This window comes from Puma concolor, chromosome B2 (genome assembly GCF_028749965.1).
Source record: "Puma concolor isolate L17-30 chromosome B2, mPumCon1.1.hap2, whole genome shotgun sequence".
NCBI classification, from domain to species: Eukaryota; Metazoa; Chordata; class Mammalia; order Carnivora; family Felidae; genus Puma; species Puma concolor.
Genome location: NC_141671.1, coordinates 14,260,894 through 14,332,982, shown reverse-complemented (window position 1 = coordinate 14,332,982; position 72,089 = coordinate 14,260,894). Strand labels below are relative to the sequence as shown.

Here is a 72,089-nt window from a genome sequence, read left to right as displayed (position 1 = left end):
TACCCGTGGTCTCAAAGGACATTGTTATGACGGGGTCATACATCCAGGGTGGTCCCGCAGCCCGGACCCCCCAAGGTCAACGTGCTAGCCAGGTTCCAACAGAGCTGCCTTCCCTGCAGGGTGCCCAGGCTTCGCAGAGCACACACAGCCATGCCCGCGCAAGGGAAGCCATAAAAGGTTGCAAAAGCTATTTTTAAACTTCCAAAGACCATACTGTACATTGATAATGGGAGCGTCTAAGTGCCCCGGTGTTATGGCCCCAGTCAGCATGCACCTAAATGCTGAAGATAATAATCTTGCCTTTAATAGTAGCCCCTTGAAAAGAAACCCTGTTCAATTCAGTGTTGCATTAAATGGAACTGCTTTTAAATAGGCGAGTCTCTGTTTCTTTATGAAGGAAATCTCTGTGAATCACCATCTCCCTGCCGTGACACATTCGGGTATTCAACTGGATGCTTTGCTGGTTGTGTGTGTGTGTGTGTGTGTGTGTGTGTGTGTGTGTAAGCTGAATATTTTACTAAATATAAATATCTCTAGATGGTCATAGGTCATTTTCTGCCTATTTTCTCCTTCTTATCCAGTCCCTTTCTCTTATCCTACCATTGAGGAGTTATCTCTTCTTTTCTATACCTTACGTAGTAGTCAGTGTTTATTGAAACCTGGCGTAACCACTGGGTCCTCGGTCTGGGGATCCTGGTCATAAATCTCAAATACTAATGACCGCCATTGACTATCTACTGGGTACCAAGCACTAAACAAGGGACATCCTATTTTTCTTTTTTTAAGTTTTTTTTTTATTTATTTTGAGAGAGAGAGCACGCGCGCAAGGAGAGAGAGAATCCCAAGCAGGTTCCGCACTGTCAGCTCAGAGCTCCGCGAACCCGTGAGATCGTGACCTGAGTGGACACTTAACTGACTGAGCCACCCAGGGTCATGCTTTTATATGCATGAAAATATTCCGCTTTTCATCAGGATGTGTCAATACAATAGAAGCTGTGGCCGAATGATTACACAATTATCACTCAAATAACCAAGCAAAGCCAAGAGATAATACAGAAAGAAGTCAGACATGGTTTGAATACTTATAAGAGTCACAAGATGATAAGAGAAAAACATTTTGCGAAAAAGAACACCAGTTTACTCTCAGTCCAAAGGTCCTCTGGAATTAGGCAGAAAAGGACCTTCTTACCTTAAGAGCCAAAGAAATACAAAATGCAATCAATTGTTCACCGTGGCGGTGTCCCTGCCGCGGAGCGTAAGGAGGCCTCCGTATGTTCCACTGGGGTCAGAACAAGGATGTATTCAGCGTCGCTGCGCTGAAAACACTTTCCCAATATTGTGTGAAGTGCACAACTGTTTCCTTAGCGGGTCAGCCCCGTGCAATCCCAGGACGGTTTAGAGTTTCGTATAGAAACCGCTAATATTTTGACGTTAGGGAGTTTTATGTATTGTGTGTGTTTCTTATTTTGTTTGGACGGCCGTAACACAATACCGTAAACGGAGTGGCACGTAAGCCACGGAAATTTATTTCTCACCGTTCTGGAAGCTGGGAAGTCCGAGATCAAGGCATCGGCAGATTTGGCATCTGATGAGAACCTGCTTCCTACTTCAGAGATGGCTGACTTCTGGCTGTGCTCTTGCACGGTGAAAGGGGCAAGAGAGCTCTCTGGGGCCTCTTTTATAGGAGCGCTAACCCTGGGGCGCCTGGGTGGCTCAGCCGGTTAAGTGTGCGACTCTTGATTTTGGCTCAGGTCACGATCTCACCATTTGTGGGTTGGAGCCCCGCGTTGGGCTCTGCGCTGACAGACCCTGCTTGGGTTTCTCTCTCACTTCTCTCTCTCTGTCTCTCTCTCTCTTTCTCTCTCTGCCCCTCCCACGTGTGCTCTCTCTCTCTCTCAAAATAAACTTAAAAAAAAAAGGATCTAGATTTTGAAATTTGTTACTAGCAAATAAAATGTTAATTTATAACGATGAAATTAACTACAGAATTGCCTTTCGCCTACAAAACAACAGCTCTTGAGGATATCCAAACATATAAACGTAAAAGACCAATATTTGGGGTCCCTGCTCCAAACATCTAAGGTGGATCCTGCTCCAACAGCATGAGAGACTCTGATCACCATAGGGACTACCTCGTGGCATTACTGTCCATGCCAAAGTCCCCAGCCCTACCCCCTCGGTGTTCTGGGGGCCAAGGACCTGAGAGTGAACGAACCTTCCACCCAAAAGCCTGTCTGAGGCTCAGGCAACAGCACTGCACGTTGCCAACACCTCTCCAGAAGCAGAACTTCTTCCCCAGTGCCCATGAACCAAAAGTTTTCACGAAGGCTGGGGAATCCTTAAGGCACCTAGAGATTAGTGAGTCTAAGGACAAGACCCGACTTCCTTGCCTGGGTCAGGAAGGAAAAACTTTTGCTCTACACTCTTAGGTTCTTAACATGGAGGCTTGCAAATTAACTAACAAAAGACAGAAGGAAAGGAATACACATTCACAGAAGGAAAGGAATACACATTTTCTCAATATTTTATGTGCACGGGAGTTCACAAAAAAAAAACCCTCAAAATCAAGTGATGAGACTCAGGGGCTTACATACCATTTTAGCTACAGAAAGGGGGCTTGGGCTCCAAGAGATGAAAAATTGTGAGAAAGTGACTGGGAAATATACACACAGGGGACCTTTTGGAAGGCACAGGGTATTCGAGTGAGGTTTACTTATGCGGATTTATTTCCATTCCAGCTCTTCCTCTCCGGTGGTAAGTTGCTTTCCTCTTCCTGGTATGCGAGAGGGGGGACACCTTCACTGGGGGAGATCTGTGCCAACTTTAGGCAGAAAAGGGGAGAGAAGAGAACTCCCCCTGCATCCACTGATTCTCAATCGCTTTCGGCTCAGAATAATCCGTATGCCAAAGTGGCATATTTAGGGTGGTCCATACTGATCCGTTCACCTGGCACATTGTAAGGGTTTAAGAAACGTGTATTTACTGGATGCGCAAGAGAGCTAAAAACTCCTCTGCAAATACCAAACGAATGCTAAATACAACACAGAAATCTGACTCACACCGTGGTTACTGACACATAGAATATTGGGAAGGCCCCGGTGCCTTCGTGTGGATCTTTGTAAGGGTTAATGACTGCTTCTTTGAATCTCAGTGTAGCAGCTGCAACTGACATCAGATTTTCTGCCACAATGACTTAAATCAAAACAATGAATCCATCAAGGGGAAGGCCAAGGCACCATTTGGGGCTCACGGGGACGCACTGGGCAGAGGGCTCCAAACAAATGAGGTTGGGAGAGATTTCCCCTGCTGTCGGAGAATGTACCTCAAAATGTGGACGTTTTGGGCATTTTCACAAAACAATAACTGTCTGTCTTACTGGGAAAAGAACATGCAGGGCAGACGTCAAGTTGCACACAGGATGACTGCATTTCAGCCCAACGTTGGGACATGACGGGATGTCGGGGACCAGCTTCATCAGTTTGAACAACAAACGCACACGTACCTCCTCAGGTCTTTGTTCTCTCGGGCCCTCTCATCAGGTAAAAGAACAGCCACATCACACGTGCTTGCAATCACCGCATCCTAATAAAAGACACATTCTGGAATATTCAACAGTCCTCTTCCTAGAGACACCCAGAGCCTCAGAAACAGCCACAGCCTTCAGAATTGCAGTGGGAACATCCTGACACGTAGATTCTTCAGTGAAACGACCCACAAAGTGGCGGGTTATGTGTTCGCCTAGCCATACTCTATGCGTGTGTGTGACCCGTGTGAGACCACGTGGACACCGACCGCCTCGGCAGCCCCACCGACCAAAGCCCTAGAGAAAGAACGGCAAACCGGAAAAGCAACCTGCAGCACTCTTTTCCAGAAAGCCCCGGGACGGGTAATTTCTTAGCAGTTCTGGGCTCATCATATTCAATTAATTCCCTGCAGCCAATGACCCCACTCTCTGTAATAACCCTGAAGAGACCAAGAAAGGGATTCCGTCTTCTCTCTCTTAACCCCCTGCAAGGCTCTTACCTGCTGCATTCAGCAGTCACCCCAGACTCTGGAAAGTGTGAACAGTCCAGCGGTGGGTCCCAAGGGGAAGAAGAGACATAATGGAGGCAAGAAGCCAGGGTGGTGGAGAAAAAAAAAAAAAAAATCACATCTGTCTTGCCAAGAGCGAAACATGCCCAGGTGGTAAACATAACTTCCAGTTACTTGCCTTAAACCAACCTTGAGCTTTAGGGCGCCTGGGTGGCTTCATCGGTTGAGCGTCTGACTTTGGCTCAAGTCGTGATCTTGTGAGTTCGAGCCCCGCGTCGGACTCTGTGCTGACAGCTCAGAGCCTGGAGCCTGCCTTGGGTTCTGTGTCTCCTTGCCTCTCCGCCCCTTCCACAGTTGTGCGTCTTTGTGTGTGTCTTTCTCTCTCAAAAATAAACATTGAAACTTAAAAAAAAAAAAAATTACAAAAAAAAAAAACCCTGAAATTTAAAGTTACCGTATTTCCTCAACAAACCAACAGGCAGAAGATCCACAGTCTATAAATAACAAGGACTTTATACTCTAAAAGAGTTTTGTTTTTTTTTTTTAACGTTTATTCATTTCTGAGAGACAGAGCATGAGCGGGGAAGGGGCAGAGAGAGGGAGACACAGAATCTGAAACAGGCTCCAGGCTCTGAGCTGTCAGCACAGAGCCAGACGCGGGGCTCGACCTCGCAAACTGCGAGATCCGGAGTCGGATGCTCAACTGACTGAGCCACCCAGGTGCCCCCTCTAAAAGAGTTTTCATGTGAATCTCTACCTTCATGCCAATATTTCTCCTTTGTTGTGGAGCAAGCGGACTCCCATCCTTGATGGTCGGCAGCCCTTCCCATCAAACGCTGTTCCAGGCTGGAACAGACTAAGGACTAGGTTCTCAGCGAAACCAGGACCACCTGTTTCACAATCACCTGAGCAGCTTCATTAAAAACGCAAATTCAAAAAGAAGAAGCAGCAGCAGCAGCAAATTCCTAGACCACACCCCCGACCTACTGAATCCCTCTCAGGAGCCCTGCATTTTTTACTAGCGCCCTCAGAGGAGTCTTGTGCATAACAAAAATTGAAAAGTACTGACATAAAAAGTATATAACTCTAGGACAAGGGTCAGAGTTCTCACAAGGCGGAAAGAAGAAATCTGTTTTTTTCACCTGGAGGAGGGCAGCCTCCGACGCCCCTGGGGAAGACAGGCCAGCCAGCACGAATGGGTTTACTTGTAAATGGATTCTGATCCGATTGATTCTTCCCTAGTAACCCAATAATAGTCCGAGGTGGGGCGGAGAGTCGGCTTTTCTTTTTCTTTTTCCTTTTCTTTTTTTTTTTTTAATTAATTAATTTATTTTGAGAAAGAGAGCACGCACGAGCAGGGAGAGGGGCAAAGAGAGAGGGAGGAAGAGAGAATCCCAAACAGGCTCGGCGCTGTCAGCACAGAGCCGGAACTCACAAACCCTGAGATCAGTCCTGGAGCTGAAATCCAGAGTAGGAAACTTAACTGAGAGAGCCCCACCCCCCCACCCCCACCCCCACCCCCACCCCCACCCCCACCCCCCCACCGCCGCCATCACCCCCCCAACCCCCGCCACCCCCCTCCGCCACCCACGCCAACCCCCCCTGCCACCCCCGCCCCTCCCCCGCCACCACCCCCCCCACCCCCACCCCCACCCCCCACCCCCGGGGGCCCGAGAGTCAGCATTTCTAACAAGCTCCCAGGTGCTAAAGTACGGCTGGAGGATTAGTTTATAATCCTAATAGCCTGGGTTAATAAGGTGAACCAGGAAGTTCCTCAAACTCAAAAGTCCCTCTTACCCCAGCCGAGTAAGCGGAGTATTTTGAAACCCCGGACTCCCTTTTAAAATGCAAATACTCCCCCCAGAAGGCTGTAGCTTTGGTGTGACTTATTCTAATCAGATCGCTTTCTTCTTAGCTGAACTCAGCCCCACCCAGATGGTGGAGGTTTTAACCGGAGGGAAGGAGATAAGGGTAAACAGGCCTGAATGGGATCTGCCCTGAGGGCCTCAGAGAGAGAGAGAGAGAGAGAGAGAGAGAGAGAGAGCAGCAGAGGGTTTTTACTCCCCAAGGAGTAAGGCCAACAGGTTTGCTAGCGGGAAGGGAGTCAAAGACAGATTTGCAATACAGGTTGCAATACAGATTTTAATAGGGAGCCTGCTGTGTGGCCAGCCCTGGGCTGGGCTGGCGGGCGGGGGGGGCGTGGTCCGGGGAGACCTGTCCCTGCAGGACCGAGGCCTGGCAAGCTGGCCTCCAGCACTTGAAGGAGGAAACCACCACTGGGCACTGTCTCAAGCTCTTGGCATGGTGCCACTGGTCGCTGATATCAGCCTAAGCCTTGGGGAGGCAAGACCTTGCTCCACACTGCAATGCCTGAGGCATACACTAAAATGCGCAAAAACCTGCCTGGACCACTGTTCACATGACTCCCGTTGATAAAGGCTTTGGAAATCACAATTGCTACCTGCCAACTAACCCCATGAGGTCTGCAGGCTCCATTTTAGTCATTAGGGTTCATCAAATATCCAGTCCTTTAAGAATTCCACACATGGGGCCCCTGGGTGGCTCAGTCAGTTAAACATCCGGCTTTGATCTTGGCTCAGGTCATGATCTCACCGTTCATGGGATTGAGGGATTGAGCCCCACATCAGGCTCTGTGCTGACAGAGTGGAGCCTACTTGGGATTCTCTCTCTCTCTCTCTCTCTCTCTCTGCCCCTCCCCTGCAGGTTCTCTCTCTGTCTCAAAATAAATAAAACTTTTTTTAAAAGTCTCATCATTAAAAAAATTTTTAAAAAAAAGGAAGAATTCCACACATAGACTTCTCCATAGAACACAGATGACTATAAGAGAGTTTATAACTATTCATTTGAGGGGTACCTGGTGGCTCAGTCGGTTGAGTGTCCAACTTTGCCTCAGGTCATGATCTCATGGTTCGTGGGTTCGAGCCCCGTGTCGGGCTCTGTGCTGACAGCTCAGAGCCTGGAACCTGCTTCAGATTCTGTGTCTCCCTCTTTCTCTGCCCCGACCCCACTTGTGCTCTGTCTCTCTGTCTCTAAAATAAACAAACATTTAAAAAAATTCTTTTTTAACTATTCATTTGAGACTTCCAAATGAAAATCTTAAATTACGGGAGGAAAAAACGTTTCCCCTACCGTCTTAGGTTCAGTGTCTGGGGCCTGCAAATTAAACTGACAAATGACAGATTAACAGGAAGAAAAGGTGTACAATTTCTCTTGATGTTAATATTTTTCTGCGCACAGAGGACCTCACAAAAAAGAAGTGGAAACCCCATTTTAACAAAGGTTGATAAATTGCGGAGAGCTGCCTAGACAAAAGAAAGGGGGTTTGGGCTTCTAGAAGTAATAAATTCTGGGAAGGTGACTAGGAAATATATGGAGGGAACTAATGGAAGATAAGGGTTATTTTAGTAAAGTCTGTTTATGTAGATTCACCTCGGCCTTGACACCCCTTCTCCAGTGATAAGAGTCTCTCTCCCCTTCCTAGTACAAGGACAGCACCTTTCTCACAGGAAATTTATGTCCTGCTTTTAGGCAGAAGGGGGAGGGCAGAGAGGTCTTCCTGTGTCTGCTCTTTCTCACTTGCCTTCAGCTCGAAATAAGCCTTATGCCAAAGTGGTAGCTTTGGAGTTGGCATATTCTGATCACCTTCGGTCATTAAATCTTTTCTGTACCCTATCACTCAAGTTCAAAACCCCCACGCCATTTCAGAGGTTATGAGAGTGACTCAGTCTCTCTCCTTCACTCCCAGACGGAACCAATGTGTCCAGCCGTCCTTCTTTAAGTCTGGCTTCTTCCCACAATGCACCTGTGCCTCCAACACCCTGTCCTAGCTCAGCCAGTGGCTTCCCTGGCCCGTGATCCGGTACATATCCTATCACCACACGAAGCTTTTCTTCACTTTATAAATTAGAAAGTGATGTCTCTGTTCCTGACTTCCCTCTTTCCCCTCCCCACCACCACGTCTCATCTAATTTGTATTATTATAACCGCTTCATTCTCCCGGGACGCACAACATTACTTGCTACTTTGGGGACAGGTTCAAGAGCTACCTTACCCACTGACCTTGCGGGAGTCATTTAAACTTATTAAGCCTGTCTCTGCTTACAAATGAGAATAAGAATATCTACCTCATAGGATGAGCACTGGGTGTTATATGTAAGTGATGAATCACTAAATTCTATTCCTGAAATCATTATTATACTATATGTTAACCAACTTAGATTTAAAAAACAAACAAACAAAAAAACCCACCTTGCTTTGAGACCATACAATGGGTGAATCAATTGTGGTCATCAAGGGAGGACAATGGTGCCCAGTAGCATTAATGTCCAGAAGGAAGACAAAGAATCAGGGATTAAAAAAAAAAAAAAAAAAAAGGTGAGCAGGGACGCCTGGGTGGCTCAGTCCGTTAAGCCTCCAACTCTTGATTTTTGGCTCAGGTATGATCTCAAGGTTCATGGGATGTGGCCCCACATTGGGCTCTCCACTCATGGCACTGAGCCTGCTTCAGATTCTCTCTCCCTCTCTCTCTGCCCCTCTCCCACTCGCATATGCATTCTCTCTCTCTCTCTCTCTCTCTCTCTCTCTCTCTCAAAATAAATAAGCATTAAAAAAAAAGAACATCTACCTCATAGAACTGACACAAGGAATAGATCAGATAATGCGGTGTTAACGTAGGTATCGTAATGCTTAGCTAATTTCGTGCGGGTGGAATCTGCTTAAGGTTTTAGATGTCTTTCTTTTGGGCCAACTAATTTCTTGAGGCCCACCTATGTTTCCAGCGCTGTTTGAGGCACTCTTCACTCCTTCAACAAGGATTCCGAACATTTACTAAGCTCGTGACGGTGTGCTAGGCCCATACCTATGCCAGCTGGGAGCTAAGAGTGGCTTTTGCATTTTGTAGCGGGCTGGGTAGTGTCCTCCTAAAATTCCTGTTTAACAGGGACTTCTAGACGTGACGTTTTTTGGAAATAGGGACTGTGCAGAGACAACTAGGTAAGGATTTTGATATAAACTCATCCTTCAAAGAGAACGTGGCCTTGCCAATACCTTGATTTCAGACTTGTAGACTCCGGGGCTGTCAGAGAGTAAGGTCTGTTGTTTTGGTGACTTCACCAGTTGTGGTCTTTGTTATGGCAGCCCTAGGGAGCACATACACCTATTTGAATGGTCGGGGCAAAAAAATCAAAAGAATAATGTTTCGTGATCCATGAATGTTATATGCAGTTAAAACTGCATTGGGGCACCTGGGTGGCTCAGTCGATTAAGCATCTGACTCTTGGTTCAGCTCAGCTCTTGATCTGACGGTTCGTGGGTTCGAGCCCCCACGCAAGGCTTTGTGCTGACAGTGTGGAGCCTGCTTGGGTTTCTCTCTCTCTCTCTCTCTCTCTCTCTCTCTCTCTGCCCCTCCCCCCACCCACACATGCTCGCTCTCTCGCTCGCTCGAAGTAAATAAATTAAAGCTTAAAAAAACCTTCATTATCCATAAATAAAGTAAATAAACTTTATTTATTTATCCATAAACTTATTATTTACCCATAAATAAACTTCATTATCCATAAATAATTGAAACACAGACACACTTATTTGTTCTTTTCTGCCACAACAGCAACAAGGGCAGAGGAGTTATGACAAAGACCATATGGTCAGCAAACTCTAAAACACATACTAGCCGGCCTTTTATTAAAAAGTGTGCCAACCCCTGTGCTAGCTACTTGAGAATAAGATAAAATATAAGCCCTGCCCTCATGCAGATTGTATGATAGTAAGGAAAATACATATTCAGCAACTGACTAATTACAACCGTGATCTTTATAGTCCTTAATGGTGTTGTGACTGAAGAATAAAGCAAAAGCCAAGAGAGAGATGCAGAATCCAATCACATGGCAACTTCACATCTGTAAAAGAAGCCCGTCCACGTAGAACACGTTCAAAAAGGTTAGGAAAGAATCTGACGTGGGGCGCCTGGGTGGCTCGGTCGGTTAAGCGTCTGACTTCGGCTCAGGTCACGATCTCACGGTCCGGGAGTTCGAGCCCCGCGTCGGGCTCTGGGCTGACGGCTCAGAGCCTGGAGCCTGTTTCAGATTCTTTGTCTCCCTCTCTCTCTGCACCTCCCCTGTTCATGCTCTGTCTCTCTCTGTCTCAAAAATAAATAAACGTTAAAAAAAAATTAAAAAAAAAAAAAAAGAATCTGATGGAATGTCGTTAAAGGATCTTTAGTGTCCATTCCAATTTCCTGTGGATGCTTAACAACCCTCCCAAACTTAGTAAGAGTAAAACAAAAACCATGTTTATCGGACTTATGGGTTTTGAAAGTCAGGAATTCAGACAGTAAACAGAAAGGATGATGTGTCTCTGCTCCACAGTTTCTGGAGCCTCTGTTAGAAAGACTCCAGTGGTGAAGGGTTGGAATTTTCTGGAAGCTTCTTCATGCAAATGTTTGGCCCCGTGACTGGAATGATTCAAAGCCCAGCTGGGGGCAGTTGACTGAAGCATCTACAAAGGCCTCTCCATGTACCTTGGGTTCTGCACAACATGGTGGCCTCAGAATCATCAGTCCTCTTTACGTGGTGAGTCACATCTCCAAGAGCAAGTGTTCCAGTGAACAAAGTGGAATCTGCACGGTCTTCTATGATTTAGACTTGGACGTCACCGCTTCTGCGGGACTCTTGTTTGAAGTGGTCCCCGAGCCTGCTCAGGATCTAAGCGAAGGAGGCATAGATCTTGACTCTCGATGGAAGGTATGTCAAAGAACATGCAGCCCTGTTTTAAAATGACCAGGGACAGATGGGAAGACAAAGACGCTTTAGGAGAGCCAGAGGAATGCAATATCCTACGAAGCATTGAAGAAATGATCTTCGACCCGGGATGAGCATTGCAGATTAAAATCAGACAGAAAATCTGGGCAATAAATACTTCAATCAATGAGAATCTGTCTGTGAAAACAACACCTTCATTATGGAATCCAGGTTGCAATGATGACAGAAATGGTTCACTGAGCCCCTTAAATGTCAAGGGCAAGAATCAAGCTTTTTGGCTTGGCCAAACATCTCTCTGGTTGCAAGGCAACATCATTGTACGGAGACAGCACTCCCAAATTGCTTGGAAAAATCCATTTCTTCTTACTGTTCCCAGTAACATTTTAACATTGAGAATGTTAGAATTCATGAAATAAACCACATCCGTGGTATTAATACTTTTATGTTCAACTTACGAATGATACGAGTACGCATGATGTTTTGGTGGTGTTTGAAAGAATCTGACAAAGTATTTGGTAGACAGGCCTTGCAATTATGATTTAAGACGCATAACTGAGGAATTGATTTTGACTTATGGTTTCTCATTGATGGTTCATTCCCTTCAAACCTTTGCTCAAATTTCTCCTTCTCGGGGAGCCCTGAGCACTCAGTTTAATGCAATTGTTCTCCACCCCAATGCTGAACCCCCTAACCCTACTCTCTTCTTCCCAAAACACTTACCCCCTTCTAACATACTACTGGATGGAGATATATATATATATATATATATATATATATATATATGATACCTTGTAAGATATATTTATCTCATATATATCTCATATAATATATCATTGCCTTTTTCTCTAACTGGAATGTAAACTTCACAGGAACAGAAACTTTTGCTCGATGGGTCTCAAGCACCCAGCCTGAGGAACCCACAGTAAGTGTGCAAGAAATACTTGCTGTGGAATGTGTTAAATTAAATATTCCTATTTGTAAATAGCTGTGGAGCATTGAAGAGAACTTAAGATTCCCCCTGCTTATAAGGTTAATTTATTCAAATTATATAAACTATTTAAATGCTTGGGAAGGTTTTATTTGTTACTCAGATCACTGATGTGTTTAAAAAGAAAACTGAACATATTAAATTTGTAAATACAGCTAAAAATGTCTAGGGAGTATAATTAACTAATTTACAAAAGCCTCTTGTGGGTGTAAAAATCTGCTAGTTATAACTAGAAGAGTAAGATTTGTAAGTTATTTTTTTTTTCATTTTTTATTTTAAGTAGGCTCCACGCCTAACGTGGGGCTCGAACTCACTTCGTAAGTTAAAGTTAAATATTTTCCTTAAAGTTTTCCTAAGTTTTTTTAAAAAATATTTATTTAAGTAATCTCCACACCCAACACGGGGCTCGAACTCATGACCCCAAGATCAAGAGTCGCACACTCTTCCAACTGAGCCAGCCAGGTGCCTCCCCCAAGTTGCTTTTTTATTTTTTTAATTATGAATTCTAATAAATCAAATGTTATTTTTTACACCCCAAAGCAGTTACAAAAGACAGTCATTGGTCATTGTATATAAAATCCATCATAAGGAACACCTATACACCCCATTTGTATTATCTAATATTACAAAGGAAAAGTCCAGAGTGACCCACCCTAGCTGAGGGTGTTGTAAAACTGACCAAAACAAATTTGATCAAGCAGAATTCAGGTTACGAACTGTCGGAGGGTTGGCAGTGCTCCTACTAAAGTATAGGGAAGGCCAGTCACTGATGAAATTCTGCCACCCATACTGACATTTCATAAACTTTTATTAGCGAGTAAACACAATGCATTTTCTAGAAATCCTTTTGTGTGCCCAAAGGGTCCCTGCTCTCTATTCTTTCAAAGGAGTAAGCAGTTCGCTACCTGTCACCTTGTAGCTGGCATCAGGCAGCTCCGGGGGTCCTCCAGACCCGTGGCTGGCCACAGGACTGTGCCAGAATCCAGCCTCAGGAGCCATTCCCACAGATCCGGGGTCTTAGGCTCTGTTCCTGCAAGTCGGGGAGCCTCTGAAGTACTCCACTTGTAGGAGTACCTACAATTGCATCGGGAAGCCCTTCCTTGCATTCATCAAGCTAATCAACAAGCCGTGATTTCAGTAATAGAACCCCCGTTTCCAACGGTCACTATGCTAATTAGAAAAGCAAGTGGCAGTAGCCTAAGCCCATATTGGGAGCAGTCTCAGGAGGTTCCTGCCCCAACTCCAAATATCCTCTCTCCCTACCAACTCCGCTCCAGCCCTAGGGAGGTGCCTCTCTCCGATCCTGCTCACTCCCTCAAAGGCAACTGTGTTCCAGCACAATCTGTGGATTGTGACACCGCCAACATGAACAGACCCTGCTTCAAAGTGCTGGGAGAACTTGAGAGGAAGAAGCTTTAGATAAATCCATTAGCTTGTCAAAAACTTCCTCTCAAACTGCCTAACTGCCATAGATTCTTGCATAACGAAGTATCTTCTCTTTGTGTTCCAACCGGTGGTTCCAAAGCTACTCACAAATTAGCATGGGTTTTCCAACTGTTACACATGACAGCCGAGGAATATTTTATAATACGAAACAAGCCATCTTACCCTTAAATATATAAATGTAAGTTTGGGGGAGTAGAAAGACCTTCTCACTGATTCAGGGGTACTGATTCTCAACGCTAGCAACGGGACAGGACGGACAGAGGACAGTAGACGTGCAAATCATTTTACTTTTACATAACAACGTGGAGTGAGATGTAATTAGATTTTCAACAAAAGATATTTACAATGTTGTAAATAATTGTTATTTGACTTTTGATACTAATTTCAGTAATTATTTCTATTCCGAAACCTTTACACCCTTCCGTTGTAATCTGTCCTTTTGCCTTTTGCTTTTTTTTTTTTTTTTTAATTTTGTTTTTCAACGTTTATTTATTTTTGGGACAGAGAGAGACACAGCATGAACGGGGGAGGGGCAGAGAGAGAGGGAGACACAGAACCGGAAACAGGCTCCAGGCTCGGAGCCATCAGCCCAGAGCCTGACGCGGGGCTCGAACTCCCGGACCGCGAGATCGTGACCTGGCTGAAGTCGGACACTTAACCGACTGCGCCACCCAGGCGCCCCTTGCCTTTTGTTTTTAATAATGGTGGGTTTAAGGGAGGAAGCTTATGAAAATGGGGGAAATAATGTTAACTTTTGAATTTTTAGCCTTACTTATTAGACTTTGTGATGAAAATACATCCGAAATGTTAAAATAGCATCACCGTCCACAAAACGCAAACTGTATGAAAAATCACTAATATAACAGAATAGTGATTTTGCTGAAACAAAGATAAGAAAAAATAAATGTTGGAGAATCCATAGCTAATGTTTGTGAATTATGTACATCTTTGTGTTACATGTACCTCCGGCCCATCGATAGAACATTCTGGCATGAGCAATCATAATTAAATTCAGTTGGCTTGGATATATTGCCAACTTTTAGTCATATAACAACCACAGTTTCATAACTTTTCCTGTTAATGACAACATATTTGACAAGGTACAAGGTAAAAAATTATTATTTAGCAGATTGTTAGTTATGGTCTATCACTTTTAAATATTTAGTTACATGGCCCTTGGCCCTCCATGTACACTCTTACCCTGGGCCCTGCAAATGTCAGGGACACCTCAATGAGAAAGTTGGTTGTGCATTGGTGGTTGGCCTTGACTGGGGGCGCCTTCCTGAGTAGAAAGCTCTCTGTGCCTGAGACCTAAGTGCAAGAGAAGACCTATAATTAAACGTGGAATTAGCATATGGTCCAGCAATACCCACTTCTGGGTACACCCAGAAGAATCAGGAACTCCAGAAAGCAGGATCTTGAACAGATGTTTGCACACCCATGTTCAGAGTAATACTATTCACGTGAGCCAAATGGTAGAAGCAACCCACACACCCATCGAAGGACGAATGGATAAACATCACCGAATATACGCCCGATGGAATATTACTCAGCCTTAAAAAGGAAGGAAATTCTGACACAGGCGACATCATGGGTGAACCCTGAAGACTTCAAGCTAACCGAAATAAGCCAGTCACAAAAAGACAAACTCTGTATGATTCCACTTACAGGAGATGCTCACATTCTTAGAGAAAATCGAACCGCGGTTGCCGGGGGCTCAGGGGAGGAAGGATGGGGGAGTTGTTGTTTAATGGCTACATGGTTTCAGTTTTGCAAAGTGAGAATGGTTCTTTCGATAGATTACACACTGGGCACGTACTTAACACCCCTGTCTGTGCGCTCAAAAACAGCTCAAATGGTAGGCTGTATGTTACATCTATTTTACTGCCCTTCCTTAAGAATTGAAAGGCAGACAGCCTCACAGAGGGATGCGGTGATCCTAAGTCCTAGAGAGGACGACCGTCCTATGTGGGGGATGCCAGGCAAGCAGAGCTTGATGGGTCACCAAAATGCCAGAGCTTGGTGGGCCCAGACTTTGGTACCGTGAGCCCTTTGTGGTGGACTCAAGCTGCCCCCGCGGGTACGCGTTGGGGGTCGATAAAAGCCCTGATGGCTACAGTGGAAAAGAGAACTCAGGAATTAATGCTGCCTCCCGGGCTCCCCTCCAGTCCTGCCCTCTCCCCCCACCACCCTCCCCACCCCCACCCACATGCCTCTTCTGACCCACTAGCTAGCACTCACTGTTGCCTGCCCTGGGCCCACATCTCAGCCTCCCCCATTCGCCACCCAGGGCACGTATTTTGTGGCTCCATCTCTTCCACGTCCTTCAAGAGAGGGTTTTGTCACCTGCCCCCGGCTTCCAGGGCGCCAACAGTGAGGAGCCTACCTCATCCCTGGACACACTGGACAGACACTACCAGCTAGCACTTTGGACTTGGCAAGCCACGTGACCTCTCCAAGGCACAGCGTCCCTGCATGCAGCGTGGGGATGACAGGCCGGTCCCATCGTATCCCCGGGGCTGTGTTGAGGACTATGTTGGCGGAACCGTGTTGAAACCCCCTGATCAATCACAGAGCCCAATAATGAAAGGGACCACTAAGTATATAAGCTGGGCCTAGACAGCCCTGTGGATTCGCCTCGGAATGGCTTCCAGTGCTGGGAACTCGTACACTGAACGGGTCCAACAAGGCGCCTGTAAGAGGTGGGCGTGTTCATGCTGGTGGTGACAACAACCATCTTGATGGTGTTGGCGGAGATCACAGCTAATCTAACCAGAAGAGGCCGCAGACATGGGATTTGCATTCCCTCCCAATCCGTTCCCAAAGCCTTCCAACCCGCCTAAGGATTGAGCTCCATCGCACAGCCCATCAAGGGCATTAGGTAGACTGCGCTCCGAAAAACGGACTGTTTCCTCCCATGCTTCACTCAAGGAAATCAAATGCGTTCCCTCTTTGGTTTTACGGCAATCCTGGCCTTGCTGGCCTCGGAGGCAGCTGCCGGGGTTCGCGGGGTGCTCCCGAACCGTCCCCTCCCACCTGCACCCACTCAGGAGGAAGAGCACGCCCGTCAGGTGAGAACACAGCTCGCTTCTATCCGCGACAGCACGCGTGGGTGGGTGCGGAGGGGTACCTGCCACAGAGCAAGTGAGACGATGCACTTGTCAACCTTCCTAAGCGTCTCGGAGCCGGAGGAGCAAATCACTCAACTTTCATATCCATTTCAATGATGCCAACTCAGATAACACATCTCTCCCACATTTCTCCTGTGATGAGAATGGGGAAGTAAATTTTCTCTGAAGCAAACCCTTTGGATTTTCAAACAAACCCTGCTGGCCCCGGAGCTGCCAAGCCAGCCTCTCCTCCAAGTCAATCCTCCTTTCTCTGTGTCGCTAACCGTCGTCGTAATTGTCAACCACGACACACGGGTATTGAGGGACGGCTGCACACCCTGTTAAGGGTTCACGGGTGCCTCTCCTTGGATCTTCCTAGTAACCCGATTGCATACGTATCACGATCTCCATTTAAGAGGTGAAGCAACTGGTGCTCAGGCAAGTTCCAAGTTACTCGAGTTCACGCAGATGACGGTGGCAGAGCTCGGATTGATCTCAAAGCAAGATGGCGGCGTTGATTCCGGGAATCTGTCCCGCGCGTCTCCCCGCTTCCGGTTGGCTGCTGGTAGTCGTTCCAATCTGGACTCCGACCTTGTATGGCCTTCTCCTCCATATGTGTCTCTCTGTCTCTTTCTATAAGGACACCAGTAAGTGGATTTAGGGCTCACTGTAAACCAGGGTAGCCTCATTTTTTTATTATTATTGTGGTAAAAATACATTTAACAAAGCTTGCCGTGTTGACCATTTTTTTAATCTTTAACATTCTGTTTTCATTATTATTTTAGAAAAAGAGAGAGCGCACATGGGCTGGGGAGAGGGGCAGAGGGAGAGAGAGAGAGAATCCTAAGCGGGCTCTGTGCTGAGCTTGGAGCCACACATGGGGCTTGATCCCACAACCCTGGGATCATGACTTGAGCTGAAATCCAGAGTTGGACTCTCAACCAACTGAGCCACCAGGGCCCCCATTTGACCATTTTTACCAGTACAGTCCAAAGGCGTTAATTATACTCACAATGTTGCACAATCATCACCACTATTTCCAAAGCCCTTTCATCACCCCAAACAGAAACCTTACCATTAAGCAATAACTCCTCATTCTCCTCTCCCCCAGCCCTGGGTAACCTCTACTCTACTTTCTGTCTCCATGAATTGCCCTATGCTACATACCTCATATAAGTGGAATCACCCAATACCTGCCCCTTTGTATCTGGTTCATTTCATGTGGCATAATGGTTCCGAGTTCTATTTGTAGCATGTGCCAGAACTGTAGTTCTTTCGATTGCAGAACAGTATTGCCTCGTCTGGATATGGACATGTTGTTTATCCATTCATCTGTTGATGGACACTTGGGTTGTTTCCACCTTTTGGCTATTGTGAATAATTCTGTTACAAACATTGCAGTACAAGTATCTGTCTGGGTCTCTTCAGTTCTTTGGGGTGTATACCTAAGAGTAGAATTGCTGAGTCATATGGTGATTCTATGTTTAACTTCTTGAAGAGCCGTCATACTATTTTCCATAGCAGCTGCACCATTTTACATTCCTACCAGCAATGTATAACAAGGTTCCAATTTCTCCACATCCTGGTCAACACTATTTTCCAGTTTTTATTATTATTATTATTATTATTATTATTATTATTGAGTATGGCCCCATCTTAACTTATCTAATTACATCTGCAAAGATCCTATTTCCAAACAAGGTCACGTTCTAAGGTTCCGAGTAGACATGAATTCTGGAGAGATGCCGTTTAATCCAGTACATGATCTGATTCCGGAGCCCACGCCCATCACCCCTAACAATATCACCTCAACAATTTATTTAGTCCTCACCACCATCCAATGAACTAAGCACTCTCATTCCCATTTTACAGATAAACTGGTCAGAGCTCTGAATGATGAGGCAGTTTGCCCCACATCATATACACAGAACAGCTGGCTTTAAAAGGGGCTTCCTTTCTTACCACCCCATTCGACTGATCTCCTCATACTTTGCCAGAAAACTGTAGCCACCCCTCATTTGATCAAATAATACCTTCTTACTAATGCTTTCACAGGTTCCTCCCACGGAACCCTTCCTCCCTTCGTAGGAACCCCTACAATGTGCTTTCCTAATAACCATTGGCTGTAATTGCTTTAGCACCTATCGTTGTGATTTTATTTTCTTTGTGTGTCTGTTCCTCTAAATTAGGAGCAATTTGCCCTACTATTATTATTACTATTTGATATAAAAAAGGGAGAGGGATTTTGAGTCATTTCAAAATATGAATAGCATTTTCCCGGTTTGATTTCAATTTTTATTTAAAGGTACCCCTGCCTGGCATCTCACCAAAGAAAAATCTAGGAAATGTATCTAAGCTATCAGTCCGTTTTTTTCTGGGCATTCCAGCATTATATCTATGGTTAAGAACTTGCTTTATGATCTTTAGCCTTTTATGTATGTGTTCTTCAACTGATGGCTTTGTGATGTTATTCCTCTGGTCCTGTGCCTTTGCAATATACCCCAGGTAATGTTAAACCCTCTAGATTATGAGATCTGTCATAAACTCAAATGAAATTTTTTTTTGTTTTGTTTTTTTTGTTTTTAATTTTTTTTTTCAACGTTTATTTATTTTTGGGACAGAGAGAGACAGAGCATGAACGGGGGAGGGGCAGAGAGAGAGGGAGACACAGAATCGGAAACAGGCTCCAGGCTCCGAGCCATCAGCCCAGAGCCTGACGCGGGGCTCGAACTCATGGACCGCGAGATCGTGACCTGGCTGAAGTCGGACGCTTAACCGACTGCGCCACCCAGGCGCCCCTGAAATTTTTTTTTTAAGAAATTATTTTCTCAGCCAGCACCCTCCTTCTTATGCATGCTATTGTGAACACCTCAAGGAGAATGCAGTGGGGAAATTTCTAATCTCAGAGATCCAGCAAAATGAATGAGCTGCCCTCTTGGTGGTGTAGCATGCTCCGAGTTGCCTTCAAACATACTTATTAGTAATGTAATAAATGAAAGTTCCTTCTCTGCCTCCTTTATTGCCTAGCATATAGTTTAAACGCCTATTATATTCTGTAATTTACTTCACCTTTATATGATTCTAAGAATTAGCCGAACACCCCAGCAAAGTCGAGGCAACAACTCCCAAAGCTCTTAATCCGTCCATGAATAATGAAGGTATTATAGGTACGCACGTATACAGAACGACTCAAATATACTAATAACAGCAGAACCGTCATCGCACAAAGCGGAATGAGGAGTTACTAGACAAGAATTGTTAAGTGAGTTCTATTGCTAACACTACTATAAAGCTGCTTTATAAACTAAAGCAAAGCCATTGTGATCTTATCACTTTAAATGCTTCATTAACTCTCCTTCCCCTCGAGGACCCGAGCCCAGAGGTCTTAGTGTGGCTCTGCTCTCAACTCTCACTTCGCCGTGTACAGCCCAGTCCTAATGTCTCCTAAACACACGAAATTCTATGCCTGTAAATGTCCTACTCTGCCCGACTCATGACCTCCGATTTATCCTTCAAGACCCAGTTTAGAATTACCATCCCCCTAGTCTTCCCTTTCTGGAGAGCTACTCTGTGCTTTATCCATATTTCATCTCATTCTATAATCCCTTCCTTGAAAACTTGAGGCTAGGCGATCTGTTTTATCCATCCCATTGCCCCAGTGCTGGACCCATAGTAGCTGCTTGGCAAATGTTTACCAATTTATGAATCGTTCATTTGAATGCCTCCCCCGTGTTCTGGAGTTCGTTTTGTCTACGTGAAAGTTATCTTTAAACATAGCTCTGGGAACTTGCAAATTTGTGAGCCAAATTTTTGACATTCCCAAATCTTTGCAAATCTCATACAACCGCTGGATATTCTAGAGGAAGTAACCTCATATTTAATCCCCTTTTCGGGGATGATGTGACCTTGTCCCTGTGCTTTTGCAAAAAGCAAGAATTGCCTTTATCTCTCTGACTTCTCTTGCCACCCAACCATTCACCTGTCATTCTCTGACCGCCCACCTTTGTCCTTGGGTGTTTGCTCTTGAGTAGCTTCAAGGAACCTGCTCTTGAGAAAGGAAAAATCGAGACCAAAACTATTCAAAGGCCCTGATGTTCTCGGTGAAAGATACTAGTCAACTCTCCTATCGGAGCTGGATAATCTCCAGAAACTAGAAACACGGGTGAAAAAATAGACATGGCACCTTAGTAAGGCACCTTGGGGACAGAATAAGGTTAAGATAATTCTAGACTCAAGGAGTGGTCAGAGCCTTTCTTTCATTGAGGCATTTTAGGTATTTATGCTGATAGGTTGGCCTGGAGGATAAGACTGGCTTAGATTCCTTCTGTTTCCCTCCCCACCAGCAGCAGATTGTCATTGGAACCAAGATGTAGTACTCACTAAACACTTGGTATTAAAATGGAAGTTGTAAGGCTCTAAACTGTGCTTTTTTGGGGTGAGAAAGAAAAAACAAGAATGAGCAAGAGAAGCAAATGGTACCAAAGGAAAAACTGAACTACTCGAGAAAACTGAACAGCAGACCCTGCAGAGAGATACTTAAAATGTTTTTGGTGGCAGTGGTGTATGGATGGACCTACAGATTAGTCTCTGAACTGCCCCTGGCGAGTAATTTCATTGTGAGTTAATCACAATTAAATGTTTTTCTTAGGTAGAGACAATACCTTGATTAGGGAGGAGGTTGGGGGGGGGGGGTGGGGAGGGGGGAGTCCATGTGCCCTGGCAGAAGGGAAAGGGGAATGGGTGTTAGAAGCAGCAGGCATTTGGAAGCGATGGGTGAAGGATTTCTGGCTTCAAGGTGACAAAGTGAGTTTCTAAAAACTGGATTTTTTTTTTTTCCTGTGTGAGAAGAGGGTAATTCAAATCTGGCTATTTTGCCCAAGTGCCTGGCTCAGCCTCTGAGCCATGGCCAAATTGACTCGAGGTGACATCAGACAGAGGATCTGAACCGGGATAACTCCCCTCAGAATCAAGACGGCAGAAAATAAAAAAAAGAATCAAAAGGCGGTTCACAGTCCTAAGATTTGAGGACCAGTACACGAACGTTTGCCCCCAAACTTCCCAAAAATGAAGGAAAAGAAGTTCTAGCAGACACTTAACTTTGGGAATCCTTTCCCAAAGACCCAAAAGTCCTTTGATCTCGGCTGATGAGCCCAGAGCAGTGAGAAGTAACAAACTACAGTGAACTTAGCACAGAACCAGGATGTGAAAAGGAACAGGTTCACACCTCCCTGAACGGGTCTGTGTGACCTTGGGCAAATCTCCAAGTTTTAACCAGCTCCCCACTTTGCAAAAAAAAAAAAAAAGTAAATAAATAAATAAACAGAAGAAAAGTGTAAGACCTAGAAGAGGAAAGATGAATTAATGACTCTTAAGCACCTGGGAAACACAAAGTGCTATTTAAATGCAAAATAAACTGCAAGATAACAAGTTCACTTTGGCTTCAGGGAGAAGCATTGTCAACTGCAGGAGCCATTAAAAGTCACAGGCTGTAAAAAAAAAAAAAAAAAAAAAAAAAAAGGCAGTAAAGTAGGCTTTGTTCGGCTTTGCCCGGCAGAATCTTATAACCTTGCCTGAAATTTACTGTTTATCCCAGTTCAAGAGTGATTGGACAAACACACTTCATCCAGCAGCAGAAAAACCCAGGCAACTCCGAAAGAGAAGTCAGAGTTTATCTACCCTCACACCCACCACAGTCCTGCCTCCCCTGGGCACCCCTGGGGTCCCAGAAGCTCCTTCCGTGTGACATCATTCCAACTCAACAGCCCAGGGAAGGAAGTTTCATTATCACCCTTTCAAAAGAATAGTCTAAAACTTCGTCCAGTTAAGTAGCTCACCCAATATCACACTCGCTAGTTAAGGGCAGATGCAGGAAACAAGGAGGTCTGGTCAGGTTCAATTTGCCTTTCTGTGATGATGACAACCTTGCATCCCTGCCCCCCCACCCCCACCCCACCCCCGGCCCTATCCCCACTAATCCATCCTGGTCACCTCAAAACGTCAATGCAGCATATGGTCATTGCATTATTGGAGCCCTTAGAGCAAACTCCTGCCAAAAAAGCAAAACAGATAGTCAGCTCCTTTCACGTCCATATTTCCATCTGGGACCTACTACTGTGTTTGCTTCAAAGACTCTTCAGTAGAATTCAGGGGGGTGAGGGATGGGAGAGTAATTAAATATTTGTGCTCTAGAATGTCATCCTTAACTTCTACTTCTGTGGCTGGTGAATGGAAAATTAATATAGATATGTATATATATATATGTATATGTGTGTAGTATATATGTGTGTGTATACATATATACGTATACATGTATATACATACATATATGTGTATATATATACACACACATATATATACACATATACACACACATATATATATAAATTCCTGAAGTCAGTCTGAAATGTTAGCAGATTATGGGTGAACTCCCCAATCAATCCGATAGAAAGGAGCATGTCCCCAGGTTATTTGCAAACTAGGGCTAAAATTCAGGATGGGTCAAATGTGTCCTTAAGGCTGCCCCTGGGGACTTCTGAGGGCGTGTGACCTCTATAACCCAAAACTTAGATAGATTAGAACTTCGAACATTCTATCATGGCCCAGGACTGCAGCCAGTGTGTTTCAGTGAACTGGTGAGGGCCGTCTCCTTCCCCTCCGCGGGAGAAGGGTTAGGAGTTTGGAGGAGGAATCTGTAGGAGCCAGAGTTCCATTGAGTCGTCAATGTCAGGTATTTTTTTTACAGACGGAGGAAGCATCTGTGGGAGTTACTTGGAAAATACAGCCATTTGTTGGTTACCTGGGAAGGGAATAATGGAAAAGGATTAGATGCCCTAAAAACAGCCGGGCCAGAGGAGGGCAGGCGGCGGGGGGCTTCACCCGCCTTGGGGAGGGCAGCAAAAAGCTAGGCAAGAGGGCAGACAAAACCAGAAGGTGGGAGGGGGTGGTTTGGTGCCGAGTGGCCCAGGAGAGGAGCGGAAGAACAAGCTGAATCCCAAATGGTGGGTCTAAAATGCAGCAGCTGCTACAGTGACAAAGAAAAAAAAAAAAAAAAAAAAACAACACGAGGGAAGAAGCGACGTTAGGTCACGTGACAAAGAGAGTAGGCTTTCTGGAATGGGCTGAGAGAGAATTAGCGAAGCTGATCATGGAGAAACAACACTAGATGAAAGCTCTGGTTTATGAATACGGACCCTGTGCCCTGTGCTGGGGACTGTGCCCGTGTCCTGTCATTAAGCCTTCAGAACAACCTTTCGAGGCAAGGACTCTTACGGCCATTCCTCAGATAAGTAAACTGATATCTGGAGAAGAGGCTGACTTCCCAAGAACACAGCACAGCCTGAAATAGAAGCCAGTGAGTAAAGCACGGGAACAAGGAGGAAGAAAGAACGCAGAGAGAGAGGGAAAGGGCGTCAAAGCCATAACCCAACCTCAGTGGAGACAGAAGGGAGCAGGGAGATCCAGATGCAAGGGCACGAAGACAAGAGGAGGGCTTGTCAGGGATGGCTTCCAAAACGCAGCCGAGCGGGCCCAGCACTCTGATCCTGTACGGATGATGGCCTCAACTGGGGAAAGCTGTCACGAAATTAGCTCAACCTGAAAAGGAAGCTTAATTGTTCTCCAGAACAACTGGCATGTTCCAACCAGGAGCCAGAGAGAGGTCTGTCGTCAAATGACTGACCGGGGTAAAGAGGACTCCAGAGAAGCCAGAAAACAAGATAAGGGCCGAGGAGAAAAGGCAGAAGCTGGTCTGGGGGTGTTTTGTTTTTTGTTTTCTGTTTTTAACTGAATAAAATTTCCAATCACTCTTTTCTCCAAATTACTCCTTGGAGGCTAGTAATGAGAAGGGCACCCAAGACCCAGCCCAAGGTGTGGACCCCAGGGTAACAATGCTGTGGCACTTCTGTGGGGGTGCCTTTCCAGAGAGACCCCTCCAGTGAGGGGCCATAGTGCCTTCACCCAACTATTGCGCTGTTAAAGGTCATGGGGTCTAGAAGTTCAGAGATCCAGTGCATTTGAGAGGCGGTACGTCTACTTATCAGCTGTGTGGTCCGGAGCAGCCTGATTTCTACAAGCATCCACTTGATTGTAAAGTCAGAGTGCGTTAGTTATCCACGGCTGTGCAACGAATTATCCTCAGACTGAGTGGCCTAAAAGAACACTAGGTATTTATTAGCTCTTAGAATTTCTCCGGATCAGAAACTGGAGAGCCGGGCATCTCACACCAATTAAGGTGACCACTATCAAAAAATCCAGAAAATAACAGTGTTGGTGAGGATATGAAGAAATTGAAACGTTTGTGCCGGTTGTTGGAGACGGGAAATGATGCAGCCGCTCCAGAAAACAGTATGGAGATTCCTCAAAAAATTAAAGAAAGAGTTACCGCGTGACTCAGCAATCCCACTGCCGGGTATGTATCTAGAAGAATGGAAAGCGGGCCCTTGAGATATTTGCACATCCATCTATGTTTGTAGTACCACTGCTCAAAATAACCAAGGAGTGGAAGCAACCCAAATATCTATCCGTAGATAAATGAACAAACGACATGTAAATACAATGGAATATTTCAATAGGATAGAAATTCACATCCATGCTAAAACATGGATGAACCTTGAGGACATTATACTAAGTGAAATAAGCTAGTCAGAGAGAGTGCCTGGCTGGCTCAGTTAGAATGTACAACTCTTGATCTCGGGATCGTGAGTTTGAGCCCCACGTTGGGTGGAGAGATTACTTAAAAATAAACTCTTTAAAAATAAAAATAAAAATGGGGCCCCTGGGTGGCTCAGTAGGTTGAGCATCAGACTCTTTGTTTCAGCTCAGGTCATGATCCCAGGGACATGGGATCAAGCCCTGTGTGTGGCTCCCAGCTGGGCATAGAGCCTACTTAAAATTCTTTCTTTCTTTCTCTCTCTCTCTTTCTTTTTTTTTAATTAAAAAAAATTTTTTTTAACATTTATTTATTTTCAAGAGACAGAGACAGAGGGTGAGTGGGGAAGGGGCAGAGAGAGAGGGAGACACAGAATCTGAAGCAGGTTTCGGGCTCCCAGCTGTCAGTGCAGAACCCGAGGTGGGGCTCGAACTCACCAACTGTGAGATTATGACCTGAGCCAAAGTCAGTCGCCTAACCGACCGAGCCACCCAGGCACCTCTGTCTCTCTCTCTCTCTCTCTCCCCCCTCTCCCCTGCTTGTACTCTCTCTCTATATATAAATAAATAAATAAATAAATAGATAGATAGATAAATATAAGCTAGTCACCAAAGGGCAAATACTGGGAAATACTGGGGGACCTGCTCGGCTCAGATGGCGGAGCATGTGATTCTGGATCTCGGGGTTGTGAGTTTGAGTCCCACGTTGGGTGCAGGGGTTGCTTCAAAACAAAATATTTTTTATAAAAGGGCAAATATTATACGATTTCACTTACTGAAGGATCTAAAGTAGTCAAATTCATAGAGACAGGAAGCAGGATGGTGGTTGGCTGGGGAGAGGCAGGGAAAGGGAGTTATTGTTCTATCGGTACAGATTTCTGATCTGCAAGATGGACAACAATGGCATATGCCTAACACTGCTGGACTGGACTTGATTTTTTATTTATTTATTTATTTTATTTTATATTTGAGAGAGAGAGAGACAGAGCACTAGTCGGGGAGGGGCAGAGAGAGAGAGGGAGACACAGAATCCGAAGCAGGCTCCAGGCTCCGAGCTGTCAGCATGGAGCCCGATGTGGGGCTCGAACTCATGAGCCGTGAGATCATGACCTGAGCCAAAGTCGGACGCTCCACCAACTGAGCCACCCGGGTGCTCCAGAACTGTACTCTTTAAAATGGTTAAGATGGTAAATTTTATGCTATGTGTTTTTCACCGTAATTTGAAAAAAAAAAAAAAAAGAAAAAAAGAAAAAAGAAAAAAAGGAAAGAGCCAAGTATAAAACAGTGAATGACTGGCTGATACGGGGCCACTTGGGCCACCCTACAGTAGGAAGAATTTTTCCTAGAAAGGGTGTTTTCCTCGCACAACCCTGGAGAACATCTAGGAGTGTGTAAGAGAAAATGCAGTTTTTTAGTACGGTCGAGCAATGGTCTCCAATCAGAGTTGTGATTCATCAAAGAGTCATAAATCAACTTAGTTGGGCCTGACCAGCATTTTTACCTAAATGGAATAGAATAGAATATATCAGAATGAACTGCACACAATAAGAATCTTTCCACAGAGCCTTTGTTCAATTTATGTGTGTATCTATGTATATCTGAAGTGAGTACCAGGTCACAAGGTAAAACAGATTTCTTACTGTGGGTGCACTCAAAAACATCTGATATGCCACTGGATTCGAGTTTAAGATGCCAAGAAGGAATGGCAAGAGAGGACCTTGTGAAGGTACATCAGTCAGGACAGAAAGGGTTATACTGCAGTGAAAAATGGCCCCCAGATCTCAGTGGCTTATAACACGGGGTGATTTCTTCCTAATGTTACATGGCCACTGAGAACCAGAGGGAGTTCTGCTTATTTTGTATTCACTCCAGGAGCTAGTCAATGGTAGGAACAACCTCTGGATGGAACATTATTTGTCTCATGAGGGAGGGAAAGTGAACCACGCACTGGCTATTAAACTTCGCTGCCTGGAAATGCCACGCTGTTCACATTTCACTGGCCAAAGTAAGTCGTGTGGCCAAGCTTGCCGTCCGTGGGGCAGGGGAAGTATAATCTTTCCCCCAGGAAGGGGCCATAAACCGTTAAGAACAATAACACAGCTTGCCCCAAGAGGTAGGAGGTGGGGGAGAACCCAATTAAGATGCATCTTGTAAATGACATCAAGATGTTTGGGATTTATCCCGGAGACAATGAGGATTCATTGAGAAGCTTGAGGAAGGGTGATCAGATTGGTCCTTTAGGGAAGTCAGCAGCGGGGTGAGTGAAACGGAAGGCGGTGAGACTCAGGGCAGGGAACCAGCGAGGATGGGTTACTCGGCCAAAGGTACAGTCTTGCCCAAGAGGCAAAAGACCGGCTCTTTTCTCCCCGGAAGGATAAACTTCAAAATCCCATCTTAGAAATTACAGGCCAGGGGGGGCGCCTGGGTGGCGCAGTCGGTTAAGCGTCCGACTTCAGCCAGGTCACGATCTCGCGGTCCGTGAGTTCGAGCCCCGCGTCGGGCTCTGGGCTGATGGCTCAGAGCCTGGAGCCTGTTTCCGATTCTGTGTCTTCCTCTCTCTCTGCCCCTCCCCCGTTCATGCTCTGTCTCTCTCTGTCCCAAAAATAAATAAACGTTGAAAAAAAAAATTAAAAAAAAAAAGAAATTACAGGCCAGGGGCACCTGGGTGGCTGTCCGTTAGGCGTCTGACTTCGGCTCAGGTCATGATCTCACAGGTTGTGAGTTCGAGTCCCACCTCGGGGCTCGGAGCCTGGATCCTGCTTCAGATTCTGTGTCTCCTCTCTGCCTACGCCTGCTTGCACTCTGTGTGTGTGTGTGTGTGTGTGTGTGTGTGTGTCTCTCTCTCAAAAAGGAATAAAAATTAAAATTAAAAAAAAAGAAATTATAGAGCAAAAAACATGACATAAGAAAGAAAATTCGGGGCACCTGGTTGGCTCAGTCAGTTAAGCATCCCACTCTTGATTTCGGCTCAGGTCATAGTCTCACAATTTGTGAGATCAAGCCATAAATTCGTAGGAATTCTTTCTTGGGATTCTTTCTCTCCCTTTCTCTCTACCTCTCATGTGCACTCTCTCTCTCTCTCTCAAAATAAGTAAATAAACTTAAAGAAAAAACAAAAACTAATTAATGCTTCCATTTATTATTAACAAAAATAGCATCCCCTTTGCAAAATGAAATGTTCAGGCTCAGGCATTGTATGATGATACGATCACATTTGTACATTTGTGGAAAATCATATACACATGCATACATGCATCATACATATATTTATACATAGTACTTTTATATAATACACACTATATTTTATATTTTTATATATTATATATACCTACACATCTATGTATATACATATATATGTATGGGTGTAAATTTTGAAATTTGACTAGAAGGAGATGCTGAGGTGTTTTCCTTGTTTTCTTTCTTTCTTCTTTCTTTCTTTCTTTCTTTCTTTCTTTCTTTCTTTCTTTTTTCCTTTCAGATGGGAGAAACTTGAGTTGGTTTAAATTCTGATGGAAATGACATGCTAGAAAAGCAAACATTGGAGGTAGGGCAGAGAGCAGACAATTGAGAGAGCAAAGCCTGAGTGAACGGGCAGAGGGGAGCCCCCGGAGAGAAGCAGAGGACCAGCCCCGGTAGAAGTCAGAGGTCCTGCCCCACCGGGCAGGCAGCAAGACACAGGGCGAGGTGCATACAGAGAAGTGCTTGAATTGGGTGGCAGAGGGTGGGGGGGGGGCCCTACAAGCGATGAGAAGTGAGAAACAGGACATCTTCCGAGAATAACAGGTGCCTGGTTTGGGAGAAGACCTCTAGAGAATATAGAAGGGGTTCTGGTCAACACTGAGGGCCCCATTGAAGACCCAATCCGTGGAGGCACTCGTTGGTGGTCAGTGCATAACCTGAGCCCAGATGGCCTCGTGTCCTTCTCTCTCCTCCTTTGCTCTGCCCATCTTCAGCCAAGGAGCTAATCTACAGAGTTATTCGTCTATACAGTGATGAAGAGGAGAGGAGGGAAGGGAATCGCTATTGGAGACAAAAGAGGAACCCTAACCTTAATTTCCACCAGGTAAGGATGGAAGGAAGGACTGGAATAGCTAATAAAGGAACACAGCATCCCCATTGCAAAGAGCTGCAGGAAAGAAGCCAAGAAAGGTGGATAGAGATCTGGGAGCACAAGGTCCTAGGCAGTTTAGAGGAAGGTTAAGACCAAGAACTTTGGAATCAAACTGACCACTTACTAAGTGACAAATGCAGGACCAGACCCCCCCTATTCAGCAAACACTGAGTGCCTGCCGTGTGTGAGACACTGTTGTAGGTGCTGGAGAGGCGGCAATAAATGAAACACAGTGTCCTTCTTTTTTTTTTTTTAATTTTTTTTTTCAACGTTTATTTATTTTGGGGACAGAGAGAGACACAGCATGAACAGGGGAGGGGCAGAGAGAGAGGGAGACACAGAATCGGAAACAGGCTCCAGGCTCTGAGCCATCAGCCCAGAGCCCGACGCGGGGCTCGAACCCACGGACCGCGAGATCGTGACCTGGCTGAAGTCGGACGCTTAACCGACTGCGCCACCCAGGCGCCCGAAACACAGTGTCCTTCTGAAGCTTATACTCTAGTGGGAGGACAGGCTCTACACAAATAGACGGTAGGGTGGACGGCGATGGTGACAAGGGCCATAGAGAAAAATTAAGCAGAGGAAGGAGGGACGGGCGTGTGGGAACAGGAGCTGAAAACCACCAGCCTTTTCAATATAGGACCATCTGGGAAGACCTCGGTGACTAGAGGACCCAGGCTTCCAGGTGTCCTCCTATGTGTGCGCTTGTTTTTAAATTTTTGTGTGACCACAGCCCTTTTCCTCGATGCGTTTTCTGTTTCAGCATTTGGAGCCACGTGTGGATGCTCGGAGGCTTATTCCAGTAGTACGCTCGGATCCGGCTACTCCTTGTAACCCTGGTGAGATGTGAAGCCTTGTTGAATCTCAGATGCAATTTTTTTTTCTTTCAAATTTTCACATCTCTGATTATCACCATGCATCTTGGGGTTGATGGCATCCAATGACTTAGACTCTTTCCTTTTGCAGTGGTATATGTTTAAAAAAAAAAAAAGACACATCCTATAAATCAATGGCGCTTAGATAGGCGTATAATGATTCAGAATAAACCACAGCCACCTGATAGCCCTACAGTTCCAATGGCGACGTAGGCACCCATTGTTTTAGTGATCAGAACCAGTAGAACATGTCAGAATAAAGAAAAGACAACGGATCGAGAATCTACCCTATCCCCTGAGGTCTTTTGTTAGAGGTTAAACACAAAATGCATAATAACGAAAGATCCAAGTGGCGCCAGAGACTTGGACAAAGTTCCATGGACAGGATATACCACCACGCCAGAGACCTGGGCTTTTTTTTTTCATGACACTTCACTCAGAAAAACTTCAGCTCTCCTAAGAACAAGGACGTCCTGCTATGTAACGATAGTGTAATTATCACACCGGGAAAGTTAACATGAACACAATACTGCTACAGAACGTAAAGCCCACATTCACATTTCTCCAGTTGTCCCAAGAACGTCCTTTCTAGCTGGACCAGTGCTCTTTTTTTTTTTTTTTTTAATTTTTTTTAATGTTTATTTATCTTTGAGAGAGAAAGAGACAGCGCACAAGCAGGGAAGGGGCAGAGAGAGAGGGAGACACCGAATCCGAAGCAGGTTCTAGGCTCTGTGCTGTCATCACGGAGCCCGAGGTGGGGCTCGAACTCATGAAACGTGAGATCGTGAGCCAAGCAGAAACCAAGAGTTGGACGCTTAACCCACTGAGCCACCCAGGTGCCCCCTGACGCACCAATTTTTAACAGCTCTCGATCTGTATGTATCTACTCTCTAGGTAGCCATGTTCAGCTTCATTAACCGGAACAAGACCAGCTTTCTAAGACGTGGATAGTAGTATCTTTAGATTTCTTTTTGACTCTGAAATGGTGGTCTGTGATTCTTTGGAAATATCAACACATTGAGACTGTGGGCTCCTTTGGGGTAAGCTTGTGGATCATGTTGCAACCATTTATTCACCCCCGGTAATTATTACCGTAGCTGGCACGTAGTAGAAACTCAATAAACCACTCGGCGAACAGGTGAATGGACGTTTTTCCTGGGCACTCAGGGCAGGCTCCACTCCCCTCCACATCGCTGCCTGTGCCTTATACCGAATCAGGTACATTCAGAAGGCAGGTTAAAAAGAACGTACAGAGAAAGAGACCCAGAACTTGGGAAGTCCGTTCCTCCTCGGCAGAGGCAAGGTGTTAATGGAATCACAACAAATCTGAATCATTTGCAGGGTTTTAACCGTCAGTGAGCTACGTCCAGGGACTGGGAACCAACAGGAAGTGAAATTGTTTGCACTACACACCCTCCATTTCTTTGAAATAGAAATAGAAATAGAAACCTCATGCCAGGCAGCAGGTGGTTAAAGCTATAGCAGGCTATAAACCCTTCTCTGAAAAAAAAAAAAAAAAAAACCCAGCCGAGTCAGTTTCCTTTTGGGCTTGAGGGAAACCCTCATTCTTGGGTCTGTCTAGCGAGGCAAGTGAAAAAGTAAAATACCTTCTCTCCACGTGAGACGAATGCCTTTCTCTATAAAGTCTCCCCAAACATCCTCGGGTCAGGGTCTGCCTGTGGTAAAATGTGACTGCTTATTGACTAAGGGGAAATGAAGGAAAAAGCAAAGAGGGTTTTGTTAAAGGCACCTTCAGTCTTGTATCAGTTTGTCCTGTAAAGAATCATGCGATGTCGGTACATATAAACAAATCAGAAATAGAAGGATCAAATATCTCAAAGCTACCAAAGATACCCCAGTGTGAAGGCGGAGGTGTAGAAATAAGAAGTAACTTCTTATTTGACTCAAACAAATACACTCTCCCCAAATGATGTGTTGATAACTGAAATCCTTTCGTTAGAGACATATAGGCATTTAGAGGGTTTTGTCAATTCGTTCTTTTTTGATTTATTTTTAATTATACAAATAACATCAAAGTGCCTGAACGCCACAAAAAAAAATGCCAACAGTTTAGGTTTGAAAGCCCTCTTGATTTCCTCTCTCTGATCTCTCTGCCTTTCCTATAAGTGTCTGTTGTCACAGGGATTGTAGATTCCTCTGATTCTTCCTCTGGACATTTACACAGACATAAGTAATAGAGACCTGCCAAGTGCTGGGAGAGGAATGAGACCATACCACATGTGCTATTCTGTCTGTCACTTCTATTTCTCTTAGAGATCTTTCTTCACCCAAACAATTTAAAAGGGGATCAGGGCCCATGGTTTGTAACTGGGCTCCCCAGGGCTCTAAGGGTCCTGCAGGGGTAGGGGATCCTCCTAGGCTGCCCCAAGGAGTAAGGAGAGCAAATGGGACTTTTCCAGGATTCCTAACCCTGCTCCAGACAAGGGACCTCCCATTCAATCTACTTTTCTTTGTGGGTTTCCATATAAATGTTTATTTAAATTTTTTTAATGTTTATTTTTTGAAGGAGAGAGACAGAGTGTGAGTGGGGGAGGGGCAGAGAGACAAGGAGACACAGAATCCGAAGCAGGCTCCAGGCTCTGAGCCATCAGCACAGAGCCCAACGCAGGGCTCAAAATCACAAACCGCGAGATCATGACCTGAGTCGAAGTCGGACGCTTAACCGACTGAGCCACCCAGACGCCCCTAGTTAAATTTTTTTAATATCTTGCCCTGCTGGGGCACCTGGGTGGCTCAGATGGTTAAATGTCTGACTCTTGGTTTCGGCTCAGGTCATGATCTCACGGTTCATGGGTTCGAGCCCAGCATCAGGCTCTGTGCTGACGGCATGGAGCCTTCTTGGGATTCTGTCTCCCTCTCTTTCTCTCTCTCTGCCCCTTCCTTGCTTGCTCTCTCTCTCAAAAATAAATAAACAGTTTTAAAAAATTTTAGAAATATCTTGCTTTGGGAAAGGGGTCAGAAGAATTGATCTAGTTCAAGTCTTTTGTCTTTGCTTTCCACTAAGCTGTGAATGCCCCTGAGGAGAGTTAGACATGCAGTCTCAGGTTTCACTGACTTATTTTAAGGTGAAGGTGGAAAACAACACCAAATTGCCTCCATTATCCCGATGTGATCAGTCTTTGGAAGGCTAGAGATGAAAAGGATGAGGGAAGGTGAGGGATGGAAGCAGATAGCCCACTTTCTGTCTTCTTTGTGAAGGACAAAAACCCATGTGCTCATCTTGGGTCCTACATATCACTGTGCATATATTGCTATTTATTATCATCCATACAACCAAAAAATCACCACCCATGTGCATCTTCAATCTTCTCTGAGTTTTCTCTAAGTCCTGGATTACAGAACTCTCTGTTCTGCTAGGTCAAAACCCAAAGCCCCTCGAAAGGTCAACATTGTATTCATGTCCAAAAGAATGGGAAACCAGACAGGACTGCTTGTTTCTGGAACACTTCTTTTCTGGCCCAGGTAAGCTAACCATCTGAAAAATACTAGATCAAACAGAAGCATAACGAAAACCTTTGCTAGGGGCACCTGGGTGGCTCAGCTGGTAAGCGTCCAACTCTTGATTTCGGCTCAGGTTGTGATCTCTCGGTTCGTGGGATCGATCCCCGCATGGGGCTCCGTGCTGACAGCAAGGAGCATGCTTGGGATACCCTCTTTCCCTCTCTCTCTGCCCCTCCCCACTCACCCTCTCTCTCAAAAATAATCATTTAACAAAGGAAAGAAAGAAAAAGAAAACCATCGCTAGAAGGCTAACCTGCAAGGGGGGTCCTAGAAGCAAAGTCTCCCTTCTAAAGGTCGAAGTCCCCAGTTACCTGGGAAGGCAACTGCTTGGAGGGCTGTGTCTCAGGTTGGAAAACCCACGCAAGTCACTGGGTTCCTCTGAAGTTCAATGTCCTCGTCCATATAATAAGGTAATAGCTATTAATTTCAAAGGGTCCTTGTAAGGAGTAAATGAGTCTGAGTTCTAGCACAGTGCCTGACACACACTTGTCATGGGTTGAAATGCATCCCTCCCCAAAAAAGTATGTTGAAGTCCTAGTCCCCAGTGCCTCAGAATGTGACCTTATTTGGAAAAGGGGTCTTTCCAGATGTAATTAGTTAAGACAAGGTCATAGTAGAGCAGGGTGGGCCCTTAATCCTTGATATAACTGGTGTCCTTATAAAAACAGGACAGGAGCACCTGGGTGGCTCAGCCGGTTAAGCATCCAACTCTTGACTTCGGTTCAGGTAATGAGTTGGTGAGTTCCAGCCCCATGACCGGCTCCAGGCTGACAGTGTGGAGCCTGCTTGGGATTCCCTCTCTCTCTGCCCCTCCCCTGCTCGTTCTCAATCCCTCTCTCTCTTTCTGTCTCAAATAAATAAAATTAAAAGGGGGAGAGAAACACCCAGGGAGAGGACAGCCCAGTGATAACACAGACAGCGTTGGAAATGCTAGAAATGTAAGCCAAGGAACGGTAGGCATTGCCAGCAAACTATCAGAAGCTATGAAGAGGCAACAATTCTCACCTACAGATTCCAGAGGGAACACAGCCCTCCGGCACTTTCCTAGACCCCAGAACCAGGAGAGACTAAATTTCTGTTATTTTCAGCCACCCAGTCTGTGGTATTTGGTTATAGAAGCCCTGGGGAAACTAATATACATACCAAGCACTCATTAAATACTTGTGTTGGTATTGTAATCTTTTGTTTAAAAATATATGTGTGTAGGGGCACCTGGATAGCTCAGTTGATTAAGCCTCCAGCTTCTGCTCAGGCCATGATCTTGCGGTTTGTGGGTTCGAGCTCCGCGTCGGGATCTGTGCTGACAGCTCAGAGCCTGGAGCCTGCTTCAGATTCTGTGTCTCCCTCTCTCTCTCTCTCTGCCCCTCCCCTGCTAGCACTCTGTCTCTCTCTCTCTCTCAAAAATAAATAAACTTTTTAAAAAAATTAAAAAATATATATGCATATGTGTAGATTCAATACAATCCCTATCAAAACCCAATGATATTTTTTGTAGAAATAGAAAAAAAAATCTTAAAATTGACATAGAATCAAGGGGCTCTGAATTGCAAAACCAATCTTGAAAAAGAATAAAGTCAGAGGATTCACACTTCCTCATGGCAAAACACATTACAAAGCTATAGCAATAAAGTAGTATGGCACCGGCATAGAAAACACACAGACCAATGGAAGAAAATAGGGAACCAGACCTCCAGTATACGGTCGATTGATTTTCAGCAAAAGAGCCAAGACCACACAATGGGGAAATGTTAATATCTTCAACAAATGGTGTTGGGAAAGCTGGAAACTCACCTACAACAGAATGAAGTTGGACCCTTCCCTTACACCATATACAGAAATTAACTCAAACTGGATTGAAGACTTAAACATTATACCTAAAACCATAAAATGCCTATAAGAAAACAAAGGGGAAAGCTTCATGATATTGGATTTGGCTGTTGCTTTGATATGACACCAGAAGCCCAGGCAGCAAATGCAAAAATGGACAAATACAACTGCATCAAACTTAACACCTTTTGCACATCCAAGGAAACAATCCACAGAGGGAAAAGGCAGCCTACCTAACAGGAGGAAATAATTACAAATCATACATCTGATGTGGGGTTAATAGCCAGAATATAAAAAGAATTCATATAACTCAACAACAAAAAACCAAGTATCTCTTTTTAAAAACGGGCAAAGGACTTGAATAGACCTTTCTCTGAAGAAGAAAATGCAAGTGACCAACAAGCCCATGAAAAGATGTTCAATGTCACTAATCGGGAGAAATGTAAACAAAGACCTCAATGAACGATCACCTCATACCCCTTAGGATGGCTACCGTCAAAGAAACAGAAAATAGGGGCGCCTGAGTGGCTCTGTCAGTTGAGGGTCTGACTTCGACTCAGGTCATGATAACGTGGTTTGTGAGTTCGAGCCCCGCATCAGGTTCACTGCTATCAACGCAGAGCCTGCTTCAGATCCTTTGTCCCCCTCTCTCTGCCCCTCCCGTGCTTGCGCTCTCTCAAAAAGATGAATTTAAAAAAAACCCAAACAGAACAGAACAAGTGCTAGTGAAGATGAAGAGGAAACAGAATCCCGGTGCAATGTTGGTGGGAATGCAAAATGCATTGAATGTAACCACCATGGAAAACAGTACGGAGGCTCTTCCCAAACCTAAAAATTGGATACTCATAGGACCCAGCAATCCCACTTCTGGGTATATATCCAAAAAAATTGAAAGCAAGCTCTCAAAAAGGTATTTTCACATCCATGTTCACTGCAGCATGATTCAAAACAGCCAAGAGGTAGAAACAATCCTAATGTCTACCGACGAGTGGATAAAGAAAATGTGCAATACACACACACACACACACACACACACACACAAAATGGAATATTATTCAACCTTTAAAAAGGAAGGAAATCAGGGGCGTCTGGGTGGCTCAGTCGGTTGAGCGTCCGACTTCGGCTCAGGTCATGATCTCACTGCTCGTGAGTTGCAGCCCCGTGTGGGGCTCTGTGTTGACAGCTCGGAGCCCAGAGCCTGCTTCGGATTCTGTGTCTCTCTCTCTCTGCCCCTCCCCCGCTCACACTGTCTTCCTCAAAAATAAACATTAAAAAATATTTAAAACCATGGTTTAGTTGGTAGTTATGCGCTTTTCACCACAATTAAATATGTGCACGTGCATATGTATATATGTACATATATAAAACCATCTATCTACGTTCTGTGAATCCACCATGATTCCTTAACAGGGCTATTAAGTGGAACAATTTAAGTGAAAATCACTGGAGTTTTAATGTTTAATTTTTTTAACACAACAAATCAGAATTTCAATAAACAGTAACATTTAGTGCTTTCAAAATGTATACACAAATGTTTTCACACAATTTCTCAGGTACCGGTAAAAAGAATCATCTGTAAGAAACTGCGCGTGCTGACCTTGTTTTAATTATAATATTAGCTAATATTCACTGGAAGCTTACTCTGTTCCGGGTAGCATTCCTATTTTTATCCCGCTGAATGCTCACACCAACCCTATGACACAAGTGTAAAAGTGAGGCACCGTTCTTGTAATTTGCCGCAGGCGACTCAAGGAGCGGACCCAGGCTTTGAACCCAAGCCCAATGACACCAGCACGTACTCTTACGGCCCCACCGCTGACATGCTTATGCGGCCTGTAATCACGCCCCCTGTCCCTTGCTTCCTCTGTGTGTCCGTGTAGACAGTCTGATGGGAGCCTGAGTTCAGAGTTCTCCAACCACCGTCCCCCAGACCAGCGGAGTTGATGCAACCAAGTTCATTTCATCACGTGGTGGCATAATCCAGTATGTTCTCTAGCTGCTGCTGCCCGGTCTGCTGCTTCTCTGCAGGTAGTTCCCCGGGGCGCTGGCCCGGGGGACCCGCTGGCCTCACTTCAGACCCCAGACAAGACACACTCCACTTCAAGCGAAGCACCTGACCCAAAAACGTGGCTCTGGCTGCTTCAGGAGGAGAGGAAAAACTGCGCCCCAACGAGCAGATTTTCCTACTGGATTCGAACGTTCAGTTTCATCTGTACGTAGCACGTGGTTCGGGGTTTCATTATACAGGCAACCGAGTTCTGTCAGAAACAAGGTTCCAGAATGCCATTCCTATTTGTGTAAATCTGTGAAAGAAGTTCCAGAACTATGTTCCTGCACACATCCCCACAAAAATAGCAGTATGTGTATATACATATGTATATACATGTATAAGTACAAGGTAACATGTCGTAAATAGACAAGTGGAGTATAGGCAATCATGTGTTCAGAGAAACTGAGAAGTACAGCAGACAGAGCCCGGATTTTAGGGCCAGACTGCTATTCTGGTTTCACCATTTGCTAGTGAGGGGAAGCTTCACACACACACACACACACACACACACCCCTAAACGGTTCCTCTCTGACTGCAGGGTAATGCCTATGAGGATGCACAAACCCACAGTGGGGACTGGATTCTTCCATCTGTCCTGAACACCTTGACCAAAAAAGCGTCACCATTTTTCTAAGTCCCTTCGGAGATCTAAACCCAAGAGAACCTGCCAGTGTTGTCCACGGCTGTCCCTACAAGGAGCTAAGTCAGCAAAGCTCCTCCTCCCCCTCCTGGCTGAGGGCTTGCTGCTCGGGAACAGGAAAGTCGTCCCAGAGAATCGGGGAGCAGGGGAGAGGCTGTTTGCAAAGCGGCATCACGCAGCCCTTGCGAGGGCCCCTTTGAGGAATGGGAAGCTGTCAGGAAGGTGGATAGAATAAACCTGATTTCCCATTATTTTTTCAAATAAATGGAGTCCAGTTTGCCTCAGCTATAATCCAGGCATAACATTTATATGAGAACATAAAATACTACGGAGCTATAAGTAAAACAATATGTTTGTTCCTGAATAATAGTGATACCACTTTCCAGGAAGACTGTATTTTGACCAAATAAAAAATGACCTAAATTTGACTCAGTGGGATGGGATTTACTACATGATTGCTTCTTGAAAATAAAGGGATAGAGATAGGGGGATTTCCTGAGGGTGGGGAACAACAGAGAAATGAGACGGAAAGTTGTAGGACTATGACTTGATTTGAAAGCTCCGATTGTACAGAAAAAAAATAAAGGGCATTTCACGCTACGTGTGTCGTGCGTCCCTCCCAAATAAAACCTCATCGTGTATCAGACGTTCATATTTGCACAGCCCCCAGTGCGTCGACATCAGACTTAGAGAAGTGAGTTTCCAGCTCTAACAAGGAGACGATCCCTGAAAACTTTGCCACCCATCCCTCGGCGCCTTCTCCCATTCACAGGTATGATCACTTAGCACCATTCTGTACTGTGGACTTAACACGCAACGGGCTGCCCGGTCGGACAGGAGTCAGCCTTGCCCTAGGGGAGTTCCAAGCCCTGTGGGAAGGCAACTCGGGAACCGGATCATTTCCATCCCAGGTGGTTAGGCTGGAAGCTGGGAGAAATCTCAACCCAGGATGCAAAGTACCACGGCAGAGGCGTGTGCGAGGGGTTCCCCAGACCACACACCGGAGGACGCTGAACGAACCCGAGGGACCAACACTGATCTTGCTGGAGCTGGGTTCTTAAAAAGGAGGAGGAAGGAAGTCCGGAGCAACCTGGGAGAGAGGAGAGCAGCAAGTTAGCATCCAAATCGCGGGCAGTAACAGGTAAAGCTACACTTGCGTGGCTCTTACCCACACCGTCACATTTGAATAATGCACATACTGTTCCCAGATGCTTCGGTGAGCAAAGGCATCAGTTGGGACTTAGGTACTTAGTGTGGCTGATACAACAAAGTTCTGAAGTCAGAGGGGCGTCAGCAGGTAGAATTTTATTCTTTCTCACCTAACAGTCCGGGCTTGAGCAACCCAGAGCTATCTGGCAGTTACCAGCTCGATGACAACAGTCCTTCTGATTTGTCTCCGCCATCCCTTGGATGCTGTACTCGGCCATCTGGTCCAAAGTGGAACACCTCCCCATCTCAATTCCAGCTGGAGGGAAGGGCTGGGGGTCGGGGAGACAAACAGGAGTAGGCATCATCCCCCTTCATTGACAGTGCTGCCTGCGACCTCACACACCGTTTCTCCCCAAACCCTATTGGGCAGAGCTGGGTCACCTGGCTCCCAGGAAGCGGGAAACCAAGCCTTCGTTCAGGACAGCCGTAGACTGGTGTCACCCAGAAGGAAGGGGAACGGATGGGAGGCGGAAACTGGCCATCTCTGCCTTGAGACGTGAGCCCTCCCCCTCCTCTCATCCTGTCTGAGGCAGCCACAGATTTTTAAAGGGTTCTCCAGGAAACCACTGGAGAATTTCGTTTCAGTTTGATTTATTTATTCCGGCGGAGGGAGAGGGAGACAGAGAATCCCCAGCAGGTTCCGCACCGGCAGCGCACAGCCCGACGCGGGGCCCAAACCCACGAACCACGAGATCGTGACCTGAGCAGAAATCAAGAGCCCGTCACTTAAACCGAAGGAGCCACCCCGGCGCCCACCGCTGAACTGGATATACATCCATGTAGCTGTACACGCGCATATACACACACACAAGCGTAATACATAGTTAACCGTAAGTTTTTCGTGAAAAAGGAAAAGATAAAGACTATAGAACCTTAACATCAGAAGATACTTTGGTTAGACCCAAGACTATGACCAAGAGGTTGGAGCAGGCTCTCTCCACAGGTACATACCTGAGAGGACACACAGAGTCTAGGAGTCACACGAAGAGGTCGATGGCGCCCCCATCTCCCCCGTCCTGATTTCTTCCCCTGCAACCTTCTTCCCCTTATTACCACCTCTTCCACTTGAACCCAAACCCGATCAAATGCACCACCCTGGTAGTGAGAGTGTGCGTGAGCATGTTAGGATGTGCAATCTACAGCAGAGCTAAAAGTACTTTACTCGAAGGGCCAATGGAACCAGTCTACTCCCAGCTCCATAACCAATGAGTTAAATGAACCTGAGCAAGTTATTGAAGCTAGTTGTGCATCAACGTCCTCAATATCAAATGGCGATAAAAAGACTTCCTGTGGCTTCTTTATAGGCTCCTCGAGGGAGCCAGCCAAATGGAAACGGTGTGTTTTCTATCGCTGTATAACAAGCCACCACGACTTTCTGGCTTAAAACAACACCCACTCAGTATCTCATTGTTTCTAGAAGTCTGGACACGGAGTAGCTACATCCTCTACTCAGGGTCTCATTGGGCTAAAATCAAGGTGTCACCTAGGGCTGCGTTCTCATCTAGGGCTTGGTTCTCTCCCAAGCTCACAGGTTATTAACAGTATTTCCTTGTGAGTATAGGACTAAGGTCCCCATTTTCCTCCGAGGTGTCTGCCCAGGACCACTGTCAGGTGCTGGAGGCTGTCTGCAATTCCTTGCCACATGGCCCCCACTGGCCAGCATCGACCCCCACAGGCAGTTCACAACAGAGATGTTTGTTTCTTCTTCTTCTACAACCAGCCAGAGAAAGGTCTGCTTTTGAAAGGACTCAATCAGGTCAGCCCCCCCGGAAACCTTCCTAGCTTAAAGTCAACCGATAGGGGATTTTGGTTATGTCTGCAAAGTCCTTTCATAGGAGCACCTAGACTAGTGTTTGAGCGAATGGCTGGGAGATGGGCCCAAATCTTGGAGGACCATCTTAAGATTCTGTGCTTTGGCCCCCAAAGATTTACATCCTTCCCAAATGCAAACTACAGTCACATCCCGCCAAGGTTCCCAAGGCTATTCACCCACTAAAGCGTTCCCTTTTTTTTTGTTTTTAAGTTTATCTATTGATTTTGAGAGGGGGCAGAGAGAGGAAGAGGAAGAATCCCAAATGCAGGGCTTGATCCCATGAGGTGTGAGATCACAACCTGAGCTGCCATCAAGAGCTGGACATTTAACCAATTGAGCCACTCAGGCGCCCCAAGCATTAGTGACTTTTTAATAAAAGTAAATCTTGTTACTTTGTGGATCTAAGCATTTGGCTACAGCTCTCCTGGACTTTCCAAGCTGACATCACAGATCTTGGGTGCTTGACTCCTTTCCCTAAAGCAAGCATTCTTGCTGTACGTTATTCCTACATCTGGTTTTCTCCAAGGACATTGCAGAGTAGTTCCTCAGTCTCTCTACCTCTCCGAAGTTGAGTGTGTTCCAAGCGATATCCCTCTGTCGGCATCTGTTTAAACTGGCTGCGATAATGAACTTTGCGATCTGGATGTTTTTTCTCCTCCCCTGGCACACTTTCCATTCACCAGGGAAGCAAATATGGTATCATGGCAAGAGAGAGGGCTTTGGAGCGAGGCAAACGTAGATTCAGACTTTTCTCTCCAACAATTTTTTCTTGTTTCCAAGTAGGCTTTCCATCTAACGTGGGGCTTGAATTCACAACCCCAAGATCGAGTCACATGCTCCACCAACTGAGTCAGCCAGGCGCCCCCTCTCCAACGCTTTTTTAGCTGAATGTTACTTAGCCTCTCTGAATCCCAAACTCTGTACATATGGGATGCTACCTACCACACAGGGCTGTGGGGAGAAGTACGTGACGTAACGGTCATGAGATTAAATGATACCACAGTTGTAGCGTCTGGCTGCTGTGAATTCCAGACCCTTCCACTCTTTCCCCTCTCCTACTCGACATCATTACCTTCCTCCCCTCCATCTGCATCACACGCAAAACGTCTGAAACTAGTGAGGCAGTGGGAAGAATAATAGCCTTGTCCTTTCGTCCAAACCTATTCCAACACGGTAAGTGGGTTTTGATAACAACCAATCATTTCCATACAGGATTATTTCGGGGACGACGCTGTGTACTCATTATTCTGACATCAGTTCTGGTACTTTGTTTTAAAAAAATGTGCTTGGAGGGGCGCCTGGGTGGCGCAGTCGGTTAAGCGTCCGACTTCGGCCAGGTCACGATCTCGCGATCTCGCGGGATCTCGCGATCTCGCGGTCCGTGAGTTCGAGCCCCGCGTCGGGCTCTGGGCTGATGGCTCGGAGCCCGGAGCCTGCTTCCGATTCTGTGTCTCCCTCTCTCTCTGCCCCTCCCCCGTTCATGCTCTGTCTCTCTCTGTCCCAAAAATAAAAAATAAAAAACGTTGAAAAAAAAAATTTTTTAAAAATGTGCTTGGAGGGCACCGGGGGTGCTCAGCCGGTTAAGCATCCAACTTTGGCTCAGGTCATGATTTCACATTCATGGGTTCAAGCCCTGCATCAGGCTCTGTGCTGACAGCTCAGAGCCTGGAGCCTGGTTCGGGTTCTGTGTCTCCCTCTCTCTCTGCCTCTCCCCCACCTCCTCTCTCTCTCTCTCAAAAATAAACATGAAAAAAAAAATGAAAAACAGATCTGGTCTTGACAGTGTTCCAGGTGTATCCCTTATAGAGAAGCTTAGGATCAAAGAAGGATTAATGGTCAAAAGTAACTTAAGTAAAAACTGAGGATGCCCAGAGAGAAACGTGAAGGACTGCCTGGCACAAGCAAGAACTTTCTGGCAAATTCCAGAAAGTGCTGAAATAAAAGGGTCAGGAGTCACCCACTTAAAGTTCTCCACGGCTAAATATGGGGAGTCTGGTCCGGCCATCACAATGAGCTATTATATGTCAGATACAGGGACTTAAGTGGGAATGAGTTCTCAAAGCACAATTCTAACCTGGTGATTTTTACAAACATGATGTTGGTCAAATCAGAAAGGTTTCAGGGGCACCTGGGTGGCTCAGTCGGTTAAGCATCCGACTTCGGCTCAGGTCATGATCTCACGGTTCGTGTGTTTGAGCCCCGAGTCGGGCTCTGTGCTGACAGCTCAGAGCCTGGAGCCTTCTTTGGATTCTGTGTCTCCCTCTCCCTCTGCCTCTCCCCTGCTCATGCTCTGTCTCTCTTTCTCTCTCAAAAATCAAGTAAACATTAGGAAAAAAGAAAAAAGATTAGAAAGGTTTCAGAAGTTGGGGCACCTAGGTGGCTCAGTCGGTTAAGAGTCCTACTTCAGGGGCGCCTGGGTGGCTCAGTCGGTTAAGCGACCGACTTCGGCTCAGATCATGATCTCACAGTCCGTGAGTTCGAGCCCCACGTCAGGCTCTGTGCTGATAGCTCAGAGCCTGGAGCCTGCTTCAGGTTCTGTGTCTCCCTCTCTCTCTGACCCTCCTTCGTTCATGCTCTGTCTCAAAAATAAATATTTAAAAAAAAAATTAAAAAAAAAAAAGAGTCCTACTTCGGCTCAGGTCATGATCTCGTGGCTCATGAGATCGAGCCCCACATCAGGCTCTGCACTGACAGCATGGAGCCTGCTTGGGATTCTGTCTCCCTCCCTCTCTCTCTCTTTGCCCCTCCCACACTTGTACATGCTCACTCTCTCTCAAAATAAAGAAACTTTTTTAAAAAAAGAAAGTTTTCAGAAGCAAGACTCTTTTATTTAACACTTCTAGGGCTCAAACAATCACCAGAACATGGACACAAACACCACTTCTGGAAAAAAAAAAAAAAAAAGAATAGAATTGTCAATGGCGGGTGGGGGGGGCGGTGCTCCAAGTCCCTGCCTCAGAGCTCAGAGGCCTTCCTCATCGTGGTGCTGTTAAGCAAGGATATAGGGGAAAGGATCACACTTGCGCTGAGTCCCAAAGGTTAAGACAGAGACAGTTCGTCAACTTGGGTGGGTCATGCCAAAGTCAAGTCCCGTTCAGTAAAAGGGTGGATCTATAAATCATTAGAGATTCAGGGCGCCAAGAAATCTACTGAAGGTTTGCATTTGCCAAATACTTTACAACCATTTTTTATGAAGTATTATTCACAATACCCTGGGAGGTAACTGAACAACATAATCTCTTCTGCAGCAAGGAAGCAACCAGCCACAAAGTCCCTTTGGAAGTTAGTAGCAAGCTATTGTTAGAACCCCGGACCAAACTCCCCCATCAATGCTCTTTCCAGTGAACCACTTTGTCTGGTAGCATGAATGTCCTTAAGGTGACATAAAACAAGGACATAAGTTTAAGATCTGAGCCCAAGCAAACCTGACCTCAGTGACCTGCTACCCTCAATATGGGGCTTTTGATTGGAGTGTCTGCTTCAGTCCTACCTTCCCAACCAGTGGGAAGGGAACGGAGAATAGGGCAGGATATCGAAGTTGTACCCTGTCACTTTCTCTCCCTCCCCATGGTCCAGAACAGTCACGTGGCCATACCAAGCTGCAAGGGAGGCTGGGAAATGTAGTCTGATTGGGTATCGAAATGCCCCGCGAAAACTTGGGAGTTGTGGAAGGAAGAAAAGAATGGATATTGGCAAAGAAGTCGTGGTCATTGTCTCACTATGCTTCAGATGCCAAGATTTACAAGTCTCAGACCCAGTGTTTCGTCTCCTCTGCCCTAGTCAGGGAAAACTTGACAGGGCAAATGTCGACCCTGAGGTGAGTAAGAAGGAATCTGGTATGGGGAAAGAGCCCTGATCTTCCTCACGTATAAAATTAAAAATGGGGCCAGGTGATATCTGAGGCCACCTCTAGATTTTACACTAATGATGTCAGAGTAGGCAATGTAACAGGGTAAACCATATCAAACATATATGTTCAAGTTGACTAATAAATGGCCAGAGCGCACATCATGACATGCTTTTGGTCTTAAATGGAATGTATCAAATGGGCTCACTTACTGAAAATCATTGCACGATTTAGTACATAAGTGAGTCTTATGTGTTCATAAAGTTTTAATCTTATAGAAATACTTACCAGTTCTACCCACAGGTTAAGAGATAGAGGTCCATTTTTCAGATACAAATTCCCAGCCACCTTCAATAAAGAAATGGGAATATCTGTCTAATTCTAATGGATCATTATCCAATTTCAGATATCAGCATAAATTACCACAAATCCCTCCCCCAAAGGTTAATACAGAACATATTAAGTACTTTAGACTGTACTGATCTTCATGGTTAGTGCAAATATGCTTTAAATAAACATGCCTCAGTTATGTTCACATAAATATCTCCCATCAGTGCGGGAAGTATGGAAGTCTGGCTTCTGGGAATAGGAGGTAACTAAACCAGAATTCCCTGTGGACCCTGCTGCACAGTTTAAAAATACTCTTAGCCATCAACTGTCATCATCCTTTGAATTGCCATTCAAAGCTAATTTTATTGAACACAACAGATAATGAAGCTGATGGTGGCTAGGTGTGCCCAACAAAGCTGTTGCTCTTGTAATAAATAGTAAAACGGCTCTGAACAGATTTTGTACCATAAAATTAGTGTAAGTGAGATGTTGCCTTCCAAGGTGACTACTTTTGAAGGCAAAAGCGTATACGTGCTGCTCAATTTGATTACTTTCAGAGAAGTCCCGTTGCGTTAGAATTAGATTATAATCACGTACCGTGGGAAATGAGGGCTTCCCAAATAGGCCGGTCCGCCAAACGCTTTTGTGTGGACTTATCACCTCGGCTTTATGAAGGTTCAAAAGGTCTATCTCCACTTCCTCCGGCACAACCTGAACGTCACCTGCTGCAAATCCAACTCCCTTTCTTCTTCAGAAGAAAGCCCCTAGGTTACGGGCAACCTCGCCGTGCCCAACGCAAGCACTCATGTATCAGCTTACCTTGCAATCCGCAGTGTCCAATGGGATGAAAAATGGAAGTTGGTGAGGGAAGTTTGCAGAAGGGAAGGGGCCCAGATTGATGGCATGTGCCACTTTGCTCCTTTGTATTTCTCCTTCTGTTAGGAATTTGGGTGAGATGGCTGGAGCACCAACTGCCATTTTGTCATTGATGTATGGAAACCACAAACTAAAGATGGAAAAGAGGGAAGATGACAGAAACCCGGGTCTCTGGTAAAATCATGGCACCACCATCCCAGCGTATGGCTATCTACCATTACCAATTTTATACAAGAGAAAAATAAACTCGTAAGTGACTAAGCCACTCTTATTTGAGATGTGTTACTTTGTACTCTTGAACCTAAGCCTAACTGATATACCTTCCTCATTATCATTCTTACATATAAGAGAATTGAGGCTGAGAGGTAGCTTGTCTAAGTCCCAACAGCGACTCAAACCCACATAATCTGACTTCAGAAACTCATATATTTCTCAGGGCCCACAGAGACTTTATCGATTAAGCAAGAAAGACACGACGTTTGCCCATTCACTTTTCTGTAGCTCACACACAATGCTATAAAATCACAGAAGTGGCTCTCTACTAATCCAATGTACTAAGACTATGGATTGCTGGATCGTGAAGAGTATCATTTCTCTGCTGCTTAAGTTAATGAAACTGATGTAAACAACAGCATTTAATGGGGAAGGTCAACTCTCTTCCCACACTCTCCGTGGGAAAACAACTCTCTTCCCACTGACTTTCTGAAAAGTCAGAAAAGACTTTTCAGGAGGCCACTCCAACACAGCTAGCCCCTATGTCTCCCTCCAAAGAAATGCATGGCTCTACGCGTGGAACCTTTTGACCAACCCAGGTCACAGACAAAGTATCATGCATGGTTTCAATGCCCAACTGAAATGAAATTCTGCAGGATCTACCATTAATTCGTTGTATTGAAGAGAATGAACCCCAAACAGTTTCATTAAAATTAAGGCCTATAATTGCACAGGAAAAGTGGCCAGATTGCAATGTGGACCATTCTCTTGCCAGAAATCATGGTAACCAACATGGGCCACCACCTAATCACCCAAGTTCTCAGCTCCTATCAGGAAATTCTCTCCCTAGAGCTATCTCTCTCCAGGCTCTGGCAAACACTCCCTTATCTCAATCTTTCCCAAAGGTCACAATGGCTCCCCACAGGTATCGACCTGCCATACGGAACCATCTCTTAAGGTTCCATTTACATCTTGTCCTGCAATTACTGTATGAAACTCCCCTTCCATCACCCAGTTGGAGCCCCTCTGTCCGTGCAGAGCCAGACATGGGGCTCAAACACACAAACCGTGAGATGATACCAAGAGTGAGACGCTAAACACGTTGGGCCACCCAGGCACCCCCTATTAGCCTTCTTATGGGGCTCACAACAACCGATCAATTCTCACCTCTGTGCCTCTATCCAGACTGCCTGAAATTCCCTCGCTGCTTCTTGCCGTTCAAATAGTACCCCATCTGTTTATAAAGTCCAGCTCGAGTCCAAACTCCCCCTGTTCAAGTTCCTCCGATTGTGCTGAGTTTTCCTTTCTGTAATAGTCCTGGTATCTAGAGCCGACACCACGTCATTCAGTGCTAAATTACACTGCTCCTTAAACACAAATTGAGATTCAATCTTGTTTCCTAACTAGATTATGGCTCCCTGATGGTCAAGACCATCTTCATATGTCCCCTCGCCCCTTCTCATACTCGAGGACCTAGCACAGAGCGTTTGCCCAAGAACCACACTCCTTAGCTCCTTGAATCTTTGGGTGTGATGCGAAACATGTCTTCATGCTTCTTCTTAGTGGCACAACAATCTGTTCACTGTGGCTGTGTTTATAAATTCCTGCTTTCTTAAAATTATATCTAACTCAATACACTAAAATGACTCTATTGGAAGCATAATTTATGGGATACAGTTAAATACATATGTTTAAAAGAAGATCTATATTGAATTTTCCCCAAAATCCAATGAATATTTTATATTTAATCAGTCACACTATCAACTGATAAAATAAATAAATAAATAAGTAAATAAATAAGTAAATAAAAAGCTCTTTATGTCCAGGACCATGTGTAGGGAAGGAAAATTTCCTACCCTCTTCGGTTCTGCGCCTGGGACCAGAAAATTAAACTGACAAAAGACAGATTAACAGAAGAAAAGGCTGATTTTCTATGCACACACGAGGCCCCACAGAAAAGAAATGAAAACTCCAAAGGAGCAGTTAGATCTGGAAGCTTATGCACCACGTAAATAAAGGACAATAAACTGTGGAGGAGTAACTAGTCAAAAGAAAGGTTGGGGAACTGGAGCTTATTGTGGGAAGGCTAAATATATGGAAGAGAAGAGCTGTTTAGTAAGGTTTGTTATGCAGACCAAGCAGTGCCTTCTCCAACGAAGAGAATCTTCTCCAGTGACGGTCAAATATGGGAGGAGACACCTTTACAAAAGAAAATGTTACATTTACAAAGCCTACAAAATGTATACCCAGCTTTTAGACAAAAAAGAGGAGGGCAGAGAGTTAATTGCCTTCAACTCTAAACAATACTTATACCAAAGTAGCATATTGTGGGGTGGTGTACTTTGGGGTGAGGGGGGACTGGGAGCGACAAGAGAAAAGATTAGGCAAGACAAGAGGTTTGTCAACAGATCTAGGAAACGTTCACATAACGGCATGAAGAGCTGCAAATCATTATTCAAAACTAACATCGTTCGATTCTTGAAGTTTGATTTTTTTTTTTTTTTTCCAACGTTTATTTATTTTTGGGACAGAGAGAGACAGAGCATGAACGGGGGAGGGGCAGAGAGAGAGGGAGACACAGAATCGAAAACAGGCTCCAGGCTCTGAGCCATCAGCCCAGAGCCTGACGCGGGGCTCGAACTCACGGACCGCGAGATCGTGACCTGGCTGAAGTCGGACGCTTAACCGACTGCGCCACCCAGGCGCCCCTTGAAGTTTGATTTTTGAACCCCTATTTATTTTTTTGTTCTGAGTCTTTTTGAAGAGGAGACAAGAAGAACAACTTGACCCATGGTGGTAATGATGCATAACAGCAAAACAAAACAAAACAAAACCAAAACTCCGAGGAAACAACTCAGGCATGAATATGTGCAATTATGCAATGAACAATCTTCCATTATCTACGGAAAATATAACCTATATATCTTCAACAAAACAAGAAATTATAAATTCAACAATAATATTGTCACTTTGAGTAAGGTTTCACTACCTCATTCTAAAAAAGGAGAAGTATATTTGTCCTTCTCTTTTCCTACCCTCCTTTTCAAAGTAGGATATAAAGAATACTTGGTTGAGAATCAAGATTTGTATTCTGCATCAGTAGACCAGGAATGTCCTATAGGAATACACTGAGAATCAGATGTAATTTTAAATTTTCTGGTCGCCGCACTAAAATAAATAAAAAGACACAGATTAATTTTAGCCCATTACTCCAAAATTCATCATTTCTGCATGTAATCAACAAATTATTGAGAAATCTTCCATTTTTTCGTACATGGAGAAGATGATTTTTCAAAAGCCAATGTATATTTTACACTCCCAGCACATCTCAGTTAGGACTAGTCCATTTCAAGGGCTCTGTAGCCACATGTGTCTGGTGGCTACGGACCTGAACAGCTCTGCTCTAGATTCTGATCTTTTGGGAACCAGCTACGTGACCTTGGATTTAACCTTCCTGTTCCTAAGTTCCCTCCCCTTTAAACTGAGAAGGAGAAATAATCACCCAAAGTTCTTTCTAGTTTAAATTCTATTATATAGGGGTGTCTGGGTGGCTCGGTTGGTTAAGGGTTCAACTCTTGGTTTCAGCTCAGGTCATAACCTCATGGTTCGTGGGTTCAAGCCCTGCATCAGGCTCTGTGCTGGCAGTGTAGAGCCTGCTTGGGATTCTCTATCTCTATCTCTCTCTCTCTCTCTCTCTGCCCTTCCCCACTTGTGCTATCTCTCTCTCAAAAATAAATAAACATTTAAAAAATAATAGAGGTGCCTGGGTAGCTCACTCGCTTAGGTGTCCGACTTCAGCTCATGATCTCGCTGTTCACAAGTTCGAGCCCCACATCAGGCTCTGGAGGCTGCTTTGGATTTTGGAGCCTGCTTTGGATTGATTCTGTGTCTCCCTCTCTCTCTGCCCTTCTTCCGCTCTCGCTCTGTCTCTCTCCCTCTCTCAAAAGTAAATAAAAAACATTTATTTATTTTTGATAGAGAGAGACAGAGCACAAGTGGGGGAGGGGCAGAGAGAGAAGGAGACACAGAATCTGAAGCGGGCTCCAGGCTCCGAGCCGTCAGCGCAGAGCCCGATGCGGGACTCGAACGCACAGACTACGAGATCATGACCAGAGCCGAAGTCGGACGCTCAACCGACTGAGCCACCCAGGCACCCCTAAAAAAAATTTTAAGTAATAATAATAGTTTTTCACAAATAAATAAATAAATTCTATTGTGTCCATAACTTACATACTAGTGGGTAGACAGCCATTCCCCCAATTTCGAATGTAGTCCATGATATTTATGTATGTAAAATTAATGTATGCCCATTGTAGAAAATTTGAAAAGTACAAAAAAAGTATAAAAATAAAAGAGGGATGCCTGGCTGGCTGAGCTGGTAGAGTGGGCAACTCGATCTTGGGAGTTGTGAGTTCAAGCTCCACGTTGGGTATAGAGATTGCTAAAACATAAAATCTTAAAAATAAATAAATAAGTAAAGTAAAATAAAACAATCTACAACCTACCCAAGCATATCTACTATTAATACTTTGGTGACTTTCCTTCCTGATTTTTTTTTAACTCGAGGAACAGTTGAAACTTTGGGAAGCAATTAATATATTACTACATTCTCCCTTACATATTTTAGGGACAAAAAAGAAAATAAAATTCATGTAACTTAGTTCCCCCAAAACAGAAGACAGTTCTGTATTACATATACTTTTTTCTGTTGCCTTTTCTTTTTTTATTGAGATATAATTGACATATAACATATAACATTGTTGTATGTTATGTTACATGCCTAACATAACACGTTGTATATGAGGTTACATGCATATTACAGCATGATTCTATACAAGTATGCATGGCAAAATGATTAAAAGTTTAAATAGTATCCATCCCACATTAGCTACAAGTTTTTTTCTAGTGAAGAGAACTTTCTTTAAAAGTTTATTTATTTATTTATTTTGAGAGAGAGAGAGAGTGTGTGTGTGTGTGTGCGCACAGGCACAAGGCAGAGAGAGAGAGAGAGAGAGAGAGAGAGAGAGAGAATCCCAAGCAGGATCTTCACTGTCAGCACAGAGCCTGATGCAGGGATTGAGCCCATGAACCGTGAGATCATGACCTGAGACAAAACCAAGAGATTCTTAAACTGATCGAGCCACCCAAGTGCCCCTACAATTCAGTATGGTTAGCTAGAGTCACCAGGATGTACATGACATCCCAAGGACCTACCTTTAATCTTATAACTCGAAGTTCATAACTTTTGACCACCTTTCCCCGTGATACCAACTTGTATGTATTTTTAACATGAAAAGCGTCCAAATGATTTTCTTTCAAAATCAGTTCATTAGACGGATCTTTCTCTCTCTCTCTCTCCTGTCATTTCGGTAGCCTTTTGTTTATCCCTATGATACCCTATCTCTACAGAAACATTTAGTTTCTGTCCATTTTCTCTCCTCTCTCCCCACCTGGATTCAGAGTCACCCATTTCTACCTGCCCGTTTGGGAACCCAAATGCTGCTGGTCAGGCCTCTGGGGCAATGTTCTCCCGGGGACGATTTTCTCACAGTGCCAGCCTCTCGTTAGGATAAAGTAACCAGGCTATCCACCCACCAGGCTCAGCTTGGCTATTAAGGGTTGCAATTATTTTGAATGTCACCTTAGGGCGACGGTAAAATTTTTCTTTGAATTGCTTCCGCCAACCTTTCTGAAGTTTCTTTTCTAACCCAGCAATGAGTCAAAACGAAGGCACTAAAATAACTCTTGAATAGTTCGTGTATTTATCTGTGGGAGCTGTTTGGATTTTAGAGAGGGTGGAGAGGAAAATAAGGTTTTACACTGCCTAAAACCGCCATCCTTTTTCTTTCCTTTTTTTTTTTATTATTTCTAATTCCTTTTGTTCAGAGGGAGAGGGTGTGTGTGCATGCGTGTGTGTGTGTGTGTGTGTGTGTGTTCTTAATTGTCAAAAGTGCTCAGCCGGAAGACGGGAGGAAATGGAATTAAAGGTAAAATCAGTAGCTGTCCCGACAGCAGGTCGCGTGTAGAGGGGCCCCATATCTTTTCACATCCTAAACGTGGGCCCAGTGCCACTCCGGCAGCCCCCACCAGGACACCCCCCCCACTCTTTGATATGCTAATGGGGGCTGTGGGTTGGTAGAAGCTGGCCAAGAGAGCAGAAGCTTTCAGATGGCTGACACGTTACAAAGCTGCAAACTTCAAAGCCCGGTTTAAAAGGTTCTGTTCTCATCCAGCAAAATAAGTTTGCTTTTTACAATGCCGAAGAGAAAATCCCAACAAATTAGAGTGGAATCTTAAACAATGAAACAGGCCCAAGTCAGAAATAAGGAACCAATCAATGCTATCAACATGGCTTCTATCTGTCCTTCGGATTAATCATTTCCAGATGAGAGCGTGCATCTGATTAGGTGCCTCTGGCAGCTCTCCCCTCCATCAGGCCCTGCGCAAAGGGGAGCGCTCTGGAAGGCTGGAGTCCCGAGATCTGGACCCAACAGCAGGTTAAGGCTGCTTTGAACGGGGCCCAGGTGGTGTCTGAAAGAAAGGAAGCCAGCAGAGGGTAGGTAGGACTTTAAGAACTACAACTCCTATCTTTCAGAAACGCACATATCATCTCCCCGTTTCAGCTCCTGACAAAAACTGAGGCCCCCTCACCAGGGCCGGCCTTGGGGACACTGGCAGATTGCCTGTTTTCTCCCGTCATCTGATTTTACGGTGAGTCGGTACAGGTTCTGATCCCATCAATATGGCACCCAACCTACAATTCCGCCATCTTCTAAAACTTAGCTTTTTGGTTCTTGAAGGCTACTTATAGTCTTTGTCTTAGTCTGTTTGAACTGCCATAACAGAAGACCATAAACTGGGTGGCTTACACGGCAGAAACTTATTTCCTCACGGTTTTAGAGGCTGGAAATCCAAGATCAAGGTGTCCACAGGGCTGGTGTCTGATGAGAGCTCTCCCTCCATGCTGTAGGCAGCCAGCAACCATCTTGTTGGGTGCTTAGAGGATCTCATTGTGAGCTGCTGGGGGAGGTGGGGTGCTCCCGTGTCTCTTCCTCCTTTTCTAAGGACAATAACCCCATAACATAGCACTTTGGTATAAGGATTAATATATTGAACTAAAGGCCACTGGCAATCAACAAATGCAGAAAGGAGGCTTCTCGGATCTTCCCTCATCTGACTAACAAGCAGCACATTCTGCGAAATAAAGTTGCCACAAATTTCCCATTCAAGGTGAATTGACTCCTAGGAGGGAAAGCTCAAATACCTTCTACCCCAAATCCCTTCTCCACGGGAGGTCAACAGCCCTGAAGGAGAGGGAAAGAACAGGGGTGTATAGGCAAACATTATCACAAACTTTCTTATCTCATTTGTTCTCTTAGAAACACATTTGTCACTCCTAAAGAAATCTATTTGTTCATTCCATAAAAGTCTTTTCTTCCCCCACTCCCTTTCTCCTACTAAACTAGGGACATACACCTCTAACTTTAAGCATTTAGCCAGTTAGCTACTCCTTGTTAGCTCCATATGCCTACAAATAAAGCTTTTTTTTCCCTGTCAATCTGTCTTTTGTCAGCTTAATTCGAAGGTCTCCACTTTGCAGAGCAGAAGACAGTAGAGGAAAATTTTTTCTCCCCTACAGGCTTCACTTTATGAATTTGGGCTGAGGTGGAGGTGAGGGTGGGGGGACACACAATTCAGTCCATAGCAGTCTTCAAGCTTCCTCAGTTAACCACAATCCTTACACCTACCTTTGAAGAATAAACACAGCAAGCTAGGGACGGACCTGTGTTGTGAGGAGAGAAGGAGAGGGGAGGGGGCTGCTGAACTCTGGTCAAGATGGCGGCAAGTCCCACTCCCTCCCTCACAGGTTTACCTGGGGTCTCCATTACCTCCCGCCTTATTAGCTTTCCATTTTGATCTTGAAATGACTGTCTTTTCCATGGGTTAAGGCCTATTTGTGTGGATCTGTGTGAGTTAGGAGGTGGGAGCAAGGTTGAGAAAAAAGTTGTCACAGCCTTGGAGGGCAGGAGATGTGTAACCCCAAAAGCTGTTCCTTTGGCATAAGGGTTATTTTGAGATGATTATTCCTGAGAAACTGGAAGAGAATCTCTGAAAACAGAGACTTCAACCTTTTGTAAGGGACATTTACATTTACAAAGGAGTTCCTCATTTGTTAAGGGTCTTCCACACTTTACCCAGAAGAGGATAACTCTAAATCGCCAGAAACTCTTATCAATGGAGAGGGCTCTGACTTAAATCTGCATAACAGACTTTATCTTTTTCCTGGTAACCTCCCTTAACTGGCCTCCCCACAATCTCTTTCTTTTGTCTCTAGCTGAAGATTGCATTTAAGGTGCAAACTTTGGCCATTGTGGGGGAGTTTTGCATTTAAGGTGCAAACTTTGGCCATTGTGGGGGAGTTTTGCCCAGTCTCTCCCAGGTGTAACGTGTTTTTAAATGTTTTTCCTACTGTTCATCTTTTATGCAGGGGATCTCCGCCACAGAACCTTCTAGGTTACCCTTCCAAGGTAGAAGGAAAATTCTCTCTACTTCCCTACAGCTTGACCTTAAACCTAAATTTAAGCTGTGCTCATCCTAGGATTCAACCCATCTGGTGGGCCCATGGGGCGGCCCCCCAGAAGTGTATTTGGGGGAAGGGCTGGAATTTCATCCCCGGGCAATGCCACATAGGCCCCATCTCCAGATAACCCTCACACCTAGTCCTTGAGGACTTCTGCCGGGGTCACAGGAAGAGAAGAAAGAACGAGAAAAGAAAACAAAAGGCCTTGTTACTAAACTCTCAAAGACCTTGGGAGCCCTGTGTGGGGATGAGAGTATCGTAAAGGTGGGGGAAGGCAGAGACGGCCAACACCCTCCACTCCCCCACCCCATACACACCCATCCGGTCGGGGGAGTCCCGACGGCCCTGCCCTCCAGGGACCCAAGAGCTCCAGAGGTGCCAGGAAGCGACAGTTCCAACAGCTTCGTCTCTGCCTGGCACTGGCTCTCAACGGTGGCACTGACAGGAACAGAAATGGCTTCCACCTCCCGTGGGGTCTGGCACAGCAGACAAGAGAAATGGCCATATACACCAAGATTAACGGCCAAGAAAACAATGCTGGAAGGAAACACAGCAAAGGGGTTTCTCACCTATAGAGACAGCAGCCCCAATCATTGCTCCCTCCGAGAGTTACATCTCATTCAGTGCCCACCCCCATACCCAGAAGGAAGTTTGAGCTCCTCCCCCGCCCCCAAGAATTCCGAAGGGCTTGGTTCTCAGACCTGCTACTCCTACTTCCTGTCCCCCTTCACGCTCAGTCCCAATGACATCATCCCTCCCTCAGTTCTTTTCTTCTCCCGCCCCCCCCCCTTTTTTTTCCATTTCTTAAAACACCAGGGCTGTGGGTGGAAGGCTCCTTAGAAGGGGTGGGGAGCCGGGGAGGGTGGGGCAGAGAAGGGTGCCCATTTCATCACGACACTTAAAATTCCTCCAGCCACCTCCACTCCCGTGAATTCCTCCCCCCCGCCCACATCTGCACAGCCCCTGGCCACCACCTGCCCCGCCACAGCTCAGCCCATCCCCCGCCACGTGCACCCCCCCCAACTGCTCTGCTCACCTCTCCCCTCCTCCCCCATCACCACCCTCGAATCACTCCTCATTCTTATGCAGAGCATTTTAACTACCGCCTCGTCTTTCTGCCTCCGTCTACCAGGCCCGGGTGTGGAGCCTGCTAGCATTTCACCCTTGAAGTGTCCCGTCAAGGTGTTTTACGAAACAAAAGGCTATTTACTCCCGAGAGGAATTCTGCCACTCCCTGAGGGGCAGAAGCAGCTGTTGTGAGCTGTGGTTTAAATTAGGATTTTTACCTTTCCTACAAGTATTTTCCATAATTTCCCCCACAAGTATGTATTAATTTCAACAAATTTTTGCATGAGAGCTCACATAACTGTGGCTAATGATTCTCAGCTGGGGGGGATTTTGCACCACCACCACCACCCCCCCCCCCGGGGGAAATTTGGCCACGTCTGAAGATATTATTGATTGTCATAACTGTGGGGGTGGGAATGCGACACGTAGTACGTAGAGACCCCGGAAGGCTGCTAAACATCCTACAATACAGGGGACAGCCCCCCAAAGAATAATCCAGGCCAACACATCAGGAGTACCAAGATTGAGAAACCCCGCTAGGGACCCATAAGCATCTCAAGAAAGTAACATAGTGACCCCCCTCCCCCCCCACCCCACCCCCTCCCCGTAAAGGGGCCCTTTAAAAGAAGTCATTCCCTTCACATTGGCAAAATAACAACTAACAATTATTGAGAACTCACTTTGCTCCTAACAACCCTATAAGGCAAGTAGCTTTCCAATTAACATCCACTTTCTCAGAACGAAAACCAAACTGAAGGGGTAAATAATTTTGCCAAGGTCACACAGACCGTCAGTGTTAGACGAGGCTAACCTGGCCATAGATGTTTGTGTTAAGCAGGGAGGCAATCTTGCTGACATTCACAGTTTGGTCTTAAATTTGCCATACACAGATATTACTTACAATCCCACCAGATTGCTATGGAAACAGAGAAGGTACTAGAAGAGACGTGAACAGTTAAGTGAACAGTTAAGCGTCTGACCTTGGCTCAAATTGTGATCTTGAGGTTACAGATTCGAGCCACTCGTCGGGCTCCGTGCTGCCAGCTCAGAGCCTGGAGCCTCCTTGGAATTCTGTGTCTCCCTCTCTCTCTCTCTCCACCCCTCCCCATCTTGTGCTCTGTCTCCCTCTGTCTCAAAAACAAATAAACAGTAAAAAAAAATTTTAATAAATAAATAAAAAATAAATAAATAAAAGGGGCATGAAGTCTTGACCATTAAGTTTCACCCCTAAATTGTGAAGCGCAGGGGCGCCTGGGTGGCGCAGTCGGTTAAGCGTCCGACTTCAGCCAGGTCACAATCTCGCGGTCCGTGAGTTCGAGCCCCGCGTCGGGCTCTGGGCTGATGGCTCGGAGCCTGGAGCCTGTTTCCGATTCTGTGTCTCCCTCTCTCTCTGCCCCTCCCCTGTTCATGCTCTGTCTCTCTCTGTCCCAAAAATAAATTTAAAAAAAACGTTGAAAAAAAAGAAAAAGAAAAAAAATTAAATTGTGAAGCGCAATTTTGTATTTTGTAAATAGAACTTCAGAAGTATGTTTCATTCAGGAAATTTGATTTTTATCCTTTAAAATTAATTAATGATGCTATTGACGCACTAATTTTATGTAGACAGATATAAATCATTTTTTAAATACTTTTAAAGCTGTATTTTTGAATTGGGAGGAAGGGGAAAAGAGGCAAGTGTAGACCATTTCCCTGGTGAATTCTGCAAATGTTTAAAGAAGAATTAATAGCAATTCCACACAATCTCTAACAGAAAAATATGAAGAAACACTTGCCAATCCATTTTAGGAAGCTAATAATACCATAATACTAAAACTAGACAAAGATATTACAAAAAATGAAAACTGCATGCCCGTATTCTTCATGAATATAGATGCCAAAAATCCTTAGCAAGATATTAGCGAATAAAACTCAGCAGTATTCAAGAATTATTTACCACAACCAAGTGGGTTTATTTCATGGATACAAAGCCGATTCAATATTTGAAAGTCAATTAATATAACCCAAAATATTGACAGAAAAAGTCACATGGTCCTATTCCATGTACAAATGCACTTGACAACATTCAATATCTATTCATGATTTTAAAAATCTCCGAAAAATAACAATAGAAAAACTTTCTCAACATGATAAAGAACATCCACAAAAAAAACCTACAACTAACATTTTACTTACTGGTGAAAGATTTAATGTTTTCCCCTAATATCAGGAACAACGAGAGCATGTCTGTTCTTACCACTCTTATGTAACATCATACTGGAAGTTCTAGCTGTGCAAGATGGCAAGAAAAGGAAATAAAAGGTGTACATATCAGAAAACGAAAAAAAACTTCTTATTTGCAGATGACATGATTGTCTATACAGAAAATCCCAAGGAATCTACGAAAAAAGGAAAAGAAAAGAAATATAATTTAGCATGGTTACAAGATATAAAATAAATATACAAAATCTATTGTATTTCTATATACTAGCAAGGAACATGTGGGCACAAAAAAATCTGAATATAATGTCATTTACATTTACTCATTACATGTAGATCTAATAAAACATGGACTTGTATGCTGAAACTAAACAATGCTGATTTTTTTTTTAATCAAAGAAGATCTACATTAATGGAGAGGCATACTATATTCATGGATTGACTCAATATAGTAAAGATTCTGGGGCCCCTGGGTGGCTTAGTCGGCTGAGCAGACAACTTTGGCTCAGGTCATGATCTCCCAGTTCATGGGTTCGAGCTCCATCAAGTTCTGTGCTGACAGCTCGGAGCCTGGAGCCTGCTTTGGATTCTGTGTCTCCCTCTCTCTCTGCCCCTCCCCTGCTTTTGCTCTGTCTCTCTCTACGAAAATTAAACATTAAAAAAAAATATTTATAAAAAAAACATAATAAAGATTCTAATTTTCCCAAAATTGATATACATTTAATGAAATTCTTATTAAAATCTCAGATATTTTTGTAAGTATAGACAAGATTGTTCTAAAATTTACATGGAAAAATAAAGGAACTAGAACAGCTAAAACAATTTTGAAAAAGAAAAGAGAAATATCAGTCTACTTGATTTTGAGACATAATATATAGCTATAGTAATCAAAACTGTGGAATTGGCAGAGGGATAAACATATAGAGTAGTGGAACAGAATAGAGACCCAGAAATAGACACATGCAAATATACCCAACTGATTTTTGACAAACTGATTTTTGGCAAAAGCAATTCAATGGAGGGAAAATGGTCTTTTCACAGTTCGTGCTAGAGCAATTGGACATTAAAAAATAAAATAAAATTTTTTTTATTTAAAAAAAAATTTGTTTTAATGTTTATTTTTGAGAGAGACAAAGACAGAATGTGAGTGGGTTAGGGGCAGAGAGACAGGGAGACACAGAATCTGAAGCAGGCTCCGGGCTCTGAGCTGTCAGCACAGAGCCCGATGCAGGGCTCGAACTCACCAGCTGTGAGATCATGACCTGAGCCAAAGTCAGATGCTCAACCGACTGAGCCACCCAGGCACCCCAAAAATAAAATTTTTAATCTAAGTCTCACATCTTATACAAAAGTTAACTCAAAATGTACCGTGGTCTTAAATGTAAACTTTAAAGCTATGAAACTTTTAGAAAACAACAGGAGAAAATCCCCAGGGTCTAGGTCTATACGAAGAGTTCTTAGACTTGATATCAAAAGCATGATTCATAAAAGGAAAGATTGGTAAATTGGACTTCATCAAAATGGAAAACTTCTGCTCCCCGAAAGACCCTGTAAAGAAAATGAGAAGACAAGTTAGAAAGTGGAAGAAAATATTTGCAAATCACATATCTGGTAAAGAACCAGTGTCTAGAATATATACAGAACACTCAAAACTCAAGAGTAAACAAACAAACAAACAATCCAATTACAGCATAGGCAAAAGACACAGAGACATTTTACCAAAGAGAATGTGCAGATGGCAAAGAAGCAGATGAAAAGGTGTTCAACATCACTAGCCATTAGGGAAATGCAAATTAAGACCACAGTGAACTATCGCTACTCAACTACCAGAATAACTAAACGAAAAAATAGTGACAACCCTAAATTCTCACGAGGATGTGAAGAAAGTGGATCACTCGTACATCATTGCTACTCGTACATAAATGCTACTGTCACTCCGGAAAATAGTTTGACAGTTTCTTAAAAACCTAAACACACACTTACTGTAGACTCCTGCAATTACACTCCTGCTCATTTATGCCAGAGAAATGAAGATTTATGTGCACACAAAAACCTGTATAGGAGTGTGTATAGCAGCTTTATTTGTAATAACCAAAAGTTGGAGACAACCCAGATGTCCTTCAATGGGCAAATGGTTAAACAAATTATGGTACATCAATTCCATGGACGACTACTCAGCAGTAAGTAGCATAAGCTTTTTTTTTTTTTTAATTATCTAAAAGTAGGGGCGCCTGGGTGGCTCAGTCAGTTGAGCGTCTGACTTCAGCTTAGGTCATGATCTCACAGGTTCGTGAGTTTGAGTTCCACATCCGGCTCGCTTCTGTCAGCACAGAGCCTGCTTTCAGATGCTCTGTCCGCCCCCCTCTCTCTGCCCCTCCCCTGCATGCTCTCTCTCTCTCTTTCTCTCAAAAGTCAATAAATATCTTTTCAATACTATCTAAAAATAAACAAATTAAAAATAATTATATAAGAAACATTTTTAATCACTATCTAAAAAACTTGGGGTGCCTGGGTGGCTGAGTCGGTTGAGCGTCTAACTGTTGATTTCAGCTCAGGTCATGATCCCAGGGTCGTGGGATCCAGCCCTGTGTCATGCTCTGTGCTAAACATGGAACCTGCTTAATTAAATTCTCTCTCCCTCCCCATGTACACTTCCCCTGTTCTCTCTCTCTCTCTCTCTCTCTCTCACACACACACACACACGCACACACGCACACACAAAGAGTAAAAAAAATTTCAAATAAAATAACAAACTACTGATACAGGCAACAACCTGGATGGTCTCCAAGGAACATGTTGGGTGACAAAGCCAATCCCAAAACGTTGCTACTTTATGATTCCATTTGTATAACATTCTTGAATAACCAAATTATTGAAATGGAGGTAGATCAGGCCTTCCTAGGGGTCAAGGAAGGGTTAGAGACCAGAGGGAAACAGGTGTGGCTAAAATAGGGCAACATGAGGGATTCTTGATGGAAATGTCCTCTATCCTATGTCCACTATTTCAATGTCAAAATCCTGGCTGGGATATTATACTATAGTTTTACAGGCTGCTACCATGGGGGAAAGTTGGATAAGAGGTACAGAGGATCTCTCTGTATTATTTCTTATGATTGCATATAAATCTACGATGATTTAAAAATAAAAGTTATTCATTTAAACAAACTATGTTATAATTATAGAATTATAATAAAACATATAATTATGCAACTATATTATATCTATTTAAATAAGTAAACATATATGCCAAGAGAGAAAGAATTCACCCGAAATTTTTCAGAGAGCCATAGTTTGAAGGAACGATAAGCCCTAATATAAGCTTTGGGAAAAGGTAAAAACAATACCAGCCCAAAACACACTAGCTCCTTGATGAAGGCTAACAAGTACCATTTACTGGAGGCACCCCTAAAGCGTGATCAGAAAACAAGTTGTCCACTGTCCTGAAGAGCGGGCACTCTAATCCATGTCAAACAAACTGTGTGGACATGGAAATTGTCATGCGGAAAGAGCATGGAAACCAAGGAGGGAGATGCTGTAATGGCAAGTGCAAACAGAAAATAGGAAGTTACCATGGAGTCTAGAAAGAGCTGGAGGGTGAGGCACGAGGTGTCTTTCCAGCACTGACCAGGACAGAACACGGCTGGCCAACACAAATATCCAGTCCACTGGGTAAACATAATCCTCGCTCAAGGAGGATGTTTCACCGGGACAGTCACCATGTGATGAAAATACACCCTCTAGGAAACCCAATTTCCCTTGTTTGGGTTCTGTATTCATCAGGCAACCTTCTGATCTTAATTTGATTTTTGATGATTTCCTTACTGTAAGAGAAGGAGCTAATGGGATCCAATCTGTTAATGATTATATGTTTTCTCCCATTATGACCCTCCCGTGTTTTTTGTTTTTTGTTTTTTGTTTTTTTGGCATTGGGTATTTTGCCCTGAGCTGTTTTCTTTCTCAGGCATGATAGTATTTTTATTCCAACAAGAAAATAATCCCCTTGAGCAAAGAAACTGAGTCAACAATCGTTTATTAGGCACCGGTTAGGTACTTGGAACTGTGCAAGGATCAAAGGCAAAAGACAACTGAGATACGATTTGTGCCATCAGGAAATGCTAATTTCCCAGGGGTCCTGTACCAGTAGGGCTGGTAGGCATGGCAATCGGTCCAAGAATGTGGGTTTCAGAGTCAAATCAATGGGGTTCAGACCCCTGCTCCGACATTCACCATCTGTGTGATCTTAACCAAGTTACATAACCTCTCTGACCCTCAGTTTCCTCATCTATAAAGTGGGTAGGAGACCTCACAGGTTGCCAGGAAGATTAAATGAGTACACTCAGACGAAGCACCTACCAGAGACATAGTAAGCATTCATTAAATTGGAATTATTCTTCTTCTGACAATCACTTTTACAGTCATCATTTCCAACCCTGTGAGATCATGCTTCCCTCTACTACCCGCCTAACTTGTCTACCTATCCAAGGTTCAGTTATTTATCAAGCTCCCCTTTCCGGGCATCTGACAACACCAGGGATTGCAGAGAAGTTCTAGAAATCTGCCTTGGCTGTCACTTGCCACCAACCAGCCTCTGGCTCAAACCCATTGTCCATTTAGATACCTTCAGACCTTCTCCTACCCCCTCCACGTTACCTCCTCTCACCCCCAAAATGGGCCAACGCCTGCCTTCACATTTATCACCTGACCTTCCAAAGGATTTAGGAAAAACCAAGAGGACCTCTGCCCAGAAGATTCTAAACAACTCTCAAGGGCTGCTTCTTCTCTTCTCTGAAAAACCACACAGTTTTTTATCTATCAACACAGAGCCTGATGCAGGGCCCGAACCCCTGAACCACGAGATCATGACCTGAGCCGAAGACGAAACGCTCAACCGACTGAGCCATGCCGGTGCCCCTATTTCTTTACTTTTTAAAGATTTTGTCTTTTGGGGCGCCTGGGTGGCTCAGTCGGTTGAGCGTCTGACTTCGGCTCAGGTCACCATCTCGCGGTTGGTGAGTTCGAGCCCCACGTCGGGCTCTGCGCTGACAGCGCAGAGCCCGGAGCCTGTTTCGCCTTCTGTCTCTCTCTCTCTCTCTCTGCCCCTCCCCTGCTCACGCTCTGTCTCTCTCTGTCTCAAAAATAAATTAAAAAAAAAAAAAAACATGAAAAAAATAAAACAGATTTTATGTTTTTAAGTAATCTCTACGCCCAACGTGGGGCTTGAATTCACACCCCTGAGATCAAGAGTCACACGCTCTTCCGACTGGGCCAGCCAGGTGTCCCTACTTTTCTTTTGGAAGGAGACTAAGAATTATTTTGGGAGGTCAGATCGGTGTTGGCCCCGATCAGGACCGTGTGCAGGAAGCTGGCGCAGGGTATTGCGGTGACAAATAGGAAAGCTCTTCCTCCACCTTCCCCACCCCATTCAGTGTTGGGCCTCGTGCTGGGCCAGATGGTGGTAAATAGGTGTGACCAAGTGTCTTGGTCAATAAAGGACCTCAAGAAGTTTTGAAACCTCAGTGGCTAGAAGAGGATTATGATGGTCCCCGAAGGTGAAATCATCCATTTCTGCTGCCAGGAGGCCTGCTGTCCCCTCCTCCCCCAAAAGCCAAAGACCAGCTAGCTCTAGCTGTAGCTGCAAAGGTAGAGCAAAGGTGTCTGAGTGTGGAGTTGCCGGAGGTGCGTGGCTCAACAGCTCCAGAGAAGAATGAACGAGACTGGCCTCTTGGTGGGTGGGGCCGCCCCTCAAGGATCGAGTTTCTGTTTAGGGGCACCTGGGTGGCTCAGGCGGTGAAGCGTCCAGCTCTTGATCTCGGCTCTGGTCGTGATCTCTCAATTTATGGGATCGAGCCCCGTGTCAGGTCGTGTACTGATAGTGCGAAGCCTGCTTGGGATTCTCTCTCTCCCCCTCTCTCTCTGCCTCTCCCTTGTTAGTGCACTCTCTCTCTCTCTCTCTCAAAATAAATCAAAAAAAAATTTTTTTTTCGGGGGGCACCTGGGTGGCTCGGTCCATTAAGCATCCAACTCTTGGTTTCGGCTCAGATCACGATCTCAAGGTTCACGTGTTCGAGCTTCACGTCAGGTTCTGCAGCGGGCAGTGTTGAGCCTGCTTGGGATTCTCTCTCTCTCTCCCTCTCTCTCTGCCCCATCCCGCTCTTGCTGTCTCTGTCTTTCTCAGAAATAAATAAAATCAAACAAAAAAAAAATGTTTTTCCCCCAAAAGAAATAAATAAATAGAAAAAGAGAAGTTAACGCGAAGTGTAGCAAACCTATTCAAATCCCCGTTCGTCTCCCCTTCCGGGCCTCCCCTCCAGGATTCTCCCCCTGGAGCTGTTCTTCTTCTTCGCTTTCAGTAGCTCTTTTAGGAATAAATCAGTCAAGGCTTCCTCTACGCATCAGCCTGGATGGGGAGTAAGCAGGCCAGCAGAAAGAAACAGAATCTTCCCCAGCAGTTCCAAGAAAACATACATATGCAGAGTTTCGTGTAGGAAACATACATACAGAGTTACGAACAGAGTTTACGTACAGACTTACGTAGATTCATACTTACTTTGTTCATTCTTTCCCCGTGTTAGGTTGAACCGCTAGAGGCCATTGTTCCCTGCGCAGGGATGCCTCCCCCAAACAGGAGAAGGAAGGGGAAGAGAAGACTCAGGGATGAAGGAAAGCAGGGGTGGGGAAGGGAGAGCAAAGAGCCGGGCGGCTCACTCCGTGCAGCGCAGAGAACAGCCACTGGCTGGCCGCAGAGCGGTTCTCCAAGACAGTCTGTTCAGGGCTGGTGATCCCCAAATGGAATCAGTGGTAGAGGCCATTGTGCTTTCTCGAAACGCCTTTCCGAGAACACCTCCCACAACGAGCCAAAACAAATGAAATTCCACATTCCCGCTTGTCAATATTTTTCCCCTGCAATAAATGAAAGCTGTGATGCTACCGATACCTCCCAGCTTAGCATTCTTTATGAGGTGTATAAATAAGACCCACGGCGGGATTGGAGAGAGCTCCTATCCTGGCAGCATCATTTTTATACTACGGGCAAGCCCGCATTTACATAATTCAATTCAACAAATTCTTATTGAATATACATAGTATTGTGTAAATATGTATCAATACGTGTGAGACGGAAAGGAAGAGAAGCTGGTCAGCGTCAGGCAGGGTGCGGGAGCCCCAGCAGGGGCCCCCCTCGATGCCCGCAGCGGGGACTGGGCTGTCTGACTTTGGGGAGCAGATGTTATTTGAGTACCATCACATTATTCACCTAGCGCTCCCCTGTGCCCATCCCTGATCCCACAGTGCAGTGGATAAATAAAATCTGTGCTCATGCATTAAATCAACATGCATTACGCGCCACTGAAAATACATATAAGATGCAGGAATGGTGTCTTTATTTCCAAACGCATTTGTTATGGAGGTCTCTTAAAGAGACTGGGGAGAGAGGGGGCGCCTGGCTGGCTCAGTCCGTGGAGCAAGTGACTCTTGATCTCGGGGTTGTGAGTTCGAGCCCCATGTTGGATGTAGAGATTACTAAAAAATAAAAATATCTTAAAAGAGAGAGAGAGAGAGTAATTGGGGGAACCAGGGGAAGATGTTAGCATTTCTGACAAAGGAGAGAAAGGTTTTGAGCTGCTTTTCGTACGTGACCACTTGAGTTGAGCCAGTGACTTTTCAGATATCAGCAAATGGCTTTCCAAACGAAACAAATTTTGCAGAGACAAAGACATCTTATGAATGTATTTCTTTCTGAATCTACACTGAAGGAAAAGTTAAAGCCGCTCTCTCTTAGTCTGCTCGGACTGCTGTAACAAAATGCCAGACTAGGTGGCTTAAACAACAAAACTGTGTTTTCTCCCAGTCTCTGGAGGCCACACGTCCAAACTCAAGATGTCACAGAGCTGGTGTTTGGTGAGGATTCTTTCTGGTTTGCAGATGGCCGTCTTCTCACTGCGTCCTCACATGGTCTTTATTCTGCACGCTCACGGACAGAAATTTCTGGTAGCTCTTCCCCTTCTTAAGAGGACTCCAGTCCCATTGGATCAGTGCCCCATGGGGCCCGAATCTCCAAGTACACTCTGTCTCAAGTACAGTGGCATTGAGGGTTAGGGCCCCAACATACAAACTTTGGAGGGACACCATTCAGTCCATGGCATTCTCCTAACTGCTTTCAACTAAGAATATTGATCATTTCACATATCTTCTGGAGCTAAAATCTAGGAACAGATGTGGTTTTACAAGTCCTAAAGCTGAGCATGAAAAGCACAGAATGCGTTTCATATGTGTATTTTTTTAAACTTTTTTTTTCGCTTTTATTATTTTTTTTGTTAAGTTTATTTCTTTATTTTGAGAGAGAGAGAGAGAGAGTGCATGTGGGCGAGCACATGCATGAGTGAGTGGGGAGGGGTGGGGCAGAGAGAGAGGGAGAGACAGAGAATCCCAAGCAGGCTCTGCACTCTCAGGGCGGGCCTGGAACTCACGCACCCGAACCCGAACCCGGGAGATCATGACCTGAGCCAAAGACACTTAACCCACTGAGCCACCCAGGCGCCCCTCTTAAGTGTATTGTCATTTTGATTATAGGTTGGTGGTGGTGATGGCTGTTTTGCTTTGCGTCCTGCCCAACCCCCCCACCCCAATTTACACTGACTCTTCACGAAATCCAAAGTTCCCACATTTGAGGCTATGAGCCCTCTGAGAGCAGAAGGCATTTCTTTTCCTTTTTTTCTTTTTATTTATTTATTATTTTATTATTTTTTTATTTATTTTTTTTTTTAATTTTTTTTAATATTTTTTTTCAACGTTTATTTATTTTTGGGACAGAGAGAGACAGAGCATGAACGGGGGAGGGGCAGAGAGAGAGGGAGACACAGAATCGGAAACAGGCTCCAGGCTCTGAGCCATCAGCCCAGAGCCTGACGCGGGGCTCGAACTCCCGGACCGCGAGATCGTGACCTGGCTGAAGTCGGACGCTTAGCCGACTGCGCCACCCAGGCACCCCTATTTTTTATTTTTTAACTTACACCCAAGTTAGTTAGCATACGGTGCAATAATGATTTCAGGACTAGATTCCAGTGATTCATCCCCTGCGTATAACACCCAGTGCTCATCCCAATGAGTGTCCTCCTTACTGCCCCTTATCCATTTAGCCCACCCCCCCACCCCAAACCCCCCCCAGCCACCCTCAGTTTGTTGTCTATATTTAAGAGTCGCTTATGTTTTGTCTCCCTCCCTTTTATATTATTTTTGCTTTCATTCCCTTACGTCCATCTGTTTTGTCTCTTAAATCCCACAAATGAGTGAAGTCATATGGTATTTGTCTTTCTCTGACTAATTTCACTAGCATAATACCTTCTAGTTCCATCCACGTTGTTGCCAGTGGCAAGATTTCATTCTTTTTGATTGTTAAGTGATATTCCGTGGTGTGTGTGTATGTGTGTGCATGTGTCACGTCTTCTTTACCCATTCATCTTTATCCATACACCTGTCGATGGACAGTTGGGCTCTTTCCACAATTTGGCGATACGTGCATGTGCCCCTTTGAAACAGCACACCTGTATTCTTTGGATAAATACCTAGTAGTGTAATTGCTGGGTCATAGGGTAGTTCTTTTTTTAATTTTTTGAGGAACCTCCATACTGTTTTCCAGAGTGGCTGCACCAGTTTGCATTCCCACCAGCAGTGCAAAAGAGATCCTCTTTCTCCACATCTTCACCAATATCTGTTGTTTCCTGAGTTGTTAATTTTTGCTATTCTGACTAGTGTGAGGTGGTATCTCACTGTGGTTTTGATTGGTGTTTCCCTGATGATGAGTGATGTGGAGCATTTTTTCATGTGTCGGTTGGCCATCTGGATGTCTTCTTGGGAAAAGTGTCTATTCGTGTCTTTTGCCCATTTCTTCACTGGATCATTTGTTTTTTGGGTGTTGAGTTTGATAAGTTCTTTTTTTTTTTAATTTTTTTTTTAACGTTTATTTATTTTTCAGACAGAGAGAGACAGAGCATGAACGGGGGAGGGGCAGAGAGAGAGGGAGACACAGAACCGGAAGCAGGCTCCAGGCTCTGAGCCATCAGCCCAGAGCCCGACGCGGGGCTCGAACTCTCGGACCATGAGATCGTGACCTGAGCTGAAATCGGATGCTTAACCGACTGAGCCACCCAGGTGCCCTGAGTTTGATAAGTTCTTTATACATTTTGGATACTAACCCTTTATCTGATATGTCATTTGCAAATATCTTCACCCATTCCATAGGTTGCCTTTTAGTTTTGCTGATTGTTTCCTTCACTGTGCAGAAACTTTTTATCTTGATGAGGTCCCAATAGTTCATTTTTGCTTTTGTTTCCCTTGTATCTGGAGACATGTTGAGCGAGAGGTTGCTGCCTGCTTTCTCCTTGAGGATTTTGATGGCTTCCTGTCTCACGTTTAGGTCTTTCATCCACTTTGAGTTTATTTTAGGGTCTGGTGTAAGAAAGTGGCCCAGGTTCATTCTTCTGCATGTCGCTGTCCAGTTTTCCCAGCACCATTTGCTGAAGAGACTGTCTTTAATACCTTGGATATTCTTTCCTGCTTTGTCAAAGATGAGTTGGCCGTACGTTTGTGGGTCCATGTCTGGGTCCTCTATTCTGTCCCATCGATCTATGTGTCTGTTTTTGTGCCAGTACCATACTGTCTTGATGATTACAGCTTTGTAATACAACTTGAAGTCTGGAATGGTGATGCCTCCAGCCTTGGTTTTCTTTTTCAGGATTGCTTTGGCTGTTCGGAGTCTTTTCCGTTTCCATACAAATGTTAGAATTGTTTGTTCTAGCTCTGTGAAGAACGCTGGTGTTATTTTGATAGCGATTGCAAAAGGCATTTCTTTTCAACTCCCTACAGAGTCTGGCACATACTAGGAGCTCAAAAGAAAAAAAAAATGTTTGTTGCAAGAACAAATGACCCCTTTTCTTGTAGATATGGGGTGAGAGGGAGGGAAGTTCATGAGAAGAGCCTGAGTTGGGGGAGGCAGGCTGACATGGACCCTTCCCTCGATCTCCCGAACCTGTTTGGAATCTAGGAGGAGAACTTTCTAAAATGAGCAGCCATCACAGCCTACGGACAGGAGCCGTGAAACCCTAAGTCAATTCTCTGAGCACTTCAGCGCACAGCGTGTTGACACAAGAATTGGGATGAAGTGCAATGCGCTTGCCCTTTGGTTCCCCTGGCCACATGCACAGAAGTTTCCAGGCTCCAGGTCAGGGGAGAAGGTAATTACACCAGAGTTCATGAGGAACAGGGAACAAACATTTCCTGAGTACCTGCTCTTCAGGCATTCAATAAATATTGATCACACATTTTATGCCAGACAAAGGAATTGGCACTGCAGACATGAAAGATGAGTAAGACATTCCTGCCGTCAAGAAACAAGTACAGGACAGCTGAGCCACTGGACCACTGTGTCAGGCTTCTTCTTGTCCCTGAGTGGCCACTGTGGAATAGCTGTGGTCCCAGTGTTTGTAAGGAAAGACCGATCGTGTGTGTGTTCCCCTGCAGTAAACAAAAAGGTTTTTTTTAATGTTTATTTTTGAGAGAGGGCGCGGGGCTCCAACTCATGAACTGTGAGGTCACGCCCTGAGCCAAAGTCGGACGCTCAACCGACCGAGCTGCTTCATTTAAATTTTACTTATTTTTTTTTTTTTTACTTTATTTTTACTTATTTATCTGTCTGTCTGTCTGTTTGTTTGTGTAAGTAATCTCTGCACCCAACGGGGCTCGAGGTCGTGACCGGAGATCAAGAGTCATATGCACTTCTGACTGAGCCAGCCAGGCGCCCCTTACTTACATTTGATAAGTATATAAATACTTATATTTTATGGCTGTCCATTGATTTGCCTGGACTGAGAGGTATAGGTCTTGACCGTTCTTGCAGTGAGCCAGTGAGCCGGAGGAAAGATTGCACCGGATTGCCAACTTCGAGCGATATTTTCACACTTCCGCTCGTGAGGCCGGAGACGACAAGGTCAGGATGAGTGCCCGGGGATAAGGTTCTGCCCCCAGTAAGAGGCCATCAGGCAGCTGACAGGGAGCGCAGACGGAGGCTTAGGTACTCAGGTGACAGCCTGGCGTGGTGACCTGGCTTCCTGCCAGGGCTAACCTCTCTGGTGGTTAAACCACCCGGGACCCCCCTCTCCTTCCCTTCCCCCAAGCACAAGCATCAACACTACCCTGCACCCTACGAGATTATGCTGGGCAGGACACTGTGAAACTTCCTTGACTGCTCTATCGCCAGACTGGCTCAAGTAAAAGTGGCCCTGACCTTGGTCTTGCCGCGGCCGTCACCAGGTTAAGGCAGAAGCGCACAGACACTCCCCTGGAGCCGGCCGGACCTACCAGCCGCCCCAACGTGGGAGACAAGCTTTAAGCCTGTAGCCCCTATGCCAAGTATGGGGTTGAACCAAATGAAGTTGCCGGTGCCGGGTTGGTTTTGCCCATCTGAAGAGGAAATGTCATGTGGTTCAACCTGACGTCGTAAGAGCTTACTCGTACAGAGCACCTGCTACGTGCCTGGCAAGGTTCTGAGCTCTCTGCTCACAAACCCCCTTCATCCTCATAGCAGCCCCCATGAGGTGGGTGCTGTTACCATCCCTGCTTCATAGAGAGGGCTGAGTAAACACCTGCTGGAAAGTGGCAAGGATTCAAATGCGGGCACCCAGGTCCCGGAACCCATGATCTCTACCTCCATCCTGACCTGCCTGGCTGTGCACCGAGTTTGGGGAAAGCGCAGAGGAAAAGCCAAGATGCTCAGAACGGGCTTCCAGAAGGAAGTGAGCCCAACGAGCCTCGCGCCCTCTGATGCCCAGCACAGTGACCAAAAGCCTTCATTGTGTTTTAAAAGGCTGGCATAGGGGCGCCTGGGTGGTGCAGTCGGTTAAGCGTGCGACTTCAGCCAGGTCACGATCTCGCGGTCCGTGAGTTCGAGCCCTGCGTCAGGCTCTGGGCTGATGGCTCGGAGCCTGGAGCCTGTTTCCGATTCTGTGTCTCCCTCTCTCTCTGCCCCTCCCCCGTTCATGCTCTGTCTCTCTCTGTCCCAAAAATAAATAAAAAACGTTGGAAAAAAAAATAATAAAATAAAATAAAATAAAAGGCTGGCATTGGGGCACCTGGGTTGCTCAGTTGGTTAAGCGTCCAACTTCCGCTCAGGTCATGATCTCACAGTTTGTGGGTTCAAGCCCCGCGTCGGGTTCTGTGCTGACAGCTCGGAGCCTGGAGCCTGCTTTGGATTCTGTGTCTCCCTCTCTGTCTGCCCCTCCCCCACTCACACTCTGTCTCCCTCTGTCTCTCAAAAATAAATAAAGATTTTTTAAAAATTAAAAAAAAAAAAAAAAAAGGTTGGCATTGCCCTAGATGGGAGTCATTCCAGAAGGGTCAGTTCCCACCACCCACGCTGACAGGAGCCTCACTTACTGGAAAACATCTGTTGCATAACTGGGTGAGCGAGGAGAAAAAAACGAATGAACAAAAACAGAGTGCAAACTTTTTCATCTGCACAGAGAAATAAAAGTACCCAACTAACTGGAATATTCAGGCAGGTAGAGCTGGCTTTTTGAACGCTTCTCATGATGTACATACAGTTCACGGGAGTCCGTCGTCTTCCCTTTGATGAGGCAACAGATTGGGAGAGTTCACTGCGGCCCACCTGCACCCCCAAATTCTGGCCACACTCTTTTCACTCCTCCTTCTTCCTCCCAAGCGGCTCAGCGCTCTGCTTCTGCCAGCAGGACACTTTACTTGGGAAATCCGATTCGGATTTTTCCACTGCTGGTGGAGCGCAGGTGTGGACGTAGCAGAGTGGGAAGGTGTGTCGGAACGGCTTCTTTCGGCCCATAGCCTGATTTGCTCTTTTTTTTTGTTTTGTTTAATGTTTATTTATGAGAAAAAGAGAGAGACAGAGCGTGAGCAGGGGAGGATCAGA

The 72,089-nt window shown here is 45.1% G+C and overlaps 1 long non-coding RNA gene across 1 annotated transcript; it reads right to left on the bottom strand.

The window, feature by feature from the left end:
- Positions 1–36,793: 36,793 nt before the first annotated feature.
- Positions 36,794–47,851, bottom strand: LOC147580745 (uncharacterized). The gene is made up of 4 exons (XR_015250764.1): positions 47,479–47,851; positions 39,343–39,501; positions 39,025–39,113; positions 36,794–37,591 (listed from the first exon to the last, which is right to left on the bottom strand). It is a non-coding gene; the product is annotated as an uncharacterized LOC147580745 (long non-coding RNA).
- Positions 47,852–72,089: the final 24,238 nt, after the last annotated feature.